We start from the raw sequence: 72,089 nt of genomic DNA on the forward strand, positions 1-72,089 counted from the left end.
AACAGGGAATGCGCGCGATCGTGCGCGCGCATCCCTTTTTTTTCGGTGGCGGCGTGTCACGGAGACACCGCTCGCCACCGAAGGGGGTGAACAGCCATTCGTTATGGCTGTTTACCACGTGACCGATCACAGATGGTCACACCCCGAACGTGCACGGCGCATGCGCGCGATCGCGAGCGCGCTGCGCGTGCACGTCGGTGGCACTACTCGGGAACACTACTCAATTTATAAGATAAATTGAACACTACTCGTCACCGACGCTGGTAAACAGCCATTGGCCGGCTGTTTACCCACGTGATCGGCTGTGAGCCTTTCACAGCCGATCACAAAAATGTAAACAAACTGCGGTAACGGGATTTTACCGGGTTCTCCTCCTCACACACCGATCGTGTGTGAGGAGGAGATTGCGGTAACATCTCGTTACCGCATACAGTGTACACCAATCATACTGATTGCCCCCCCCCATAAAGAGGACCTGTCACCACCCCTCATAGTACCTGTCAATCACAGTCCATCAGAGTACCTGTTGTTAGGTGTGACCTCAACAAGTCACCTATTTGTCAGGTTATGTTACCGTTTCCCAATTATTAGTTAGAGTTCTTATCCAAGCAAAGAGACACGGAGATATTATTCAGTATTTCTGCTCAGAAGTCCGTCGTTAACTCTGACTGTCTCTGACTGACTGTGGCTCTGAGGCTTCTTTATTACATCTTTTATAGACAGAAAAGAGCAAACATCAGCAAATGTAAAAAAAACAACATTTTCAAAGTAAAGACAATTCTCCGGGTGTTATCAGCTGATAAGACAATCTTCTGGGCGTAGACTGCTTTTTAGGGCTGATGCGGCCTCTTCTTGATGAGTACGTGACAATAGATGACGAATCCTTATTTTACAAAGAAGGATAGAAAAATACATGTATTTAGTATGACATACGGTCAGCCATTTTGTTCAGACACCCCTTAATCCTTACATTTCCCCCTTTGACATCACCCCTCCCTCTTGCCCTGGGTCCACCTGAACAAGTTCTAGTCGGCCTATATCCAGAGTACTCTCCCTGACCGCGAGTTGTCAGAGGGGTATACACCCATCCCCCTGGACAGTACCAACATCTAAAATTCAGGAAGAGTGGCTTTTCTGACAGATGGGTGATGTCAAGAAACTAAATCTACCTATCTTCACAAAAGTTCCATCTTTTCCGCATCATTTACCTTGGCTTTCTTGCAAAAGCACATGAGCAGTTTAAAGCATACATAAAAGAAAAATACGAATAAGAGCACCACTATAATCGTCATTGCTGCCTTCTTAACCCAAGAGAATAACCCTGAGAAACTAAAAGTTCCACCAAACGGATCCCAGTCGCGACCAATATTTCGGGCCTTCTCTTGTAAATTCTTTACTTCCGTACGGTGTTGTGCAATGATGTCATAATAGTCAGGTACCTCAATGCTGGTGTTATGTATCCAAGTACAGCACTCATAGTCCTCAGTAGTTTCACAGAGTCCTGTCAGTGCTGCACTCATACTTTCAATTGCTAATTCATGTAATTCTAATTGTTGTCTGATGGCTCTGGTCTACAGATTTAACTTAGTAATGTCATCAGAGTTTTTCTCCAAAACATCATTAATAATTCCTGTATAGTTATTTAGTCTTTTCATTAAGTCTATACCCCATCCTGTCCAGGACGGGAACCAAGCCCATGCCATGTCCTTCTTCAGGAATATTTCTCTTTTACTACGATACCTGAGGGGATATCTAGGGTGCATGCTAGCTTCTAATAGGTGATCACCTCGTTCATCACCTACTACTCCCATTACTGGTACTAAACTTGCGAGGTAGCACCATCCCTGAGCTCTTCTAGGTATCCAAGTATAACATTTATCCTCACAACAGATGTATATATTATTTCCTAGAGCTACTGATCTTGAACTGATATCATTTCTATAACGAGAGGTGTATCCATAGAGGGATAAGTTGGATACTAACCACCTAACATTATTATCCACAATGTTACTGAGGAAGTCAGATAATGTCTGGTGTGTGCTGGAATTACTGGGGTAGAAGCTTCCATTTAATACGACAATGGACAAATTAAACTTGCTGTCTTGGCATTCTCCATTTCCTCCCGTTGTGTTCCCTAAGTTGAAACACCAATCAGGGGAAAAGGCGAGACCATTTGACTTAAACATTACTGTCTCACTGGTATTTGTTCTAATTATGTTAATGCTACTGTTAGCAAGATCAGTATAGTTTATAGGAACTGCCATCAGTGGTATACTTGCTGTGCTGGGGTGTAATTTGCTACAAATCCAACATTTCTCATATCCTGACTTCTGGGCATAAGCATATTTAAACTTCAGTAATAACATTTTTTTAGAAAATCCTTCATCCTTGTGTATTTTATTCTGTGAGGTAACCAAACTATTAGCCAGGATTACTGAAACAATAAAAAGATACATGTTGTCATTTGCCAACTGGCTCCTTTTTACAATGAGAAGCGTGGATCCAGGTAGGTTTCCCTTCCAATTTCACTGAGGTTGCTGTAATCAATAGCACCTGGAAAGGACCTTCAAACCTTGGTTCCAGTGTCTTTCTGGTATGTTTCTTTACATACACATAGTCTCCTGGTTGTAGATCGTGAGTACCTGTGACAGAATTAGGGTCTGGAAGAGAAGAATACACACTCTCGTGGATTTTAGTCAGACGCTGTTGCAACTGTATTACATACGTAGTTAAACTATCACATTGTAATTGCATACTTTGAGGAAAATATAAACCTAATCTAGGTGCACTTCCAAACAGTATTTCATATGGGGATAACCCTGTTTTTCCTGTTGGAGTATACCTTATGGAGAACAAAGCTAAGGGTAGGCACTCAGGCCATGGTTTGTTCAACTCCTGCATAGCTTTTTGTATTTTCAGCTTGATTGTACCATTTACTCTTTCTACTGATCCTGAACTCTGTGGGTGGTAAGGAGTATGAAAACTTTGTTGAACCCCTAACATTGCCATCACATTTTGCATTATTTCTCCCGTGAAATGTGTCCCCCTATCTGATTCTATTGTTTCTGGGAGACCAAACCTAGGTATCAGCTCAGTAATCAGTTTCTTGGCGGTGGCTTTTGCCGTAGCTGATTTCACAAGATAACTTTCGGCCAGCCTGAAAATAGGCAGATGCACACGAGAACAAATTCAAAGGGGCCGCTCTTAGGCATTTGTATGTAGTCAATCTGCAGTCTCTGAAAGGGATATTGGGCCCGGACCTGATGTTTACGTGGGGTTTTCACTCTCTGTCCTGGGTTATTAATCAGACAGATTTGGCATGCAGCACAGTAGTTCCTTGCAGTACTACTGAATCCAGGGGCTAGCCATCCTTGGCTTACAATCCTATACATAGAATTGGAGCTGACATGAGTGGGTAAGTGAACAGCCGCTGCCATTGCGGGGTATAGAGAAGCGGGTAGACATATTTTGTCTCCTTCTCTCCATACATTGTCAAGGCCTGGTGCAGCTCCCTCCTTAACCCAACGGTCCTTCTCAATAGCCCCTGCTTGTTCCTGTAGTTCCATTAGCTGCTGCCATGTGGTTTCGGGCATACTCACCTGCACCGTGGCTAAGGTCTCAGGGCTTACTTCCCCTAGAGCTGCCTTCTTTGCAGTTAAATCTGCAAATGCGTTTCCTTTTGCCTCAGTTGTTTTTGAGCTCGTGTGTGCCGCTATCTTCATGATGGCTACTCTTATAACCTTTTGAAGATTGTTCAGGACTCTTTTGATTCCTTCACCATGTTTAACAGGTGTGCCTGCTGCTGTAAGGTAACCTCTAGCTTTCCATATGTGGCCATAATCATGTGCCACACCGTAGGCGTATGCGGAATCAGTGTAAATGTTCCCTTCTTGTCCCTCCAAGTGTTCTAGGGCTTTCTCTAGAGCGGTTAGTTCCGCTTCTTGTGCCGACATGTGTGCTGGTAGTGACTTTGCCTCAATTACCTGTGTGTCCGTTACCACAGCATAACCTGTGTGATATTTACCTTTGTCATCGGCAAATCTACTACCATCTATGTACAGTGTGTGTTCTGCATTTGTAATGGGTATGTCTGTGACATGTGGGAACCCCGTGGTTTCTTGTTCCATAAGTTGGAAACAATCGTGTTCATCAGATGTTATGTCATGAAATGAAAGTGTGTCAGAATCCTGAGTATCTTGTGCTGTATCTACACCATTATCATCATTACTCCCCCCTGTCAAATCTGTCTGTAATGGTAAAAGCTGTGCTAAGTTAAAAGAAGTGCATCGCTGAAAGGTAACATTGGGGGGTAGGAGCAAAGTGCATTGTAGACGCAGCTGCCTTGCCATTGATATGTGTTTTGGTTGGACCTGTGATAAGATGGCGTGTATGTCATGTGTGGTATGTACCACTACAGGATTGTCTAAGACAATTTCTGAGGATTTGTCAATGATAATTGACACTGCTGCAACTGCTCGTACACAGGACGGTGATCCTCTAGAGACAGGATCGAGAGCCGCCGAGAAGTATGCTACCGGCCTTTGTTTGATGTGTTGTTGTGTCAACACCCCTGTTGCGTGTCCCGTGATTTCAGCAATGTACAAATGAAATGTTTTGGTATAATCAGGGATCCCGATCGCAGGTGCCGAAATTAGTAACCTTTTTAAGGTGCTAAAAGATTCATGACCTGCTTCTGTGAGTACATAGGGTACTATTTTCAAGCAATCATATAATGGCTGCATCAGAGAACTGGCATGTGGTATCCATTGTCTACAATATGATACCATTCCCAGAAACATACGAAGTTGCTTAAAGTTGCGTGGGATATTCATTTGTCTTATGGCCTGGACTCGGTCTTCAGTGAGGTGTCGAGTACCCTGGGATATACAGTGGCCCAAAAAGACAACCTTTTTCTGACATACCTGTAACTTAGTTCTATTCACCTTGCACCCTTTTTCAGCCAGGAATTGTAACAATGATAGAGTGGCTTTTAAACAAGTATCGTTATCCGGACAACATAACAATAGGTCATCTACATATTGCAACAATACACAAGTGTCAGGCGGTAGCCATTCTCTATTTTTACTTTTTAAGGTTTAGTCAGTGGGGCATCAGTCAGGAGTCCGTCATAACCACTTATGGGTATGGTGTCACGGGACGTCATGTGTGGAGGGACTACTGAATCAGACAACAGACTGCGTGACGCTCCTGTGTCAACCAAACAAGGAATATGTTTACCTTCCACCTTCATCAACATGTGGAGCATTTTGTTCTCTGATTCAGCTAGGACTGGGGCAAGTCATGCGGTCGGATCGTCCCTATCATTGGTACGCCTCTGTCTGTAGTCCCTCGTGTCTCTGTCCGTGTTTCCTTCCTGTTCGTCTTTTATCCTTTTCCTACAGTCTCTTTTTATATGTCCCACCTTGTTGCAGTAATAACAGGTAAGAGGTTTACGGGAGGAATTCCCTCCTTCATTGACCCGGGCAACAGTGTTAACTCCCGGTGTCCTTCTGGGTTTAGTTTCTGCTAAATCAGCCTCTATGCCTTGTGCTTTCTGCAACAATGTTCCTCTGTCCCGTATGGCTCTCCATTCGGGAGTACATGCCTTCAGTTTGTCACCTATTTGGGGTACTAGTCCTTCCATAAACTGTCGATTGAAAGCCCTAATGGTGACGGGTAAGGCTAAATCTAGACCTTCGTCAGCCATCATGCTTTCCATGTTGAGGTAAAATTCTGTAACAGTCTGACCTGGGGCCTGTTTTATGGGCGCTGTCGAACCCCTTTCCTGCTGTTTCCCTTGGCAAAATTCTCGTAACTGAGCTATAAACAGGGGTCTAGAGTCTATATGACGGGGATGTACTCCTGGCGGGTCCGTGGTAGGATCCCCATTCGGTCTATGTGGAGCAATTTCATTCATGAATTGATTAAACATTGTCAGTGTCATTTTATGTCTACATATATCTTCCCCATCTTGCCAAGTTGCTTCATGTGTGTCTAGTAATTGTGTCACGAATCTACAGAATGCGGCAGGTTTTGCTACGGGATCAGGAGCATTCTGTATTAATGCCATAAGAGTGTCAGCCGACCAAGGTGTCCATGTCCTCAGAACGACTTGTCGGGTCACTGTAGGTGGCTGTCCTGCTTGACCCGCATTTGGATTATTTACTTGTATTACCCTAGTCCGACTATGGACTGGAGCTACGGGCTCTGGTCTTTGAGCGCCGCAATGTACACATTCCTGTGCCCAGTCTGTATTCTGGGTACCGCATACTCGGCATACCCATCCTCTTCCTCTTAAGGAAGGATAAAGTTTTGGTCTTTCGCTACCTGGTGTGGTAGTGTTATAAGGAGGTGGAGTATCTCCCGTATTTACCCTATCGCCGGGAGCAGAAGGAAGACTTTTGTGTCGGACCTTCATATCCCATCCACCCTTTTCCTGACAATACTCCCATCCCTCCTCTTCAGCCCTGTTGGAAACCTTAATTAAACATTGTATTTGTGATACCCATCTGTTCTGCAATATCTCTCCCTGTCTGTCTTCCTTTATTTCTTCCCAACCTTCTACACTTAATCCATTTTCTCCATCCATCCCCAATTTCTTGAGAATCCTATTTGTGCCCTGTGCCTTATCCTTCCCATACAACATTGTAATTATGTCTTTAACAGCATAACATTTCTGAGATTCCTCCTGGGGTTTACCATGTGTCTGGCCCATTTTGACAGTCCTGCCTAGGTGGCGTTTGGATCACTTACTAAGTGTCTCGTTGCCTTCTCCTCCTAGGGTGCCAAAATACTAAAAACCCTCTCCTATATGAGATTTCTGAAATCGAATTACCTTATATGCTAGCCAACTGACAAATATTATGACCAGACTGACAGCTACAACATATACAAGCATTCCCTTTTGGTGGCCAAACACATATGACTAGGTCTCCGGGCTTTGTGGAGACCTTATTTCCGTCCCATTACCATGGAATCTCTCAGCATTCGTTTCTTATTCCTGCTTTATTGAGGCAGTCAGGACTTATACTTTCAACCCGTTTTTAGGCTCATGAATCAAAAAGCGTATATCAAACTTAAGTGTCGGACCCCCAAAGTACTCTTACGAGTTAAGGGCGCATTCCGTTACCCATTGGGATGATATATGTTTCAATTCACACCATACAAACAGGGCTTATTTCATTCACAACAGACAGATGACAAGTAGACAGACAAGAAACAACGGTAACATAAGCCAAAATATTAAGTTCAAGACCCGCTTACTACAGAGGTTGGTTTTTACCTGAAGAACAATTCAGACAGATCAGGTGGGCACAGATCTAAGAAGCACAGAGTTTATAAGAAAATAAAGCTTTTCTTACCTGCGCAGGATTTGTCTGTGGTTCTTTGATGTGCCCGACCATTTCGTTCCGTCCTTATGTTCGTTCGCCTCTTGTAGTTTCTTCAGCGAGTCCCTATTCGCGGCGCCAGAAATGTTAGGTGTGACCTCAACAAGTCACCTATTTGTCAGGTTATGTTACCGTTTCCCAATTATTAGTTAGAGTTCTTATCCAAGCAAAGAGACACGGAGATATTATTCAGTATTTCTGCTCAGAAGTCCGTCGTTAACTCTGACTGTCTCTGACTGACTGTGGCTCTGAGGCTTCTTTATTACATCTTTTATAGACAGAAAAGAGCAAACATCAGCAAATGTAAAAAAAACAACATTTTCAAAGTAAAGACAATTCTCCGGGTGTTATCAGCTGATAAGACAATCTTCTGGGCGTAGACTGCTTTTTAGGGCTGATGCGGCCTCTTCTTGATGAGTACGTGACAATAGATGACGAATCCTTATTTTACAAAGAAGGATAGAAAAATACATGTATTTAGTATGACATACGGTCAGCCATTTTGTTCAGACACCCCTTAATCCTTACACTGTCACAGTCCATCAGAGTATTTGAGTACCTGTCACAGCACATCAGAGTACCCGAGTACCTGTCACAGCCCATCAGAGTACCCGAGTACCTGTCACAGCCCATCAGAGTACCTGTCAGCCCATCAGAGTACCCGAGTACCTGTCACAGCCCATCTGAGTACCCGAGTACCTGTCACAGTTCATCTGAGTACCCGAGTACCTGTCACAGCCCATCAGAGTACCCGAGTACCTGTCACAGCCCATCAGAGTACCCGAGTACCTGTCACAGCCCATCAGAGTACCCGAGTACCTGTCACAGCCCATCAGAGTACCCGAGTACCTGTCACGGCACATCAGAGTACCCGAGTACCTGTCACGGCACATCAGAGTACCCGAGTACCTGTCACGGCACATCAGGGTACCCGAGTACCTGTCACGGCCCATCAGGGTACCCGAGTACCTGTCACGGCCCATCAGGGTACCCGAGTACCTGTCACGGCCCATCAGGGTACCCGAGTACCTGTCATGGCCCATCAGGGTACCCGAGTACCTGTCACGGCCCATCAGGGTACCCGAGTACCTGTCACAGTCCATTAGAGTACCGAGTACCTGTCACAGTCCATTAGAGTACCGAGTACCTGTCACAGTCCATCAGGGTACCCGAGTACCTGTCACAGTCCACTAGAGTACCGAGTACCTGTCACAGTCCATTAGAGTACCCGAGTACCTGTCACAGTCCATTAGAGTACCGAGTACCTGTCACAGTCCATTAGAGTACCGAGTACCTGTCACAGTCCATCAGGGTACCCGAGTACCTGTCACAGCCCATCTGAGTACCCGAGTACCTGTCACAGTCCATCTGTGTACCAGAGTACCTGTCACAGTCCATCTGAGTACCCGAGTGCCTGTCACAGTCCATATGAGTACCTGTCACCGCCCTTCAGAGTACCCAAATACCAGTCACCAAACCATCAGAGTACCTGTCACCAGGCCATCAGAGTACCCGAGTACCTGTCACCAGGCCCATCAGGGTACCCGAGTACCTGTCACGGCCCATCAGGGTACCCGAGTACCTGTCACGGCCCATCAGGGTACCCGAGTACCTGTCACGGCCCATCAGGGTACCCGAGTACCTGTCACGGCCCATCAGGGTACCCGAGTACCTGTCACGGCCCATCAGGGTACCCGAGTACCTGTCACGGCCCATCAGGGTACCCGAGTACCTGTCACAGTCCATTAGAGTACCGAGTACCTGTCACAGTCCATTAGAGTACCGAGTACCTGTCACAGTCCATCAGGGTACCCGAGTACCTGTCACAGTCCACTAGAGTACCGAGTACCTGTCACAGTCCATTAGAGTACCCGAGTACCTGTCACAGTCCATTAGAGTACCGAGTACCTGTCACAGTCCATTAGAGTACCGAGTACCTGTCACAGTCCATCAGGGTACCCGAGTACCTGTCACAGCCCATCTGAGTACCCGAGTACCTGTCACAGTCCATCTGTGTACCAGAGTACCTGTCACAGTCCATCTGAGTACCCGAGTACCTGTCACAGTCCATATGAGTACCTGTCACCGCCCTTCAGAGTACCCAAATACCAGTCACCAAACCATCAGAGTACCTGTCACCAGGCCATCAGAGTACCCGAGTACCTGTCACCAGGCCATCAGAGTACCCGAGTACCTGTCACCAGGCCATCAGAGTACCCGAGTACCTGTCACCAGGCCATCAGAGTACCCGAGTACCTGTCACCAGGCCATCAGAGTACCCGAGTACCTGTCACCAGGCCATCAGAGTACCCGAGTACCTGTCACCAGGCCATCAGAGTACCCGAGTACCTGCCACCAGGCCATCAGAGTACCCGAGTACCTGTCACCAGACCATCAGAGTACCCGAGTACCTGTCACCAGACCATCAGAGTACCCGAGTACCTGTCACCAGACCATCAGAGTACCCGAGTACCTGTCACCAGACCATCAGAGTACCCGAGTACCTGTCACCAGGCCATCAGAGTACCCGAGTACCTGTCACCAGGCCATCAGAGTACCTATCTCCAGCCCATGTCTCATAGAATATACATTGGGGTGTTTGCTTTCCAAAATGGGGTCATTTTGTGGGTAATTTCACTGTCCTGGTGGTCCAGGACCTTCAAAAGTGTGATGGGTAGGAATGAAATGAGATGTGTCATTTATGCTCCTAGAACGCCTGAACGTACTACTTCAATGTTCGGCCTCTCTATGTGGCCAGGTTGTGTAAAAGTCCTACACATGTGGTATCGCCATACTCGGGAGGAGTAGCAGAATGTATTTTGGGGTGTAATTTTTGCTATATACATGCTATGTGTTAGAAATATCTTATAAATTGACAATTTTGTGTAAAAAAAAATGCGTTAAAATTTTTTTCCACATATTCCAAAAACTTCTGGAAAAAAATGAACCGTTCAAAAGACTCATTATGCCTCACAGATTATACGTTGGGGTGTTTGCTTTCCAAAATGGGGTAATTTTATGGGAAATTCCATTGTCCTGGTACTCCAGGGCCTTCAAAAGTGTAATAGGTGGTTGAGAAATGAGATGCGTAATTTTTGCTCGTAGAACGTCTGAAGGTACTACATCAATGTTAGTGCTCTGTATGTGGCTAGGCTGTGTAAAAGTCCTACACATGTGGTATCGCCGTACTCGGGAAGAGTAGCAGAATGTATTTTGGGGTGTAATTTGTTGTATGCATATGCTGTGTGTGAGAAATAACCTGATAATATGACAATTTAGTAAAAAAAAATAAAAAAAAATAAAAAATCTTCATTTTGCAAAGAATTGTGGGAAAAAATGACAACTTAAAAAAACTCACCATGCTACTTACTTAATACCTTCGGATGTCTACTTTGTAAAAAGGGGTCATTTGGGGGGTATTTGTACTTTCCTGACTTGTTAGGGCCGGTTCACACAGCAGGCGAGGCGAGGCGACTCCGACTTGCCTCGCCGCGACCTGCCGCGGCCTCAGCGGCGACTTGCAAATGACTTCTGTATAGAAGTCAATGCAAGTCGCCCCGAGGTCGCCCAAAAGTAGTACAGGAACCTTTTTTCTGAGTCGGAGCGACTCGAGTCGCTCCTCTCAGAACGGTTCCATTGTACAGAACGGGGGCGACTTGCGAGAGCGAGGCGAGGCGAGTCGTGTCGCCTCGCATCGCCCGCTGTGTGAACCGGCTCTTAGTGTCTCAAGAAATGAGGTACACCTGATGTACTGAAGGCCTGATCAGAAGTGATCAATTTTCAGTGATTGGCACCATAGTTTGTAGACTCTATAACTTTCACAAAGACCAAATAATATATACTAATGTGGGTTATTTTTACCAAAGATATGTAGCAGTATAAATTTTGGCCAAAATTTATGAAGAAAAATTACTAATTAGCAAAAATTTATGACAGAAACGAAGAAAAAGGCATTTTTTTCACAAAATTTACGTTTTATTTTATTTATAGCACAAAAAATAAAAAACCCACTAGTGATTAAATACCACTAAAAGAAAGCTCTATTTGTGTGGAAAAAAGGACGCAAGTTTCATATGGATACAGTGTAGGATGACTGAGTAATTGTCATTCAAACTGTGAGAGCGCTGAAAGCTGAAAATTGGTCTGGTCAGGAAGGGGGTGTAACTGCACTGTACTGAGGTGGTTAAAAGTATTGCTGATTAAAAAAAAAAAATAATAAAAAAAAAACTCCATACAAATAATTATTGAGTTTCTCCCTTATAAATAAGTGCAATTATTACAACACAATTATTACAACACATTTTTACATATATTATGCTCCAATCAATCTTTTAAAAATCTGCAATGCAATGTTACAAATAATTATCCTATAAATGCGATGAAATCAAACAGAAAAGATTGTGAATATGTGATGAAAAAAAGGGTTAAATTAAATATGAACAAAGAAAAGTAATATAAAAGAAATAAATAAGAGTGTAGAAAAAAAAAAATAATAATGATAATAATTAAAAAAAAATATATATATAAATAAGAGTCTATAAAAAAGTTACAATATATAAATATATATGAAAACATTTCATGAATTAATATATAATATAATAGATAAGGGTGTATAAAAAAATAACAATAGTTAATAAATATAAAAATAACTATAAATACAGGTGTATAAAATAGTGAATAAAAATAAATATTGATAATAGCCAAATACCCTCTGAGTGCTCTACTTCTACGTTCTTTCTATGCAAATTCAGTATCTTTTTGTTTATTGCCAATGTTATCATTTTCTTTTTGTGTGTTTATGGAAAAAAACGTAATCGCGTTTCAAAAAATAAAAAAAATAAAGGTGTCTAAACACAAAAAAAAGAAAAAGGATTAAATCTAGAAAATAAAAAAAAATAAGGGTGTGTGTAAATAAAACAATCTGTCATATATAAAACAAATATAAATAAGAGTGCATAAAAATAATAAATATGATAAATAGTAAATATAGAAATAAAAATTGTGAATAAAGGGGTATAAAACAATAAATAAAAACCTTAAACATAATTGTATTTATTTATTTTATATTATATTTATGTTTTTTTTGCCAATGATAATAAAATGGTAATAAAATAATAAAAACCTTAAATATACATTTTTATTTTCTATTATATTTATGTTTTTTTATTTATTTAATTTTTTAAATTTTTATTCTTATTATTTAGGGTGCTCTGCAATAAAAATGTAAATAAATGGGGTATAAAATAATAAATAATAATGTTAAAGATAATATTTTTTAATTTTCTGTTATATTTCTGTTTTGTTATGTTTATTTCGATTTTTATTGTAGAGCTGCCTGAATAATTAGAGTGAAAGATATATATATATATATATATATATATATATATATATATATATATATATATATATATATATATATATATATATATATATATATATATATATATATATATATTTTCTTTTTTTAAGAGGGTAAAAAAATGACAGGCCGTGTATCACTGTATTATCTGAATGCTCTAAGTCGGCTATTCACTGCTATCTTGCCAGCCCAGTACTGGTCAGTGTGATAGACATTGCCATCATCGATCAGTGGTGGACCAGGGTATAGTCGTGAGCCACCAGCAATGCTAATGCTGAATTATGGCACTAGCAGTGGTGGACCAGGGTATAGTCGTGAGCCACCAGCAATGCTAATGCTGAATTATGGCACTAGCAACGGACACCCGCGTGACTTGTCAGGGGGTGGACTAGAACTCATGGACATACGCAATCCAACAGCAGCCCGCGCCGCCTTCCTGCATTGTCACACGCCACCGCTGCTGGCTGATATACCAGAGACATTTCTTTATCTAGAAGCTAGTTTCTCAGTGCCGTTAGCAGCTCAGCATTGCCATCTACAGGCATTACTGAGAATTATACCCGCACGCTGCTGAGCTGAAGAGACGCTCTCTGCTCTATGAGACCTGCGCACAAGCTGTAGCTGGCTCTGCTGATGCCTGCCTCGGAAGGACCCCGTTGTACTGTCCATAAAGTCGCTTAGCAACCGCCCGTCTTTGCCAACCGGAGTGCGACCATAGTAACCCACAGACTGCAACATGGCAGAGGGAGGGGAGCCGATCGTCAGACCCAGAAGGATCTTTATTCAATCCGGGGCGTTAATATAGATAAAGTAGGCACAATTCTTTTTTCTTTATTGAGTGGCATTTAGTTCACACCAGAATGCCGGCTTGGAAGCCGCACGTTTCCTGCACCACCTTCAAAACGCACCACAGTTGCGATTTGCAGCGGGGTGTTAATGTTACGTCATGAAATGCAGGTCGCACGCGCAGGGCACTCGCCTGCACCAGACCGCGTGCTACAGAAGTACTATGCCATCCGCTTGCTGTGCGTTTCCCTTAAAGGAGTGCATGACCTGCTTTTGGTGCAGTTCGGTGCGACTCGGTCCATTCACAATGAATAGGCTAAAATCGCACACCGCACGTGAATGGCAGAGGAACGCTCAGTACGTTGTTGTGCGATTCCGTGGTGTGGACCGGCCCTTCACTCATTTGTATGCGGAGGCCGAGCTGCAATGCCACTTCATGTGAGCTCTGGTGCATTGCGAGAAAAATGCTCCAAGTCTGCGTTTAAAAAAAAAATGAATATAAATAAGGGAGTATAAAAAAAATGCAAACAATATATATTTGTGAATACATTTAATGAATAAATATAAAAATAAATAAGGGGATATATAAACAATAATAAAATAGTTAATAAATGTAAAAATAATTATAAATAAGGGGGTATAAAATAATAAATAAGGGCGAGCGATTAATAATGCCCATACACCTCCTGGGGGCTCTACTTCTACCTGCTTTTTATGCAAATTCAGTAGCACAAGGCAGCTTTGTGGTGTGAACAGGGCACAGAGATAATAATGGTTTTCTATGGTCCTGTGTGGTGACCGGTGCTGATAAAGTGCAGAAAAATGCATCCAGTGTGAATGAGCTCTTAGGTGAGGTTGTCACTTATTTTTTTCAAGCCAAACCCGAACACTCTAGCAGCGCACAGTACGTTTTTTGTTTTTGTTTTAGGGTGCTTTCACACTGCAGCCGCCCGAGCACAGGATTCAAAACCCGGACTGTCCGGGTGAATCTCGGACAGGTGGTGACCCTACTCTTAGGCCTCAGCTATCCACACCTCTGTGTGAAGGACCGTCTTTGCCCGCATCCATTTATGTCTATTGGGACGCAGTAGCAGCATGGATATAGCCACCGGGGCCAGCTTGGCAGTCGTGCAGGGGCATGTCTCTGAACGTCTGTGCAGGCACTGCGTCCCAGTAGACATAAACCATACTGCTTGTACCCAGAGGCATAAAACACTTGGGTACCCCATGCAGGCATGGGGGGGGGCCCTTAGCATAGGTACGTCTGTGTGAATGAGGCCTTTAACCTCTTGCCAACCTGCTGCAGTACCTATACTGTGGGGGATTGGCTCTTTCAGGCATGGTAAAGTACCTGTACATCGGGGCTTTCTTCCGGGTCCGCTCTCTCACGCATGCGTGCGCACCCAGAAACCCGAGCTGTCATTCACTGCAGCAAAAGCCAAGCAGTGGGTCTTAGCCAATGATTTATGGCCGGGACCCACTGATCGGCTGAGCGAATGACAGAAGAGAGCAACAACACAGAGCTCTCTACAGACGGCAGCAACGTGCCGCTTTTTTTTCTCCCTGCAAAGTAGGGAATAAAAATCAGAACATTACTTAATAAAAATCAGCACATTGTACATACAGTAACCATTGTCAGGCACACAGTTAACCTTTTGATCTAATGTTAACCCCTTTCCCAGTCAGTGTCATTAGTACAGTGACACTGTATATTATTAGCACTGATCACTGTATTAGTGTCACTGGTGGTGTCAGCATCAGTTTGGCTGCTTTCACACCGAGGCGTTTTTTAGGTGTGTTAGCGCTAGAAATAGCCTCTAATGCCTGAAAACCTCCTCCCTATTCATTCCAGTGTGACTTTTCACACTGGGGCGGTGCGCTTGCGGGACATTCTGAAAAGTCCTGCAAGCAGCATCTTTGGGGCAGTTTGGGAGCTCTGCATACACTGCTTCCAAAACTCCCTGCCCATTGAAATGAATGGGCAGCGCTGCCAAAGCTCTGCGACATGGGCGCTTTTAACCCTTTCTTTGGCCGGCAGTGGGCTAAAATTAGCGACGCTTTACCGCTAACGCGGAGCGACTACAGTGTGAAAGTAATCTAAGTGTCAGATTGACCGTGCACTAAGGGAGTCCCACTATAAGTTGCTGCTCGCCACCATTACTAGTATAAATAAATAAATATAAACTCTAGTATATATCCCATAGATTGTAGACGCTATAGTTTTCATACAAACCAATCAATATACACTTTTTTTTATTTTTTTACCAAAAATATGTAGCAGGATGCGTTTTGGCCAAAATATAAGAAGAAATTAAATTTTTTTATTTTTTTATTGGATATGTTTTATAGCAGAAAGTAAAATATATATATATTTTTTGCTTTTTTTAATATTTTCAGTCTTTTTTCGTTTATATAATAAAAAATAAATAATGCAGTGGTGATCTAGTACCACCAAAAGAAAGCTCTATTTGTGTGAAAAAAAAAAATATAAATTTTGTTTGGGGACAGTGTTGCATGACTGCGAAATCGGCAGTTAAACTAACACCGTGCCATATAGCAAAAAATGGCCTGGTCATGAAGGGGGATAAATCTTCCCGGAGGTCTAGTGGTTTAGTGTATCTAGATCCAAAATCTTTTTTTTCTTTTTTTCTGGATAGAGTAGGAAGAGTTTTAACCCCTGCTAGGTTATTATTATTTGTGCACCACTGGGGAGATTTCCCTTCACTTCCTGTCCTAGAGATGCAACAGAAGGTTAAAAGTAAATCTCTAAATGTGATTGGGGTTCTTCTCTTAGATAGTTCACCCAGTAAAGGAGTCAGTACGATTGATAGTATACAGTGTCATCATTTGTAGGAGCTGGTTGTAGACATACCAGTGATGTAACTAGAAGGTGGAGGTGGAGGCGGGTGTAGTGGTATAGGTGGTGGCTGATGGACAGCAGCAGGAACAGCAGGTGGAGGAAGAGTGAGTTTTGTCAAATCAGCGGTTTCTGGAACGTTGGCGGCATCACCCTCTACTGCCCCAATTCCAGGCACCAGAGGAGGTTTTCACTCTAGAGGCCACAAAGAAGAAGAAGCGTGTGTAATTACGTGCAAACGTTCGGTTGGCGCGAGTGCGTCCACGTGTTCGTATTGGCGTGCGTCCGTTCGTACCAGGACTCGCACGCCTCTGATGGGGACACCGTGCATGATCCTTGGGACGAAGGTGAACTGCTGCTACACGGGGACGGATCTTCACATGGTGAGTTCTCTGACACCAGGAAAGGTACATCAGAATGCGGATGCCCTTTCTCGGGTCTATTGTCACTTGGCTCGTGGTGTCCAGACCCCTGGCTTGGAACAGGGTATTTCAAGGGGTTAATTGAAGAGGGCAGTTACTTCCCCTTCAGACCTGCTTATTGCCAGCTGGGCTGAAAATGTTAGAGGGGAGCTGTTTGAGTAGGAGAGAAAGAGAGACACAGCAGCATGCTGTGTGAAAGGATCCTTTGCTGTATTGCGTACCTGCTGGGGTGAGCAAAACCATATCAGAGACTGTAGCTCTGGCTAGAGCCATGTACTTTATCTATATATCAGCCTGTTGGTTAAAGAGATTGAACTTTTCCTACATCTGCACCTGTGTTACAAGACAAGTCTGTTGTTTCTTCTGTTTATTTTGCTGAATAAAGCCATTTTTACTTTACTGAACTATTTGAGCCGGCTCTTTACCCCTCCGATCGCCTACAAATGATTTATATCTATATATATATATGGCCTAAGTCTAGATGAATCACCCACACTTAAAGGGGCAGCTACACATTTTTTGTTTTCTTTTTCATACACATTATTTGAAGTGTATTGGGATAGGCTCTAGTGCATCTAATAAATTGTTTTTGATATATAACCAAATGTAATGTACTTCGGCTTCTTTCATTGTCTTTGTGTATTAGTTATACAGGCTTATCAGCGCCTCAACAGAGACAGAAAACCATTATCTCTTCTTTATTTCTACAGATATTTCCCAATTAAGACAGACACAACCATTGCCGCCACCCACATCACCACCACCCAAAGTGCCAGTCCTGTGCGCACAAAATAACTGTTTGAATGATGGAATCTGTGTTCTGGAAAACCAGCAGCCGGCATGCAGGTAAAAATGTCTTGCCTCAGTGCAGGAGTGTCAAACTCAATTTCATTGTGGGCCACATTGCATCAGCATTATAATTGCCCTTAACCACTTGAGACCCGCGCTATAGCCGAATGACGGCTACAGCGCGGATCTCCTTTGCCGGGACGACGTCTGCAGGTAAGCTGCACTTGTAAACCCAGAAGGCTTCGGGGAACAGAGGGCAGATAGGGTGACCATTTACAGCCAGGTGACTTCAAGTAATTGTAGCACCCTCTAGTGTAGAGTGCTAGGCTGTACATAGATTTCTTTTTGTAATATAGGTAAATTTAGGCTTGGCTACTCTTACCTCCCCCACTATCAAGCGGTCGGAAATTACCTGGATCTCAGTGTGTACTTGCTGGATCTCAGCACGGTGTGTTTCCTCCACTCTCTTAATGAGAGCCTCTATATCGGCTTTCGTTGGTAGAGCCTGGATTAAGCTCTTCAGATCCTCCGCTTCCGATCGTATACTACAAGGGGTGACTTCCTCGCATTCCTCTTTGCCGTTCCCGGCCTCGGTTGGGCTTTTCGTCTCCCCCCTATTCGTCCGCGCACTCGCCTCCGCTTCCGATCGTTTAGTGCGAGGGGTAGCTCCTTCGTTTTCCTCTCTGCCATTCCCAGCCTCGATTGAGCTTTTCATCTCCCCCCTGTTTGTCCGAGCGCTCACCACCTCGGGGGGCTTAGCTACGTCCGTAGTCTCCGCGATATGCCCGGCAGCTGACATCCGCCTCGGGGAGAAATACTGCTGTATAGCGGGTTGTGGGGCACTGCACCCTGCAGCTCTACGCGAGGTTTTCGTTTCTCTCTGTCTAGGCGCGCTCATTCCGGGATCCTCAGGTGCAAATCACCTATGACTGGCGGTTCAGCTAGGAGCACAGACTCTGCACGCCCTCACTCAGCCATGCTCAGACCACACCCCCCTAAGCAACAGATTTGAAGGAAAAATGGAGAGAGTGGAAAGGGAGAGCAAAGAGCAGGGTGAGACGTTGGTGAAGATGCAGCTTCAGATCGAGGAACTTGAAGATCGTAGTCGTCGCTGCAACTTGAGGCTCCGAGGAGTCCCAGAAGTCGCTGAGCAGGAGGACTTGCAGGAGGAGGTAATGAGCATTTTTCACATGATTTTAGAGGGTAATGTCCCGCCTAACATGGATTTGGACAGAGTACACAGGGCGCTAGGGCCTAAATCAGCAGACCCGCAAAGGCCCAGGGACATAATTTGCCGCCTCCATAGATACGCGCATAAGGAGACTTTGCTGAGGAAGGCATGGTTGGCTGGCAATATTGAGATAGAGGGATCAGTAGTGAAGCTCCTACCTGACTTATCCCGGGCCACACTACAGCGCAGAGCACAGTTGCGTGCTGTCTTGGACTGTGTACGGCGGGAGGGACATGCATACAGATGGAAATACCCTCTTGCTGTGGTAATAAGAAAAGGAACATCTACATGCACACTGAGACTATACAGCGATCTTCCAAAATTATTTGCCTTTATAGGTGTGGAGCCGTTTATGGTGCCGAACTGGAGACTCCCACTCTCTCAGCTACAGAGAAAAAAACCAGAAAGCACAGGAGGGAAAGAGAGGGAGTGGGAAAGATGAGAAAGACATATTACAGCACAATGAGACTTGTGTTAGAAATTAAGCTAAATTAACTCATATCCCTGAACCTATCCTTTTTTTTTGTTTCTTTTGTGCGCCTGTTGGGGCTTTTTCCCTTCTCTGTTTCCTTTTTTTCGTAGCCTCATCCCATAGGTTTTCAACTTGTCTAATTAATTCCCTCCATGATGATTTAAGAAGTATGGGAGGAGAGAGATATGCTCTTAATTTCTTTTTTTGGATTAGGATGAATGGAGATAATGAGGGATGAGGTGGGGGCAGCGGGTGGGTGGGGGGGGGGGTCGGGGGGGGATACAGGTGGAGAGTCTAAGATAAATACACAAATAAGATTAGGTAATTATAATAAAGGGGGGGGGGTTCAGGTCCCTGGGGGGGATTCACATGACCGAGGTTCCTAGAAGAGGTGGTCACTTAGGAGAGTAATATAATTTACTATTATAATTTACTAGGGATAAAGAGGGGGAAAATGGGATGATAGGGGTTGCAGTGGTTTCTTCTTTTTTTTTTTAGAAGTGTTGGGAGGAGGGGGGGATTTAATATAATACATAATATTTTTTTTTCTTTGGTTTTTTCTTGTTTTTTTGGGGGGGGAGGGAGTAATGGATGTGGAGGGTCAGTAAATATATATGGGAATGATGGTGCACAGGGGATGGATTAGACTTGTGAGGGTTGAGAGGGTGGGATAAGGAGGGATATTGAGCTGGGGGGGAGAGTATATAGAATTAGGACACAAGAAACTGTTGGTTTCTTTTTTTTTTTTTGGTCAATCACTAATCACCAATATTAGTAACTTTTAATATCACCACTAACAAAATAAAGCACATAGCTAGGGACCTGGGGGAAACGGAGGGTTTACGGATTGGGACCAGACCCCCCTACCTGAACTTAAGGATGAATAAAATAACTTTATAAGATGTGGCCTCCGGCCCCCTCTCTTTCTCCCTTTCTCCTTCTCCCCACCTTGCCTCCCCTCCCCCCTTTGAGGAGGAAAGGGAGAGAGGGAAAGGAAAAAGGGGAGGAAAAAGGGAAGGGAAAAGGGAAAGAAAAAAAAAAGAAAAGAAAATTTTTTTTTTTTTTTTTTTTGGGATGAGGAGTGTAAGGTATTATATTGTATTGTTGCTTTATTGTATTATGGTACGTTTTTTTTTTTTTTTTTTTGGAACAAGGTCAATACACAATATGGCTCTTGGAGGAAGGAAGAGAGAAACGGAGAGGAGACATGGGAAAGGGGGGGGATTGATATAAATTATATATACAGGAGAGGCTTAAGCTTTGGATAAATATAGAGATGGGTACATGTATGAATTTACAAACACAGGTGCAGCTGTGAATGTGTGTCTCCATACATGTATATGCAAGGGTATAGGTGTATATATGCAAAAGTATATACGTAGATGTGAATGTGAATCTATGTGGAGAAGTAACAGGTGACAGTAGAAAACATGATATTATAAAAGACTGGTGGAGGGCACGGGGGAAGCTCGCCCAGGAGCAGCCAGGCACAACCACAAAACCCCATTAGGTAAACACTCATAATCCGGAGGGTCTGGAAATTGAGTGGGTAAAAGCAGTAGAGCTTTGAGATTCGTGGGGAGACCGTTGGTAAACGGCCAACCCAGGGATTGGTAGTGGGGGAGGGAGGGAGGGAGTAGCAGATTGGACGGGAGGGAGGGGGGCGGGAGGGGGTAGGGTTAGAGGGGGTTCTCCCCCCCCCCCTTTTTTTTTTTTTTTGTTTGTTTGCACCTTTACTTGTCTCTGCCTCTTTCCCCAAGGAGATATGGAAACTTTAAAAATAATGTCCCTGAATGTAAAGGGACTGAACGTCCCGGAAAAAAGACGAATGTTACTTCATGATTTAAAGAGATTGAAGATAGATGTAGCGTTTATTCAAGAAACACATTTCAGAGAAAATAATTTCTCTCTGCTGAGGTCTACGGGGTATCCAACGGTTTACCATGCGCTTAACCCGATTTCCAAAACTAAGGGAGTCACCATTATGATATCAAAAACAGTAGCATGGAATCATAGGGATTCTATGATAGATGCAAAGGGAAGGTATCTGTTTGTAAAGGGGACTATAGGAGGGGTAGGAGTTACATTAGCAACATATTATGCCCCCAATATACAACAAGACCTCTTTTTTAAAGAGATACTTGACAAACTTATGGAATTCGAAGAAGGACAGTTGATTATGGGGGGAGACCTTAATACCCCATTAATCCCCAGTGAAGACACCTCATCAGGGACATCGTCAGTGACACCTAAAATAAGAAAGAGGATAGCCCAGGCAATAACAGAAACAAAACTGGTAGATATATGGCGATTATTACACCCCAAGGAAAGAGATTACTCTTTTTTCTCCAATCCGCATAGAGTGTATTCACGGATAGATATGTTTTTTATTCCGCATAAACAATTATCCTCAGTTAAGGAAGCCACTATTGGTCTAATTACCTGGTCAGATCATGCCCCAATTTTTTTAAAATATAATTTAACGGGGAAAAAACATTTAACCTCTAGGATGTGGAAACTCAATGAGAGCCTCCTTCAGGATCCTTTAGTCCTGGAGGATGTCAGAAAGGAGATAAAATTCTTCTTTCAGGAGAACGAAGGCCCAGAAAGTTCCTTGGGAACAATCTGGGAAACGCACAAGGCAGTAATCAGAGGAGTATTGATTAAGCACGGAGCAAGGATTAAGAAGGAAAGAGAAACTAAGTTAACAGAATTATTAGTAAAAATGCAACATCTAGAAGCCCAACATAAACATGCCCAGAACTTAGAAGTTGAACAAGAATTAATAAGCACACGTAGGCAAGTTACAGATCTGCTACAGTACAGAGCTAAAATGGCAATTCAGATAGGACGTAAGTGTAGCTATGAATCCGGCAATAAATGCGGAAAACAACTAGCGAGAGCATTACGGGAAATACAATCCAAGACATACATACCTATAATTAGAAAAAAAGGTGGGGAGGAAGAACGAGTGCCAGAACAGATTGCTGGTGTGTTTGGCGATTTCTACTCCTCATTGTATAATCTGAATTTGAGGGCATCAGATCAAGCTAAGATAAATGAATACATAAGATCAAGCGAAATGCCGACTCTGACAAGTACTGCACAAGAGGAGATGGAATCCCCAATCACACTAGAAGAAGTACAAAACACGATAAAACAGATAAAAAGTGGGAAAGCACCTGGTCCAGATGGACTAACAGCCCAATATTATAAGACGCTTATGCCGGAATTATGTCCATATATGGTTAAACTGTTTAATGAAATAGGAGACATATCGACTTTCCACTCAGATACACTTAAAGCTACAATCACAGTGATACAGAAAGAAGGTAAAGACCCGAAACAATGTGGAAGCTATAGGCCAATATCTTTACTGAACGCAGATTTGAAAATATTTAGCAAATTATTAGCCTTGAGGATACAACAGTATTTGCCCTCTTTGATTCATCAAGACCAAGTGGGATTTGTCCCAACAAGAGAATCAAGGGACAATACTATTAAGGCCTTAAACCTAATACATACAGTCAACTCTACCGATACCCCCTGTATATTTCTGGGAACAGATGCAGAAAAGGCTTTTGATCGGGTGGGGTGGGGGTTCATGTTCTCGGTACTCCGACATATAAAGCTAGGAGGGAAAATGATGGGCTGGATAACAAGCTTGTATGAAAAACCTACAGCTCAAGTAAGAGTAAATGGAGTGGTATCTACATCTTTCCCAATAACAAATGGGACCAGACAGGGATGTCCACTGTCCCCTCTGTTATTTTGCGTTGACCCTTGAACCACTTCTATGCAGAGTAAGGCTCAACAGGGATATCCAAGGAATAACCATAGGAGAAACCCATAATAAAGTCGCAGCATATGCAGATGATATGCTTTTTACAGTGACGAATCCGATAATCTCGCTCCCAAATCTGTAAGGAAATCGAGACATATAGTACATTATCCCACTTTAAAATAAACTGCTCTAAGTCAGAAGCCTTAATGATAGCAGTCCCAGAGAAAATGACGAGACTAATAAAATTAAATTATAAATTTAATTGGACGGACTATGGCTTGAAATACTTGGGAATAACGATCGCAACAAACTTCAATAAGATATATGAATTAAATTTTGTACCAGTATTGAAGATGGTACGAGGATGCCTGGAGAGATGGCACAGGGGAATACATTCCTGGTTTGGAAGAAATAATATAATCAAGATGAATATTTTGCCAAAACTCCTGTACCTCCTCCAGGCAATCCCAATGTTAATACCAAGAAATTTTTTTAGAACTATACAAACATTATTTATGAAATTTATTTGGGCAGACAAACAACCAAGGATACGGCGGACATTATTAACATTACCAAAGCAATACGGGGGATTAGCAACACCAGACATATACAAATATTACCAGGCAATACATCTAGGTAGATTACTAGACTGGTGTCGACATGGAGATCAGAAAATATGGGTAAAATTAGAGCAAGCACAATGTAGGGAGCTACTACATAGAGCACCTTGGTGCTACAGAAATTTGACCTCAGATACGAAGCTACACCCTACAATAGGACCCACATTACAGATATGCTACCATCTCTTAGCTAAGAATAAGATATCGACACAGAACTCCCCTCTAGTCCCTATATTGGGTAACCCCCGATTTATACCAGGCATACAGAAAGGACCTTTTGATAAGTTGATTAAAAAAGGAATATATCAAGCTTCGCATTTCGTGAAAAAAGGTAAATGGCCAACAATGCAGGAGATGATAGATAGAAAAGACCCTTTTCAATTAGATTTCTGGCAGGCGGCACAATTAGGACATTTTCTAAAAACAGAGATAGTGCCAGAGTTACTAGAGCGAGACTATATGCCATTTGAGAAACTCTGTATGGAAAAGGAACCAATTACGCATGCAATCTCGAAAATGTACGCGTTACTGATTAAACCCGTAGAAAATTTTCAGGTACCCTTCTTTAGGAAGTGGGAAATAGACCTAGGAAGGACTTTTTCTGAGGAGCAGAAGAAAAATATGATACAATCAATTTTTAAAACAGCAACATGCACAAAACTACAGGAAACTAATTATAAAATTATCGCACAGTGGTATAGAACACCAGAAAAACTTCAAAAATATTTCCCTCATATATCAAATAAGTGTTGGAGGTGCCAGAAAGAAGTGGGAAATTTTTTACATATATTTTGGTCATGTCCAAAAATTAAGAAATACTGGAAAGAGGTACGAGAGATCGCTCAAAAATTCAGTGAAGTAGAAATACGGGAGGACCCAGCAGTATTCCTCCTGAACTTGTCAGAGACCTCAGGAAATATAGGTGGGAATTCCATCCTGTGTCACTTGGTAAATACAGCCAAGTCATGTATAACACTTAGGTGGAAACAAATACAACCCCCCAGTGTGAGCATGTGGTTGAAGAAAGTTGAGGAGGTGAACAGGATGGAAGACCTAATATGGACAGCCAGGAAAAGAAGGAAAACTTACTTGGAAATATGGACACCATGGAACCTCTATATCTCCTTGGAGGAGGGAAGGAGACAGATTGATGCGATTTAAGGGGGAGGAGGGGGAGATATAGGGGAAGGAGATGAGAACTCCCCCCCCCCCCTTTTTTTTTTTTTTTTTTTCTCGGGGGGGGGGGGGGGGGGGAGAAGAATAGGGGGGAAAATATCAGGGGGGGAAGATGAGAAATAAGAGGATAACAATATAACTCTGGCCTGATTGGGAACAGTACCAACCTAGGACCAGACATGGGGTATGTGGGACTGAGAGTGAAGTCTCTATGATATTGCCCGATATATTATATAGATTACCATTAACCTAGCCTGCTCTCTCTTTGGATTTATACATTACATTATAAAGGGAATAAGAGGCTAAGGGAATAGAATGAATTGTTATGCTATTTTTGTTTATTATGTATGAATATGGAAACACGATGTATGACTCTTAGATTGTTTATGTAAAATTCTATTCTTGTTTACTTGAGGAAAAAATAAAATGGAAAGGGAAAAAAATAAATAAATAAAGAAATTGAAAAAAAAAATTTAGGCTTGGCTGGGAGCCAAGTCTGTGTTTAATCTGGGCCGGGGTGAGTGATCTAGGGAGGCTGGAGGACTCATAAGGCAACACCTCTGGTGCCTCCTCTTGCTTGCTGGAGCCTTGGTGAGGCTTCCGGAGGAATGGAAGGAAGGCTGGGAGGAGCTGCCTGGAATGTTAAGGAGGGCCCTGGCTGGTCCTCAGCAAGTGGGCTGATAGGGGGTGGGCCCCTCTTGAATACTCAGTCAGGCCAGCAGGGGCAGTGCAGAGTTTGGGTGGAAGCTGCAGATAGTGTTGAGGAGGCTGTCAGTGGCCCTTGAGGGTAGCCACCCCCTAGTCTGTCCTGTCCAGAGGCACGGGAGCAAGAATGAGGACAACAGGAGCCAGCTAGCACATCTGATGCCGCATACACACGATCAAACAATCGGGTGGAAAAGTCCGGCAAACTCAAGTCCGCCGGACAATCCCCCCGTGTGTAGCCTCCGGCATACTTTTTTGACCCGAAAGTACGGCGGACTTAGAAAGTAGTTTTGCACTCCAATCTTCCCGCCGGACTCGCATTTCGGCGGACAATCCGGCCGTGTGTATGCCACTCCGCCGTAGTTTTGAAATTAACTGACTTTTCCCGCCCGGAGAAAAGTCCGCTCATTTGAGCGGGTCTCCAGGTAGGCGGGGCCCGCGAAGGAGACGTCGCTGGCCCCGCCACCTGGTATGGACTTAAAGGGGAACCCCAACGCCAAAAAAAATCGGCGTGGGGGTCCCCCCAGGTCCACATCAGACCCTTGTCCTAGCACGCTACCCGGCCAGCCAGGAAAGGGGGGGCGAGCGAGCGCCCCCCCCCCCCTCCTGAGCCGTACCAGGCCGCGTGCCCTCAACATGGGGGGGTGCCCCCGAAGTCGGAAGAAGAGGCCGGTGGCGAGGAAGAAAGCCGGGCTCCTCCGCTAGTAAAAGAGCTAGAAGAAGATAGCGGAGGAGTCCGGCGAGAAGACCCCCCGAAGACGGAAGACCCCGGAGCTGTGCAATAAACTATTTTATCTTATGTGTTGTTTTTTTTTGTACTTTATTACACAGGTGAATGGGTAGGGGTACATTGTACCCCTTACTCATTCACATAGGGTGGGGGGGGCCGGTATCTGGGGGCCCCCTTAATAAAGGGGGCTCCCGGATTCTGATAAGCCCCCCGCCCGCAGACCCCGACAACCAACGGCCAGGGTTGATGGGAAGAGGCCCTTGTCCTCATCAACATGGGGACAAGGTGCTTTGGGGTGGGGGGGCGCACGCCCCCCCTTCCCCAAGGCACCCCTCCATGTTGAGGGCACGCGGCCTGGTACGGCTCAGGAGGGGGGGCCGCTCGCTCGCCCCACTTTCCTGGCCGGCCAGGTAGCATGCTCGAACAAGAGTCTGATGTGGACCTGGGGGGACCCCCACGCCGATATTTTTCGGAGTTGGGGTTCCCCTTTAAGTCCATACCCGGTGGCGGGGCCAGCGATGTCTCCTTCGCGGGCCCCGCCTACCTGGAGAAGCGCTCGAAATGAGCGGACTTTCCTCCGTGTGTGTGGGCGAGTCCGTTCATTTCAAAAGTAGGGCGGATAGTACGGCGGACTTAGTACGCCGTATTAGTCCGCTGAAAAAGTGCCATGTGTGGGCAAGTAGCTCATTCGGAAAGTCCGACGGACAGTCTGGCGGGAAGTCCGCCAGACTAAGTCCGTAGGATAGTTCGCTACGTGTGTACGCGGCATGAGATATCTCCAGGGAGAACACAGCTGTGTGGCTGGTGAGTGTGGCAGTCTGAGAGGACTGTAGGAAGTAGCCAGGAGGGCTAGTGAAAGGGGCAGCTGTAGCCAGGTGGGCTGGCAGTGCCTGAAGAGGTGGTGCTGGGATCAGTAGTTACAGGTATGTAGCAGGACACTGGACTTTTTCTCTACGCACCAAAGGGGCCCGCAGTCCCTGCCTGTAAAGGGCTTTTGCTTGATCTGGCTGAGTGCCTTGCCACATTCATCAAACAGTGTTCCGGCTGGGTCTGAGTTGTTCCTGCAAGCAAGTGATGTACTGGAGGATGAGTGTATACAGAGAGTGAATATATTTGAGTGTCCCTGAAGAGACTTTGTTCCAGTCAAGTGAGCATTCCATAATAACCCTATCCCTATTCAAGTTTATTAACCCCTAATAAAAAAAATAAAACGTTTCCAATTTCAAGCGAGCCTGTAGAAATTTAGTGTGCCTGGCTGTGCAGGACCCCTAGTCACCAGCGGCTCCTACGGGGGCTGCCCTACATAATGCAATGGTTGTTTGATGTATAAAGGGTGATGTGAACCTGTCACATGAAATAAACTACTAACTAAGGTGACACTGCTGAATCAAGATGCTATATCAGACACATGGGAATTACATTGTCTTATGTCTTCAACTGACACCTATACCTTCATTGGGAGAAAAAATAATGAAGCACGGCCTTTGTGTAATTTGAATCTGAAATCCAAAGTAAGGGATTCAGAATCTGCAAATATCAAATGCAATACAAATGAACCCAGAACGTAGGATGCTACAAGCCCAAAACACAAAGATGTAAATATCACCTAAAATATAGTGTACATTCCTCACTTTCCTACCTGGCACTTTTACCCTCTTCCTGACCAGGAAAATTTTCAGCTTTCAGCACTGTCACACTTTGAATGACAATTGCGCAGTCACGCAACGCTGTATCCAAATTACATTTTGTATTTTTTTTACACACAAATAGAGCTTTCCTTTGGTGATATTTAATTACCACTGAGATTTTTATTTTTTGTTAAATATACAAAAATAAACATTTTTCATAGTTTGTTATAAAATTTAGCAAACATGTAATCTTTCTCCCTTTACTGATGTGCGCTGATGAGGTGGCACTGATCAGGCGGCACTGATAGGTGGCACTGACCGGTGGCACTGATGAGGCTACACTGATAGGCGCCACTGATGGGCACTGATAGTCAACTCTAATGGGCACTGATGGGTGGCACTGATGGGCTCTAATAGGTGGCACTGATGGGCTCTAATAGGTGGCACCGATAGGTGGCACTGATTGGCAGCACTGATGGGCACTGATTGGCAGCACTGGTGACCACTGATTGGGAGCACTGGTGGGCACTATTGGGACTGCACTGATAGTCAGGGCACTGATAATCAGTGCCCTGATTATCAGTGCCGATGTGCTTTTAGCCATTTATCAGCTCTCTTTTTCTCTCCTCATGCTGTCAGCATGAGAAAAGGAAAGCTGATAACCGTCTTGTGCTTACTTCTGCGATCAATTTTCATTGGACACAGCTGATTACGTGGTAAAGGGCTGCTGTGATTGGCCCCTTCCCCAGATCTGTGATCAGCTGAGTCCACAGGAGGTGCACAGACAGCAGGATTACGGGAGGACATCCATGTACGCCCTCCCGGCAAATTAAGCCTGCGCTGTAGCCGTCTTTCGGCTATAGGGCGGGAAGGTGTTAAACATATATATTTTTTTTTAAAAAAGTACATAAATAGATCACCTTCCATGTCCAGTTTCAATATTTTATTATACTGTATATAGCATGCAAGAAAAATGACACATAATTAAAAACCATGGTATTGACTATAAAAAATAGAATACATCTCACATAAAGCAATCATGGCATTGAAGGTAATTCCTCCTCTAGGGTGGTAATAAATATATGATTTAATGTTATAAAAAAAAAAAAGGATACAAAGGGGCACAGAAAGGCTTATTTACAGTAAGAGCTGTGGAATAGACTCCCTAAAAACTAGTTCTGGCCAGCTCAGTAGATACCTGGTTGCCTCCTGGGGGAATTTCCTGGAGAAAATTGCACCATGCCCGTAGTGCTTTTTTTTTTTTTTGATCTTCCTTTGGGTCAACTGTGGGTTAAAGATTCTGTATTTTGTGTTTTTTTTATTCTGTTGGTTGAACTAGATTGACATTTTGTTTTTTTTTCACCCTGACTAACTTGGCAGCTAACTAAGGTCTTCATTCTCTACCTTTGTGGCTGCAGTATAGTAGCAGCCTCCTCTCTCCCTTTAACTCTGCAAAGTGGCAGTGGGTACCAGGCCTGGAGTGCACTGACTTTCAGCACCTGGTTCTGCAGGAAGATGGAGTGAAGTTGGGAGGAAAGAGATGTGGAGCAAGTTGGCAGAGCTTCCCATCAATGAGGACTCGGAGCCCCAGGTGAATGAAGACTGCTGAGCTGAGGGTCTCCCTCTGGCCTCTTGGGTTATATGGGAGCTCTTAGATTAGTATTATGGCATTAGGGGTATGTGGCGCATGTATCACAAGGCATGGTGCTGTGTGTATTGGGGTGCATAGGGCAGCATATATTATTTATGATACTGAAAGAACTATAAACGGCTCACTGTGATGTAATATTTCATTACAGCTTTATTTGCTTAATGTTACAGTACACTATACACTCTGGAGTGGCATTGACACTTTTGGATTATTTGGAAACAATTCTCCTTTAAATCCTAGTTCCACCTTAACCACTTTCAGACCGGACCATTTTGCTGGTAAATGACCAGAGGTCTTTTTACACTTTGGCACTGCGCTGCTTTAACTGGTAATTGCGCGGTCATGCAATGTTGTACCCAAACAAAATTTGCGTCCTTTTCTTCCCACAAATAGAGCTTTCTTTTGATGGTATTTGATTGCCTCTGCGATTTTTATTTTTTGCGATATAAACGTAAAAAGACCGCAAATTTTGAAAAAAAATGATATTTTCTACTTTTTGTTATTAGAAAAATCCAATAAACTCAATTTTAGTCATACATTTAGGCCAAAATGTATTCAGCCACATGTCTTTGGTAAAAAAAAAGTCAATAATTGTATATTTATTGGTTTGCGCAAAAGTTGTCACATCTACAAACTAAGGTACGTTTTCTGGAATTTACGCAGCTTTTAGTTTACGACTGCCTATCTCATTTCTTGAGGTGCTAAAATGGCAGGGCAGTACAAAACCCCCCCAAATGACCCCATTTTGGAAAGTAGACCCCCTAAGGAAATTGATAAGAGGCATGTTGAGCCCATTGAATATTTTATTTTTTTGCCTCAAGCGATTGAATAATGACAAAAAAAAAATTTTTTTTTTTTTTTTACACAAAGTTGTCACTAAATGATATATTGCTCACACATGCTATGGGCGTATGTGAAATGACACCCCAAAATAAATTCTGCTGCTTCTCCTGAGTATGGGGATACCACATATGTGGGACTTTTTGGGAGCCTAGCCGCGTACGGGGCCCCGAAAACCAAGCACCGCCTTCAGGCTTTCTAAGGGCGTAAATTTTTGAGTTCACTTCTCACTACCTATTACAGTTTTGAAGGCCATAAAATGCCAAGATGGCACAAAACCCCCACAAATGACCCCATTTTAGAAAGTAGACACCCCAAGCTATTTGCTGAGAGGCATGTTGAGTTCATGGAATATTTTATATTTTGCCACAAGTTGCGGGAAAATTACAAACTTTTTTTTTTTTTTTTTTTTTTTTTAACAAAGTTGTCACTAAATGATATATTGCTCATGCATGCCATGGGCATATGTGAAATGACACCCCAAAATAAATTCTGCTGCTTCTCCTGAGTACGGGGATACCACATATGTGGGACTTTTTGGGAGCCTAGCCGCGTACGGGGCCCCGAAAACCAAGCACCGCCTTCAGGCTTTCTAAGGGCGTAATTTTTTGATTTCACTCCTCACTACCTATTACAGTTTTGAAGGCCATAAAATGCCAAGATGGCACAAAACCCCCACAAATGACCCCATTTTAGAAAGTAGACACCCCAAGCTATTTGCTGAGAGGCATGTTGAGTCCATGGAATATTTTATATTTTGCCACAAGTTGCGGGAAAATTACAAACTTTTTTTTTTTTTTTTTTTTTTTTCACAAAGTTGTCACTAAATGATATATTGCTCACGCATGCCATGGGCATATGTGAAATGACACCCCAAAATAAATTCTGCTGCTTCTCCTGAGTATGGGGATACCACATATGTGGGACTTTTTGGGAGCCTAGCCGCGTACGGGGCCCCGAAAACCAAGCACCGCCTTCAGGCTTTCTAAGGGCGTTACAGTTTTGAAGGCCATAAAATGCCAAGATGGCACAAACCCCCCCCAAATGACCCCATTTTGGAAAGTAGACACCCCTAAATTTAGGGGTACACTAGTGAGACTAGGTAATAAATGGCGGGTGCCCTGAAACTATAAAAAAATAACTAACCAACCAGCGTCACCTGTAACAGTTATATGGTGATCACTGGTGAAAGGGTTAACTAGGGGGCAATCAGGGGGCTTTATGCGGTAGTATATGGGGGTCCCTGGCGCTATAAAAAGCTGCGGCGAACCTAAATACCTACCTGCCTAACTAGCGTCACCTGTGACACTAATACGGCGATCAGAAAAATGATCGCTTATTAGGCTGGGTTCACACTGGAGCGATGCGGAAACGCCGCGAATCCGCGGCGGGTTCCCGCATCGCATGCCTCCCGGCGGCAGTTCACACTGCCCTATGCGAACTGCTGGGAGTGTCAGTGAAATGTTACTGACACCCCCAGATCAGTTCGCATATCGCAGTGCGATCTGCAAACTCGGATCGCATGGTGTGAACACCCATGCGATCCGATTCTGCTGCGGGCCAAAAAAAGGGTCCCGTGCGAATTTGCGGCGGGTGCGGCGGGTGTGGCGGGTGCGGCGAACGGCTGAACTCGAATCGCACAGAGATCGGATGTGATTTGCACTGCAGTGCGGTGCGAATCACATTCGTTCTCATAAACCGCTGCAATGTGAACCCAGCCTTAGTGACACTGGCGACGGGGGGTGATCACGGGGTTAAACCTTTATTGGGGGGGTTAGGGGGGTACATTAGAACTAAAGGGGGCTAACTCTAACTGCCCTAACAGTTATTACAGTCACAAATGACACCAATGCAAAAAAAAAAAAAAAATGACATTGGTGTCACTGTGACTGGGGGGCAGGGGTAATTGGGGGGGTGATCGGGGGGTAAAGGGGGGGTGTGAGTGTGCCTGGCATGTTCTACTGTGTGTGTGAGTGTTGGTGCAACTTACTGATCCGCTCTCCTCCGTGTCGGAACGAAAAATACCGACACGGAGGAGAGAATACATCACTTCCTCTCCTGTGTTTACATTACAGGAGAGGAAGTGATGTCACCGGGGATTTCTATTCGTCGGGAGCGATCGCGAGGGGGTGGCCATGAATGAATGGCCGTCCCCTCGTCCGGGATCGCTCCCGTACGAATACCGACCGCCGCAGGCACCGGGCGGGGGCCCGATCGGGCCCCCGACCCGCGGGAGGCAAGGGACGTACATGTATGTCCTTATGCCTGCCCGTGCCATTGTACCGACGTACATCGGCGTGCGGCGGTCGGCAACTGGTTAAACTATTTCACGTGCCCCTTGCTAAATATTTAAACCTTGTTTGCATTACTTTCTATACTGAATATGCATATCTGGGTATATCACAGATTAATAAATACACTTTTTACAGGTGTAAAACATCTGGAGACCGGTGGTATGTGGGAAACAGATGTGAAAAGGAGATCCGGAACAAAGGCACCGTGTGGACCATGTCTTCCTTATGTGCACTACTCTCTCTTTTTATGCTTACTCTTGTGAATGTAGTATGACATCCAATCAATGTGGGCTGTTATATTAAAATAAATAACATTTAAAGTGAAATTCCAAACACAAATGTTTGCTTGTTTGTTTTTGTTTTCTATAGAATAGAGTTACCACCTCTATCAGATTTTTACTGCTGACTGTGCCACCTTTGGAGAAATGCCCCCTCATTTCCTGTTTTGTCACTGGGACAGGAAATGGAGATACATCTGTCCAACAAAGCCACTAATAAATCATAAAAAACACTTGTTTTTTTGGAAAGTGCTATAGGATTGGAACCTCTGTGTCACTAGAACAGGAATCTCCAAACTATGGCCCTCCAGCTGTTGCAGAACTACACATCTCATGAGGCATTGTAAAACTCTGACAATCACAAACATGGCTAGGCATGATGGCAATTGAAGTTCCTGAACAACTGGAGGGCCATAGTTTGGAGACCCCTGCACTAGAAGATGGTGAGAGGGGAGATATCTTTAACAACCATACAGACAACAATAAATCACGACAGAGGTTCTTCTTCTAACCCACTTTGCCCTCAACTGAAAAAAAAAAAAAGGATTTTGGCTGAAGTCTATGCTTTAATAAATACTACATTACCATGGTTCATTATTTCAGTAAATCGGTAAATTTGATTGCATTTGTAATATACTTTGTTCATTTCACTTTTTTTTAGCCCAGCAAAATCCACAAACCTGATGCATAAGGACTGACTATTAAAATATCTTCCTGGTAGCCTGGACTAAAGGCCATCTCCATATATTTTTCTTTTGATAACAATAGTCCAGTTTTGAGAGAGTTATTAGTGTGACCTTTTTAGGCATGATCATTGGTCTATAAATTTTTATATATTTTTGTAATAAAATATTTTGTTTTTAAATTTTTACATTGTACACAGTTGAAGGTAAATCTAAAGGAAATTGAAAAAGAAAACTGTATAATGTATGGACAACTTGAATCGGTAGTAGTAAACCGTAGTAAACCGCATCCAAAACACATCCGTTTTCAGGCAAGTATTCCCAAGAAAAGGATTTTCCTTGTAAGCCCTCCAGCATCATTCCGTCACCGTTGAAGGCGTTTCCATCTTCACCCAGTCCTCTTTCCAGGTTCACAGGCTTCAGCTATCTGATTGGCCATGCCAGTAATGATGTCACTCCCGCACATACGGATGGGAGTCGCTATTTATGGTACAACACTGAAGGGACAGCATGGGTATGCCGTTCCTTCAGCGTGCATTTGCAGGTGACGTCTCTGGCTGCATCTAAAGTAAATATCTCCTAAAGGTGTAGGAGATATTTACTGTACCTGTAGGTAAGCCTTATTATAGGGCAGAGACTTTGGTTTGTACACAGTGGAATGTGATATTCTTTTACTTGTGGCAAAGGTTTGCTTTATTACACAGAAGGAATTTCATATATTTTGTATGGTTCACTATATGTTCATAATTATTCACTTAATCTGGTGGTAGACTGTTTAATATTAGTAGGTTAATATTAGCACAATTATTAATTTAAAACATTTTATTTTTGCGTAGCAGTTCACATATATATAATTGCAGCTATATTATTTAGTTATCTTTTTAATATTTATTTCTCACATATTGTAATATTTATTCACATCAGCGCTTTAGTATATTTTTACACATTAATTTCATCAACACACCTACAAGGGAACAAAAAAACTAACAGTAAACAGTCACAAAGTCAAGCAAATTTTTACAGTACAGCAACATAAATGCAAGTACTTTTGGACCTGAACCCCACCAGGCATCTCAAACAGAATATCGCACTTGTAAAAAAGAGAACCAGAACTTTTGGAAGAGTATGTCTGATAATAAATTTGGCAGTACCTCCAGAGGCGGCTCTCTAATTATGCAAAGTAGGCGGTGGCCTAAGGCCTCGCCCTCCTAGGGTCCTCGCTCCTGCCTACTTTGCCTAAAGAGCCTCCTCTAGCTATCATCATACATCAGTCCCAGGTGCCTCCTCGTTCAGAGCAGAGGCGGCTCTCTAATTAGGCAAAGTAGGCGGTGGCCTAAGGCCTCGCCCACCTAGGGGCCTCGCTCCCGCCTACTTTGCCTAAAGAGCCGCCTTTAGCTATCATCAAACATCAGTCCCAGGTGCCTCCTTGTTCAGAGCAGAGGCGGCTCTCTAATTAGGCAAAGTAGGCGGTGGCCTAAGGCCTCGCCCTCCTAGGGGCCTCGCTCCCGCCTACTTTGCCTAAAGAGCCGCCTCTCGCTATCATCATACATCAGTCCCAGGTGCCTCCTCGTTCAGAGTACAGTCAGCCCGCCTCCTCTCTTCTCTGTAACACCCCGCCCCACTCCTGTCAAGAAAACTTCACTGGAAGTGGAACTGCAGTGCAGGTGTCCTTCCAGTCAGAACACCAGCAGACACATAGAAACCTTCAACTGGCCTGCCCCAACATCAAATCCTGTCCGTCCTTTCTTGTGCAAGGGCAGGGCACAGCTAGCATCTCAGCACAGGATCACCGAGTCTACCCTCCTTCCAGGGCGGGGCTTCCCTGATGGAGACGGAGCCAATTCAGCCTGTGTGTGCACTGTGCAGCCGATGGACTGAACTATGAGGGGACAGAGCCTTGCTATATGTGAGGTAAATGTGACTAGGGGGTGCATGTCACTATGTCACTGGGGGGGTGGTACATGTGACTGGAGGGGGGGTGGTACAGTGGTGTCAGTGTGCTCTGTCTCAGAACTGGTGTCAATGTGCTTTGCCTCAGCGATGGTGTCAGTGTGCTCTCAGCATTCGTGTCAGTGTGCTCAGCGCTGGTGTCAGTGTGCTCTCAGAGTTGGTGTCAGTGTGCTCTCAGCGTTCGTGTCAGTGTGCTCAGCGCTGGTGTCAGTGTGCTCTCAGAGTTGGTGTCAGTGTGCTCTCAGCGTTGGTGTCAGTGTGCTCTCAGCGTTGGTGTCAGTGTGCTCAGCGTTGGTGTCAGTGTGCTCTCAGCGTTGGTGTCAGTGTGCTCTTAGCGTTGGTGTCAGTGTGCTCTCAGCGTTGGTGTCAGTGTGCTCTATCTCAGTACTGGTGTCAGTGTGCTCTGTCAGCCCTGGTGTCAGTGTACTCTATCTCAGCCCTGGTGTCAGTGTGCTCTGTCTCAGTGTTGGTGTCAGTGTGCTCTCAGTGCTGGTGTCAGTGTGCTCAGCGCTGGTGTCAGTGTGCTCTATCTCAGCGCTGGTGTCAGTGTGCTCTATCTCAGCGCTGGTGTCAGTGTGCTCTATCTCAGACCTGGTGTCGGTGTGCTCTCAGCGCTGGTGTCAGTGTACTCAGCGCTGGTGTCAGTGTACTCAGCGCTGGTGTCAGTGTGCTCTATCTCAGACCTGGTGTCAGGGTGCTCTGTGTCAGCCCTGGTGTCAGTGTGCTCTATCTCAGAACTGGTGTCAGTGTGCTCTGTGTCAGAACTGGTGTCAGTGTGCTCTGTGTCAGAACTGGTGTCAGTGTACTCTGTGTCAGCCCTGGTGTCAGCGTGCTCTGCCTCAGCGATGGTGTCAGTGTGCTCTGCCTCAGCCCTGGTGTCCGTGTGCTCTGCCTCAGAGCTGGTGTCAGTGTGCTCTCAGAGTTGGTGTCAGTGTGCTCTCAGAGTTGGTGTCAGTGTGCTTAGCACTGGTGTCAGTGTGCTCAGCGCTGGTGTCAGTGTGCTCAGCGCTGGTGTCAGTGTGCTCTCAGCATTGGTGTCAGTGTGCTCTATCTCAGTACTGGTGTCAGTGTGCTCTGTCAGCCCTGGTGTCAGTGTGCTCTGCCTCATCGTTGGTGTCAGTGTGCTCTGCCTCAGCGTTGGTGTCAGTGTGCTCTCAGCGTTGGTGTCAGTGTGCTCTCAGCGCTGGTGTTGGTGTCAGTGTGCTCAGCGCTGGTGTCAGTGTGCTCTATCTCAGTGCTGGTGTCAGTGTGCTCAGCGCTGGTGTCAGTGTGCTCTATCTCAGTGCTGGTGTCAGTGTGCTCAGCGCTGGTGTCAGTGTGCTCTGTCTCAGTACTGGTGTCAGTGTGCTCTCAGCGCTGGTGTCAGTGTGCTCTCAGCGCTGGTGTCAGTGTGCTCTATCTCAGCGCTGATGTCAGTGTGCTCTCAGCGCTGATGTCAGTGTGCTCTCAGCGCTGGTGTCAGTGTGCTCAGCGCTGGTGTCAGTGTGCTCTATCTCAGCGCTGGTGTCAGTGTGCTCTCAGCACTGGTGTGATTGAGCACATTGACACCAGTACTCTTAATATATGCAATTCATTTTTTTTTCTTGAATTATTTTTTCCCCCCATTATAGATGTGAATGGGGCCTCATGTCTCGTTATGCCTAAGGCCTCACAAAGCCTAGAGCCACCTCTGGTAGGTTGGCAACACTGATCCCAAAGCCCGGCAACTGCGGCTGGATGCCACCATCTTGAATGTGAAGTCAGCAGCCCCAGTAGACGTAGAGCTGTCATTCAGTTGATTCTCTACACTACAGTATTCTCTGCATTCCTCTTTCGGATGCCATATAGTACTAGGGATACAGTATTTTCTTTTAAAGAATAACCTTTACTGGACAGTGCTGACCAATCAGAATCCACCTAGCCCATACTGTGAGTGCTGGAGGAGAAGAGTGAAAGACAGGATTTCAAATCCCTGGACCGGTAAAGCATTATCCCGATGCCCGACAGCGGGTAATCGTGGAACCCTGGTACAACGGGACTGGGGAGGGGGCCCAGTGTACAGTAAGTTCACCTTACAGATTTTCTGTAAAGGTGAACAAACCCTCTAAAGGAGAGTATTGCAGCAAAAGTGGTTTATATTTAACCACTTGAGGACCGCCGTATTGCCATTGTACGTCAGCACAATGGCACAGGCAGGCACAATCACGTACATCTACGTGATTGCCTTCCAGCGGGTGGGGGGTCCGATCGGACCCCCTCCCGCTGTTTACGGCGGTCCGATTCGGTCCAGGAGCGCTCCGTGATGAGGGGATGGCCGTTGGTTTTCGGCCACCCCCTCTGGATCGCTCCTGGCCAATGAGAAGCTTCCTCCCCTGTGTATTGTTTACACAGGAAGGAGGAAGTGATGTCATTCTCCTCGGGGCGGTCTTTTTGACCGGACTACGAGGAGAACAGTAAAAGTAAGTGTGCACCAACACTACACTGACATGTAGGTACACACAGGCACACAAACCCCCCCCGATCCCCCCCCCGATCCCCCCCCCGATCGCCCCCCGATCCCCCCCCCGCCCCCCCTCCCCCCCCAGTCACAGTGTCACTGATTGCATTGATCATTTCTTTACTGATCAATGCATTCAGTGTCAGTTGTGACAGTAAAAACTGTCAGGACAGTTAGTATTAGGTCCAGGGTAGCCCCCTATCACCCCCCAATAAAGATTTAACCCCCTGATTGCCCCTAGAGTTAACCCTTTCACCCCCTTTTGCCAGTGTCACTAAGCGATCATTTTTCTGATCGCTGCATGTGTCGCTAGTGTCGCTAGGTAGCTAGTTATTTTTTTAGGTTCACCGCCAGGTTTTTATATCGCTAGGTACCCCGATATACTACCCAATAATGTTTTTAACCCCCTGATTGCCGCTAGTTAACCCTTTCACCCCCTTTTGCCAGTGTCACTAAGCGATCGTTTTTCTGATCGCTGCATTAGTGTCGCTACAGTCGCTAGGTAGCTAGTTATTTTTTTAGGTTCACCGCCAGGTTTTTATAGCGCTAGGTACCCCGATATACTACCCAATAATGTTTTTAACCCCCTGATTGCCGCTAGTTAACCCTTTCACCCCCTTTTGCCAGTGTCACTAAGCGATCATTTTTCTGATCGCTGCATGTGTCGCTAGGTAGCTAGTTATTTTTTTAGGTTCACCGCCAGGTTTTTTATATCGCTAGGTACCCCGATATACTACCCAATAATGTTTTTAACCCCCTGATTGCCGCTAGTTAACCCTTTCACCCCCTTTTGCCAGTGTCACTAAGCGATCGTTTTTCTGATCGCTGCATTAGTGTCGCTACAGTCGCTAGGTAGCTAGTTATTTTTTTAGGTTCACCGCCAGGTTTTTATAGCGCTAGGTACCCCGATATACTACCCAATAATGGTTTTAACCCCCTGATTTCCACTAGTTAACCCTTTCACCCCCTTTTGCCAGTGTCACTAAGCGATAATTTTTCTGAACGCTGCATCAGTGTCGCTAGTGTCGCTAGGTAGCTAGTTATTTTTTTAGGTTCACCGCCAGGTTTTTATAGCGCTAGGTACCCCGATATACTACCCAATAATGGTTTTAACCCCCTGATTGCTGCTAGTTAACCCTTTCACCCCCTTTCACCAGCGATCACAGTATAAGTGTCACTGGTGACGCTGGTTAGCCAGTTAGTTATTTAGGTTCCCCGTCAGGTTTTTATATAGCGCCAGGGACCCCCATATACTACCTAATAAAAATTTGAACCCCCTGATTGCCCCTAGTTAACCCTTTCACCACTGATCACCGTATAAGTGTTACGGGTGACTCTGGTTAGTTTGTTTTTTATAGCATTTTATATTCAAATCCGGAAGGCAGTGCTTGGTTTTCGGGGTCCCGTACGTGGCTAGGCTCCCAAAAAGTCCCCCACATGTGGTATCCCCGTACTCGGGAGAAGCAGCAGAATTTATTTTGGGGTGTAATTTGACTTCTGCCCATAGCATGTGTGAGCAATATATCATTTAGTGACAACTTGGTGCAAAAAAAAAAAAGTTTGTAATATTCCCGCAACTTGTGGCAAAATATAAAATATTCCATGGACTCAACATGCCTCTCAGTAAATAGCTTGGGGTGTCTACTTTCCAAAATGGGGTCATTTTGGGGGGTTTTGTGCTATTTTGGCATTTTATGGCCTTCGAAACTGTGATAGGTAGTGAGGAGTTAAATCAAAAATTTGCACCCTTAGAAATCCTGAAGGTGGTGATTGGTTTTCGGGGTGCCGTGCGCGACTAGACTCCCAAAAAGTCCCACACACGTGGTATCGCCATACTCGGGAGAAGTAGCGGAATATATTTTGGGGTGCAATTCCACATATAACCATGGCATGTGTGAGCAATATATCATTTAGTGACAACTTTTTGTAAAAAAAATTTTTTTTTTTTTTTTTGTCATTATTCAATCCCTTAGGACAAAAAAAATAAATATTCAATGGGCTCAACATACCCATCAGCAATTTCCTTGGGGTGTCTACTTTCCAAAATGGGGTAATTTGGGGGGGATTTGTACTGCCCTGCCATTTTAGCACCTCAAGAAATGAGATCGGCAGTCATAAATTAAAAGCTGTGTAAATTCCAGAAAATGTACTCTAGTTTGTAGACGCTATAACTTTTGCGCAAACCAAAAAATATACGCTTATTGACATTTTTTTTACTAAAGACATGTGGCTGAATAAATTTTGCCCTCAATGTATGACTAAAATTTAGTTTATTCGATTTTTCTTTTAACAAAAAGAAGAAAATATCTTTTTTTTTCAAAATTTTCGCTCTTTTTCCATTTATATCGCAAAAAAAAAAAATCACAGAGGCAATCAAATACCATCAAAAGAAAGCTCTATTTGTGGGAAGAAAAGGACGCAAATTTCGTTTGGGTGCAATATTGCATGACCGCGCAATTACCAGTTAAAGCAGCGCAGTGCGAAATTGCAAAAAGACCTCTGGTCCTTAAGGTGTTTATTGGTCCGGAGCTGAAGTGGTTAAAGTGATATTAAAGGCTTGCTTTTTTTTTTTTTTAAATAACAAACGTGCTATACTTACCTGCTCTGTGTAGTTATTTGGCACGGAGCAGCTCGGATCCTTCTCTTCTTGGGTCCCATGTCGGTGCTCTTGGCCCCTCCCTTCTGCCAAGAGCCCCCAGAGCGAGCAGCTTGCAGTAGGGGGACCCGGGGCACAGCTCAGCGTGGCCATTCACACAGAGAGTTGCTGCTAATGGTGGGTGTGGTCAGGTTGTGCTTACAGTGGGAGGAGCTTACAGTGGTATGGTTAGACCCTTTATGACCAAGGTCAAAACAAAAATAATAGATATAAAAAGTTTCACTGCCACAAACAGAGAGCAGGCAGGCTCTTTATTGCAGAAGAGACATGCAATGCACATGTGCAGCTCAGCTTACACCTCTGGCCTGGTCTCTGTGTGCTGGAATGACTGATTCCTGTGCATGCGCAGGAGTGATGTCATACTACGCTGACCCATGAAGAAGACTGGAGACCGCCACACAGCTGAAGATGCTGGCACCATTGAGGGACGTTGTCACTGAAGCAAAGGTAAGTTTAGTTCTGTAAAGTCCTTATAAAGTCTGGAAATCTTTTACCTTAATGCATTCCCTGCATTAAGCTAAAAAGTGTCCCAGTGTTTGTATCGCCCAATCACCCCGTTCTATACTTACCTATGTCCTCTCTCAATCCAGCGCTGTGCCCGTCTGCAGTGGCGCTCTCCTCTCCCTCTCTCTGCTCACAGAGGCAGCAGAAGGAACCATTGACTCCTGCCAATCGAATCCTGTGAGCAGAGGGCAGGCAGCGGGGCTGAGCCACGCTGTGTGGGCCAAAAGACATGCACATATAGTATCCCCCTTAATGCAGACCCCCACAGTAAAGACACCCCCCTTAGTGCAGACCCCCCATCAGTATAGAATCCCCCTCAGTGCAGACCCCCATCAGTATAGTATCCCCCTTAGTGCAGACCCCACAATCAGTATAGAATCCCCCTTAGTGCAGACCCCCCATCAGTATAGAATCCCCCCTTAGTGCAGACCCCCCATCAGTATGGAATCCCCCTTAGTGTAGACCCCCCATCAGTATAGAATCTCCCTTAGTGCAGACCCCTACAGTATAGACACCCCCTTAGTGCAGACCCCCATCAGTATAGACACCCCCCTTAATACAGACCCCCCATCAGTATAGACACCCCCCTTAGTGCAAACCCCTGCAGTATAGACACCCCCAATTAGTGCAGACCCCCCCATCAGTATAGAATCCCCCTTAGTACAGACCTCCCAATCAGACCTCCACTGCAGGTGTGGGCATCATCCCTGTATAACCCCCGGAAGCTGAGTAGGCACATCTGCGTACACTCGGCGGGAAGGGGTTAAATAAAAAACGGTGTCACTTTTATTCCTATAACAAGGAATGTAAACATCCCTTATAATAGAAAAAAAGCATGACAGGACCTCCTAAATATGAGATCTGGGGGTCAAAAAGACCTCACATCTCATATTTACACTAAAATGCAATAAAAAAACTAAAAAAATGTTGTCATTAAATTTTTTTTTTTAAATGTCCCTTTTAGAGCTATGGGCGGAAGTGACGTTTTTAAGTCTCTTCTGCCCTGCAATGTTATTTGAGATGGGTGGCGGCCATCTTCCCCTCACTCATCTCCATACTTAGCAAGGGGCAACATCCGATCGCCTCCGCCGCTGCCGACGGCTCCGCTAAGCAGCGGAGGGCACTGGAGCATGGCTGGGGGGGCCCCTCTCCCACCACCGATAGAAGTGATCTTGTGGCGAATCCGCCGCAGAGACCACTCTTATCGGAAACCGGACCCGCTGAAGAAGAGGATACCGGGGTTATGGCAGCTAGCTGCTTCCATAACAACCATATTCCTCTTCAAAGTTAGGACGTATATGGGCGCGCTGCGGTCTGGAAGGGGTTAGAATGGACAGAACTGTACGGTGCTGCCAGACGTCGTGGTTTTGCGTACCTGAAAACATTCCGCGCTTTCCTATGTGTGGGGGGACATTAAGAGGTGATGGTGCGCCATGTGCATCTTCTAAAGGGCAGCACATATTTCCTGCGGGTTGGGGAACGTGTGCGATTAGCGTGTGTTTCCCATCCCGCATATGTGTGATTCTAGTCTTAGTAGTTCATTTTTTATTTTTTTGTTGTAAACTCAGCTTCTTCGCTGGTCTTCTGGTCTCCAGCACCGCCATCTTGACTCTGGGAAGCCGGCTGTGACTTCCTGCTGTTCCACAGCTGGCACCCCACCGCTCATGTGCGAGATCTTGGCACCCCAGATGTTTTGGAACTACATTTCCCATGATGCTCAACTACACTGCAGAGTGGCTGAGCATCATGGGAAATGTAGTTCCAAAATATCTGGAGTGCCAAGGTTCGCCATCACTTTCCTAGGGCATGAGACTTGTCCCAGGAGGCTGCGGGAGGGGGGGAGCCGAACCTCGGTTTTTCTCACCTAGGGGGGAGAAGCAGAAGTGGGATCGGGTACCTGTCAGAAAAAGGAACCCACTCCAAAAAAAAAAAGTTGCTATAGCGGTAGAGGAGGGGGGAGGAGGATGGGCAGAACTTCACTTTTTAATCACAAATCTACAAATATTTGTAAATCTATAGCAAAAGGTCGCCCAGTATTGGGATGGCAGGGATCACCTATGCACTCAAAACATCTCACTGATGCTTTGGCAATCTGATTGGCACCAGTTTGGTTCCTTATTCTGTCAGTAATTCCTCTGATAAATGTCACTCACAGGCACTTCACTAGAGCTGATCATCAGCATCAACCTTCTGCTTTACACATTCAGGATGGCAAACTGCAGGCTCAGAGCTCTGAGCAGAGCGACCTCGTGTGGTGAATATGCACCATCACATGTGAGCTGAAGATGCTTTATCTATCTTTCACCAGAAGGGGTCAGTGCTGCTCATATTCTTTATTGTTTAACTAGTTGCTGACCGCCGGCCGTCAAATGACGGCCAGGCGGCGCACCTATTGTGGCGGGAGGCCGTCATATGACGGCCTCCCGTTTAAACAGGGAATGCGCGCGATCGTGCGCGCGCATCCCTTTTTTTTCGGTGGCGGCGTGTCACGGAGACACCGCTCGCCACCGAAGGGGGTGAACAGCCATTCGTTATGGCTGTTTACCACGTGATCGGCCGTGATGAAGTCACGGCCGATCACAGATGGTCACACCCCGAACGTGCACGGCGCATGCGCGCGATCGCGAGCGCGCTGCGCGTGCACGTCGGTGGCGGCGTGTTCCCCGGGAACACTACTCGTCACCGACGCTGGTAAACAGCCATTGGCCGGCTGTTTACCCACGTGATCGGCTGTGAGCCTTTCACAGCCGATCACAAAAATGTAAACAAACTGCGGTAACGGGATTTTACCGGGTTCTCCTCCTCACACACCGATCGTGTGTGAGGAGGAGATTGCGGTAACATCTCGTTACCGCATACAGTGTACACCAATCATACTGATTGCCCCCCCCCCCGATAAAGAGGACCTGTCACCACCCCTCATAGTACCTGTCAATCACAGTCCATCAGAGTACCTGTCACAGTCCATCAGAGTATTTGAGTACCTGTCACAGCACATCAGAGTACCTGAGTACCTGTCACAGCCCATCAGAGTACCCGAGTACCTGTCACAGCCCATCAGAGTACCTGTCAGCCCATCAGAGTACCCGAGTACCTGTCACAGCCCATCTGAGTACCCGAGTACCTGTCACAGTTCATCTGAGTACCCGAGTACCTGTCACAGCCCATCAGAGTACCCGAGTACCTGTCACAGCCCATCAGAGTACCCGAGTACCTGTCACGGCCCATCAGAGTACCCGAGTACCTGTCACGGCACATCAGAGTACCCGAGTACCTGTCACGGCACATCAGAGTACCCGAGTACCTGTCACGGCACATCAGAGTACCCGAGTACCTGTCACGGCACATCAGGGTACCCGAGTACCTGTCACGGCCCATCAGGGTACCCGAGTACCTGTCACGGCCCATCAGGGTACCCGAGTACCTGTCACGGCCCATCAGGGTACCCGAGTACCTGTCACAGTCCATTAGAGTACCGAGTACCTGTCACAGTCCATTAGAGTACCGAGTACCTGTCACAGTCCATCAGGGTACCCGAGTACCTGTCACAGTCCATTAGAGTACCGAGTACCTGTCACAGTCCATTAGAGTACCCGAGTACCTGTCACAGTCCATTAGAGTACCGAGTACCTGTCACAGTCCATTAGAGTACCGAGTACCTGTCACAGTCCATCAGGGTACCCGAGTACCTGTCACAGCCCATCTGAGTACCCGAGTACCTGTCACAGTCCATCTGTGTACCAGAGTACCTGTCACAGTCCATCTGAGTACCCGAGTACCTGTCACAGTCCATATGAGTACCTGTCACCGCCCTTCAGAGTACCCAAATACCAGTCACCAAACCATCAGAGTACCTGTCACCAGGCCATCAGAGTACCCGAGTACCTGTCACCAGGCCATCAGAGTACCCGAGTACCTGTCACCAGGCCATCAGAGTACCCGAGTACCTGTCACCAGGCCATCAGAGTACCCGAGTACCTGTCACCAGGCCATCAGAGTACCCGAGTACCTGTCACCAGGCCATCAGAGTACCCGAGTACCTGCCACCAGGCCATCAGAGTACCCGAGTACCTGTCACCAGACCATCAGAGTACCCGAGTACCTGTCACCAGACCATCAGAGTACCCGAGTACCTGTCACCAGACCATCAGAGTACCCGAGTACCTGTCACCAGACCATCAGAGTACCCGAGTACCTGTCACCAGGCCATCAGAGTACCCGAGTACCTGTCACCAGGCCATCAGAGTACCTATCTCCAGCCCATGTCTCATAGAATATACATTGGGGTGTTTGCTTTCCAAAATGGGGTCATTTTGTGGGTAATTTCACTGTCCTGGTGGTCCAGGACCTTCAAAAGTGTGATGGGTAGGAATGAAATGAGATGTGTCATTTATGCTCCTAGAACGCCTGAACGTACTACTTCAATGTTCGGCCTCTCTATGTGGCCAGGCTGTGTAAAAGTCCTACACATGTGGTATCGCCATACTCGGGAGGAGTAGCAGAATGTATTTTGGGGTGTAATTTTTGCTATATACATGCTATGTGTTAGAAATATCTTATAAATTGACAATTTTGTGTAAAAAAAAATGCGTTAAAATTTTTTTCCACATATTCCAAAAACTTCTGGAAAAAAATGAACCGTTCAAAAGACTCATTATGCCTCACAGATTATACGTTGGGGTGTTTGCTTTCCAAAATGGGGTAATTTTATGGGAAATTCCATTGTCCTGGTACTCCAGGGCCTTCAAAAGTGTAATAGGTGGTTGAGAAATGAGATGCGTAATTTTTGCTCGTAGAACGTCTGAAGGTACTACATCAATGTTAGTGCTCTGTATGTGGCTAGGCTGTGTAAAAGTCCTACACATGTGGTATCGCCGTACTCGGGAAGAGTAGCAGAATGTATTTTGGGGTGTAATTTGTTGTATGCATATGCTGTGTGTGAGAAATAACCTGATAATATGACAATTTAGTAAAAAAAAAAAAAAAAATAAAATAAAAAATCTTCATTTTGCAAAGAATTGTGGGAAAAAATGACAACTTAAAAAAACTCACCATGCTACTTACTTAATACCTTGGGATGTCTACTTTGTAAAAAGGGGTCATTTGGGGGGTATTTGTACTTTCCTGACTTGTTAGGGCCGGTTCACACAGCAGGCGAGGCGAGGCGACTCCGACTTGTCTCGCCGCGACCTGCCGCGGCCTCAGCGGCGACTTGCAAATGACTTCTGTATAGAAGTCAATGCAAGTCGCCCCGAGGTCGCCCAAAAGTAGTACAGGAACCTTTTTTCTGAGTCGGAGCGACTCGAGTCGCTCCTCTCAGAACGGTTCCATTGTACAGAACGGGGGCGACTTGCGAGAGCGAGGCGAGGCGAGTCGTGTCGCCTCGCATCGCCCGCTGTGTGAACCGGCTCTTAGTGTCTCAAGAAATGAGGTACACCTGATGTACTGAAGGCCTGATCAGAAGTGATCAATTTTCAGTGATTGGCACCATAGTTTGTAGACTCTATAACTTTCACAAAGACCAAATAATATATACTAATGTGGGTTATTTTTACCAAAGATATGTAGCAGTATAAATTTTGGCCAAAACTTATGAAGAAAAATTACTAATTAGCAAAAATGTATGACAGAAACGAAGAAAAAGGCATTTTTTTCACAAAATTTACGTTTTATTTTATTTATAGCACAAAAAATAAAAAACCCACTAGTGATTAAATACCACTAAAAGAAAGCTCTATTTGTGTGGAAAAAAGGACGCAAGTTTCATATGGATACAGTGTAGGATGACTGAGTAATTGTCATTCAAACTGTGAGAGCGCTGAAAGCTGAAAATTGGTCTGGTCAGGAAGGGGGTGTAACTGCACTGTACTGAGGTGGTTAAAAGTATTACTGATTAAAAAAAAAAATAATAATAAAAAAAAAAACTCCATACAAATAATTATTGAGTTTCTCCCTTATAAATAAGTGCAATTATTACAACACAATTATTACAACACATTTTTACATATATTATGCTCCAATCAATCTTTTAAAAATCTGCAATGCAATGTTACAAATAATTATCCTATAAATGCGATGAAATCAAACAGAAAAGATTGTGAATATGTGATGAAAAAAAGGGTTAAATTAAATATGAACAAAGAAAAGTAATATAAAAGAAATAAATAAGAGTGTAGAAAAAAAAAATAATAATGATAATAATTAAAAAAAAATATATATAAATAAGAGTCTATAAAAAAGTTACAATATATAAATATATATGAAAACATTTCATGAATTAATATATAATATAATAGATAAGGGTGTATAAAAAAATAACAATAGTTAATAAATATAAAAATAACTATAAATACAGGTGTATAAAATAGTGAATAAAAATAAATATTGATAATAGCCAAATACCCTCTGAGTGCTCTACTTCTACGTTCTTTCTATGCAAATTCAGTATCTTTTTGTTTATTGCCAATGTTATCATTTTCTTTTTGTGTGTTTATGGAAAAAAACGTAATCACGTTTCAAAAAATAAAAAAAAATAAAGGTGTCTAAACACAAAAAAAAGAAAAAGGATTAAATCTAGAAAATAAAAAAAATAAGGGTGTGTGTAAATAAAACAATCTGTCATATATAAAACAAATATAAATAAGAGTGCATAAAAATAATAAATATGATAAATAGTAAATATAGAAATAAAAATTGTGAATAAAGGGGTATAAAACAATAAATAAAAACCTTAAACATAATTGTATTTATTTATTTTATATTATATTTATGTTTTTTTTGCCAATGATAATAAAATGGTAATAAAATAATAAAAACCTTAAATATACTTTTTTATTTTCTATTATATTTATGTTTTTTTATTTATTTAATTTTTTAAATTTTTATTCTTATTATTTAGGGTGCTCTGCAATAAAAATGTAAATAAATGGGGTATAAAATAATAAATAATAATGTTAAAGATAATATTTTTTTATTTTCTGTTATATTTCTGTTTTGTTTTGTTATGTTTATTTCGATTTTTATTGTAGAGCTGCCTGAATAATTAGAGTGAAAGATATATATATATTTTGTTTTTTTAATAGGGTAAAAAAATGACAGGCTGTGTATCACTGTATTATCTGAATGCTCTAAGTCGGCTATTCACTGCTATCTTGCCAGTACTGGTCAGTGTGATAGACATTGCCATCATCGATCAGTGGTGGACCAGGGTATAGTCGTGAGCCACCAGCAATGCTAATGCTGAATTATGGCACTAGCAGTGGTGGACCAGGGTATAGTCGTGAGCCACCAGCAATGCTAACGCTGAATTATGGCACTAGCAACGGACACCCGCGTGACTTGTCAGGGGGTGGACTAGAACTCATGGACATACGCAATCCAACAGCAGCCCGCGCCGCCTTCCTGCATTGTCACACGCCACCGCTCCTGGCTGATATACCAGAGACATTTCTTTATCTAGAAGCTAGTTTCTCAGTGCCGTTAGCAGCTCAGCATTGCCATCTACAGGCATTACTGAGAATTATACCCGCACGCTGCTGAGCTGAAGAGACGCTCTCTGCTCTATGAGACCTGCGCACAAGCTGTAGCTGGCTCTGCTGATGCCTGCCTCGGAAGGACCCCGTTGTACTGTCCATAACGTCGCTTAGCAACCGCCCGTCCTTGCCAACCGGAGTGCGACCATAGTAACCCACAGACTGCAACATGGCAGAGGGAGGGGAGCCGATCGTCAGACCCAGAAGGATCTTTATTCAATCCGGGGCGTTAATATAGATAAAGTAGGCACAATTCTTTTTTCTTTATTGAGTGGCATTTAGTTCACACCAGAATGCCGGCTTGGAAGCCGCACGTTTCCTGCACCACCTTCAAAACGCACCACAGTTGCGATTTGCAGCGGGGTGTTAATGTTACGTCATGAAATGCAGGTCGCACGCGCAGGGCACTCGCCTGCACCAGACCGCGTGCTACAGAAGTACTATGCCATCCGCTTGCTGTGCGTTTCCCTTAAAGGAGTGCATGACCTGCTTTTGGTGCAGTTCGGTGCGACTCGGTCCATTCACAATGAATAGGCTAAAATCGCACACCGCACGTGAATGGCAGAGGAACGCTCAGTACGTTGTTGTGCGATTCCGTGGTGTGGACCGGCCCTTCACTCATTTGTATGCGGAGGCCGAGCTGCAATGCCACTTCATGTGAGCTCTGGTGCATTGCGAGAAAAATGCTCCAAGTCTGCGTTTAAAAAAAAATGAATATAAATAAGGGAGTATAAAAAAAATGCAAACAATATATATTTGTGAATACATTTAATGAATAAATATAAAAATAAATAAGGGGATATATAAACAATAATAAAATAGTTAATAAATGTAAAAATAATTATAAATAAGGGGGTATAAAATAATAAATAAGGGCGAGCGATTAATAATGCCCATACACCTCCTGGGGGCTCTACTTCTACCTGCTTTTTATGCGAATTCAGTAGCACAAGGCAGCTTTGTGGTGTGAACAGGGCACAGAGATAATAATGGTTTTCTATGGTCCTGTGTGGTGACCGGTGCTGATAAAGTGCAGAAAAATGCATCCAGTGTGAATGAGCTCTTAGGTGAGGTTGTCACTTATTTTTTTCAAGCCAAACCCGAACACTCTAGCAGCGCACAGTACGTTTTTTGTTTTTGTTTTAGGGTGCTTTCACACTGCAGCCGCCCGAGCACAGGATTCAAAACCCGGACTGTCCGGGTGAATCTCGGACAGGTGGTGACCCTACTCTTAGGCCTCAGCTATCCACACCTCTGTGTGAAGGACCGTCTTTGCCCGCATCCATTTATGTCTATTGGGACGCAGTAGCAGCATGGATATAGCCACCGGGGCCAGCTTGGCAGTCGTGCAGGGGCATGTCTCTGAACGTCTGTGCAGGCACTGCGTCCCAGTAGACATAAACCATACTGCTTGTACCCAGAGGCATAAAACACTTGGGTACCCCATGCAGGCATGGGGGGGGGCCCTTAGCATAGGTACGTCTGTGTGAATGAGGCCTTTAACCTCTTGCCAACCTGCTGCAGTACCTATACTGTGGGGGATTGGCTCTTTCAGGCATGGTAAAGTACCTGTACATCGGGGCTTTCTTCCGGGTCCGCTCTCTCACGCATGCGTGCGCACCCAGAAACCCGAGCTGTCATTCACTGCAGCAAAAGCCAAGCAGTGGGTCTTAGCCAATGATTTATGGCCGGGACCCACTGATCGGCTGAGCGAATGACAGAAGAGAGCAACAACACAGAGCTCTCTACAGACGGCAGCAACGTGCCGCTTTTTTTTCTCCCTGCAAAGTAGGGAATAAAAATCAGAACATTACTTAATAAAAATCAGCACATTGTACATACAGTAACCATTGTCAGGCACACAGTTAACCTTTTGATCTAATGTTAACCCCTTTCCCAGTCAGTGTCATTAGTACAGTGACAGTGTATATTATTAGCACTGATCACTGTATTAGTGTCACTGGTGGTGTCAGCATCAGTTTGGCTGCTTTCACACCGAGGCGTTTTTTAGGTGTGTTAGCGCTAGAAATAGCCTCTAATGCCTGAAAACCTCCTCCCTATTCATTCCAGTGTGACTTTTCACACTGGGGCGGTGCGCTTGCGGGACATTCTGAAAAGTCCTGCAAGCAGCATCTTTGGGGCAGTTTGGGAGCTCTGCATACACTGCTTCCAAAACTCCCTGCCCATTGAAATGAATGGGCAGCGCTGCCAAAGCTCTGCGACATGGGCGCTTTTAACCCTTTCTTTGGCCGGCAGTGGGCTAAAATTAGCGACGCTTTACCGCTAACGCGGAGCGACTACAGTGTGAAAGTAATCTAAGTGTCAGATTGACCGTGCACTAAGGGAGTCCCACTATAAGTTGCTGCTCGCCACCATTACTAGTATAAATAAATAAATATAAACTCTAGTATATATCCCATAGATTGTAGACGCTATAGTTTTCATACAAACCAATCAATATACACTTTTTTTTATTTTTTTACCAAAAATATGTAGCAGGATGCGTTTTGGCCAAAATATAAGAAGAAATTAAATTTTTTTATTTTTTTATTGGATATGTTTTATAGCAGAAAGTAAAAATATATATATATTTTTTGCTTTTTTTAATATTTTCAGTCTTTTTTCGTTTATATAATAAAAAATAAATAATGCAGTGGTGATCTAGTACCACCAAAAGAAAGCTCTATTTGTGTGAAAAAAAAAAATATAAATTTTGTTTGGGGACAGTGTTGCATGACTGCGAAATCGGCAGTTAAAATAACACCGTGCCATATAGCAAAAAATGGCCTGGTCATGAAGGGGGATAAATCTTCCCGGAGGTCTAGTGGTTTAGTGTATCTAGATCCAAAATCTTTTTTTTCTTTTTTTCTGGATAGAGTAGGAAGAGTTTTAACCCCTGCTAGGTTATTATTATTTGTGCACCACTGGGGAGATTTCCCTTCACTTCCTGTCCTAGAGATGCAACAGAAGGTTAAAAGTAAATCTCTAAATGTGATTGGGGTTCTTCTCTTAGATAGTTCACCCAGTAAAGGAGTCAGTACGATTGATAGTATACAGTGTCATCATTTGTAGGAGCTGGTTGTAGACATACCAGTGATGTAACTAGAAGGTGGAGGTGGAGGCGGGTGTAGTGGTATAGGTGGTGGCTGATGGACAGCAGCAGGAACAGCAGGTGGAGGAAGAGTGAGTTTTGTCAAATCAGCGGTTTCTGGAACGTTGGCGGCATCACCCTCTACTGCCCCAATTCCAGGCACCAGAGGAGGTTTTCACTCTAGAGGCCACAAAGAAGAAGAAGCGTGTGTAATTACGTGCAAACGTTCGGTTGGCGCGAGTGCGTCCACGTGTTCGTATTGGCGTGCGTCCGTTCGTACCAGGACTCGCACGCCTCTGATGGGGACACCGTGCATGATCCTTGGGACGAAGGTGAACTGCTGCTACACGGGGACGGATCTTCACATGGTGAGTTCTCTGACACCAGGAAAGGTACATCAGAATGCGGATGCCCTTTCTCGGGTCTATTGTCACTTGGCTCGTGGTGTCCAGACCCCTGGCTTGGAACAGGGTATTTCAAGGGGTTAATTGAAGAGGGCAGTTACTTCCCCTTCAGACCTGCTTATTGCCAGCTGGGCTGAAAATGTTAGAGGGGAGCTGTTTGAGTAGGAGAGAAAGAGAGACACAGCAGCATGCTGTGTGAAAGGATCCTTTGCTGTATTGCGTACCTGCTGGGGTGAGCAAAACCATATCAGAGACTGTAGCTCTGGCTAGAGCCATGTACTTTATCTATATATCAGCCTGTTGGTTAAAGAGATTGAACTTTTCCTACATCTGCACCTGTGTTACAAGACAAGTCTGTTGTTTCTTCTGTTTATTTTGCTGAATAAAGCCATTTTTACTTTACTGAACTATTTGAGCCGGCTCTTTACCCCTCCGATCGCCTACAAATGATTTATATCTATATATATATATGGCCTAAGTCTAGATGAATCACCCACACTTAAAGGGGCAGCTACACATTTTTTGTTTTCTTTTTCATACACATTATTTGAAGTGTATTGGGATAGGCTCTAGTGCATCTAATAAATTGTTTTTGATATATAACCAAATGTAATGTACTTCGGCTTCTTTCATTGTCTTTGTGTATTAGTTATACAGGCTTATCAGCGCCTCAACAGAGACAGAAAACCATTATCTCTTCTTTATTTCTACAGATATTTCCCAATTAAGACAGACACAACCATTGCCGCCACCCACATCACCACCACCCAAAGTGCCAGTCCTGTGCGCACAAAATAACTGTTTGAATGATGGAATCTGTGTTCTGGAAAACCAGCAGCCGGCATGCAGGTAAAAATGTCTTGCCTCAGTGCAGGAGTGTCAAACTCAATTTCATTGTGGGCCACATTGCATCAGCATTATAATTGCCCTTAACCACTTGAGACCCGCGCTATAGCCGAATGACGGCTACAGCGCGGATCTCCTTTGCCGGGACGACGTCTGCAGGTAAGCTGCACTTGTAAACCCAGAAGGCTTCGGGGAACAGAGGGCAGATAGGGTGACCATTTACAGCCAGGTGACTTCAAGTAATTGTAGCACCCTCTAGTGTAGAGTGCTAGGCTGTACATAGATTTCTTTTTGTAATATAGGTAAATTTAGGCTTGGCTACTCTTACCTCCCCCACTATCAAGCGGTCGGAAATTACCTGGATCTCAGTGTGTACTTGCTGGATCTCAGCACGGTGTGTTTCCTCCACTCTCTTAATGAGAGCCTCTATATCGGCTTTCGTTGGTAGAGCCTGGATTAAGCTCTTCAGATCCTCCGCTTCCGATCGTATACTACAAGGGGTGACTTCCTCGCATTCCTCTTTGCCGTTCCCGGCCTCGGTTGGGCTTTTCGTCTCCCCCCTATTCGTCCGCGCACTCGCCTCCGCTTCCGATCGTTTAGTGCGAGGGGTAGCTCCTTCGTTTTCCTCTCTGCCATTCCCAGCCTCGATTGAGCTTTTCATCTCCCCCCTGTTTGTCCGAGCGCTCACCACCTCGGGGGGCTTAGCTACGTCCGTAGTCTCCGCGATATGCCCGGCAGCTGACATCCGCCTCGGGGAGAAATACTGCTGTATAGCGGGTTGTGGGGCACTGCACCCTGCAGCTCTACGCGAGGTTTTCGTTTCTCTCTGTCTAGGCGCGCTCATTCCGGGATCCTCAGGTGCAAATCACCTATGACTGGCGGTTCAGCTAGGAGCACAGACTCTGCACGCCCTCACTCAGCCATGCTCAGACCACACCCCCCTAAGCAACAGATTTGAAGGAAAAATGGAGAGAGTGGAAAGGGAGAGCAAAGAGCAGGGTGAGACGTTGGTGAAGATGCAGCTTCAGATCGAGGAACTTGAAGATCGTAGTCGTCGCTGCAACTTGAGGCTCCGAGGAGTCCCAGAAGTCGCTGAGCAGGAGGACTTGCAGGAGGAGGTAATGAGCATTTTTCACATGATTTTAGAGGGTAATGTCCCGCCTAACATGGATTTGGACAGAGTACACAGGGCGCTAGGGCCTAAATCAGCAGACCCGCAAAGGCCCAGGGACATAATTTGCCGCCTCCATAGATACGCGCATAAGGAGACTTTGCTGAGGAAGGCATGGTTGGCTGGCAATATTGAGATAGAGGGATCAGTAGTGAAGCTCCTACCTGACTTATCCCGGGCCACACTACAGCGCAGAGCACAGTTGCGTGCTGTCTTGGACTGTGTACGGCGGGAGGGACATGCATACAGATGGAAATACCCTCTTGCTGTGGTAATAAGAAAAGGAACATCTACATGCACACTGAGACTATACAGCGATCTTCCAAAATTATTTGCCTTTATAGGTGTGGAGCCGTTTATGGTGCCGAACTGGAGACTCCCACTCTCTCAGCTACAGAGAAAAAAACCAGAAAGCACAGGAGGGAAAGAGAGGGAGTGGGAAAGATGAGAAAGACATATTACAGCACAATGAGACTTGTGTTAGAAATTAAGCTAAATTAACTCATATCCCTGAACCTATCCTTTTTTTGTTTCTTTTGTGCGCCTGTTGGGGCTTTTTCCCTTCTCTGTTTCCTTTTTTTCGTAGCCTCATCCCATAGGTTTTCAACTTGTCTAATTAATTCCCTCCATGATGATTTAAGAAGTATGGGAGGAGAGAGATATGCTCTTAATTTCTTTTTTTGGATTAGGATGAATGGAGATAATGAGGGATGAGGTGGGGGCAGCGGGTGGGTGGGGGGGGGGGGGTCGGGGGGGGATACAGGTGGAGAGTCTAAGATAAATACACAAATAAGATTAGGTAATTATAATAAAGGGGGGGGGGGTTCAGGTCCCTGGGGGGGATTCACATGACCGAGGTTCCTAGAAGAGGTGGTCACTTAGGAGAGTAATATAATTTACTATTATAATTTACTAGGGATAAAGAGGGGGAAAATGAGATGATAGGGGTTGCAGTGGTTTCTTCTTTTTTTTTTTAGAAGTGTTGGGAGGAGGGGGGGATTTAATATAATACATAATATTTTTTTTTCTTTGGTTTTTTCTTGTTTTTTTGGGGGGGGAGGGAGTAATGGATGTGGAGGGTCAGTAAATATATATGGGAATGATGGTGCACAGGGGATGGTTTAGACTTGTGAGGGTTGAGAGGGTGGGATAAGGAGGGATATTGGGGGAGAGTATATAGAATTAGGACACAAGAAACTGTTGGTTTCTTTTTTTTTTTTTGGTCAATCACTAATCACCAATATTAGTAACTTTTAATATCACCACTAACAAAATAAAGCACATAGCTAGGGACCTGGGGGAAACGGAGGGTTTACGGATTGGGACCAGACCCCCCTACCTGAACTTAAGGATGAATAAAATAACTTTATAAGATGTGGCCTCCGGCCCCCTCTCTTTCTCCCTTTCTCCTTCTCCCCACCTTGCCTCCCCTCCCCCCTTTGAGGAGGAAAGGGAGAGAGGGAAAGGAAAAAGGGGAGGAAAAAGGGAAGGGAAAAGGGAAAGAAAAAAAAAAGAAAAGAAAATTTTTTTTTTTTTTTTTTTTGGGATGAGGAGTGTAAGGTATTATATTGTATTGTTGCTTTATTGTATTATGGTACGTTTTTTTTTTTTTTTTTGGAACAAGGTCAATACACAATATGGCTCTTGGAGGAAGGAAGAGAGAAACGGAGAGGAGACATGGGAAAGGGGGGGGATTGATATAAATTATATATACAGGAGAGGCTTAAGCTTTGGATAAATATAGAGATGGGTACATGTATGAATTTACAAACACAGGTGCAGCTGTGAATGTGTGTCTCCATACATGTATATGCAAGGGTATAGGTGTATATATGCAAAAGTATATACGTAGATGTGAATGTGAATCTATGTGGAGAAGTAACAGGTGACAGTAGAAAACATGATATTATAAAAGACTGGCGGAGGGCACGGGGGAAGCTCGCCCAGGAGCAGCCAGGCACAACCACAAAACCCCATTAGGTAAACACTCATAATCCGGAGGGTCTGGAAATTGAGTGGGTAAAAGCAGTAGAGCTTTGAGATTCGTGGGGAGACCGTTGGTAAACGGCCAACCCAGGGATTGGTAGTGGGGGAGGGAGGGAGGGAGTAGCAGATTGGACGGGAGGGAGGGGGGCGGGAGGGGGTAGGGTTAGAGGGGGTTCTCCCCCCCCCCCCCTTTTTTTTTTTTTTTGTTTGTTTGCACCTTTACTTGTCTCTGCCTCTTTCCCCAAGGAGATATGGAAACTTTAAAAATAATGTCCCTGAATGTAAAGGGACTGAACGTCCCGGAAAAAAGACGAATGTTACTTCATGATTTAAAGAGATTGAAGATAGATGTAGCGTTTATTCAAGAAACACATTTCAGAGAAAATAATTTCTCTCTGCTGAGGTCTACGGGGTATCCAACGGTTTACCATGCGCTTAACCCGATTTCCAAAACTAAGGGAGTCACCATTATGATATCAAAAACAGTAGCATGGAATCATAGGGATTCTATGATAGATGCAAAGGGAAGGTATCTGTTTGTAAAGGGGACTATAGGAGGGGTAGGAGTTACATTAGCAACATATTATGCCCCCAATATACAACAAGACCTCTTTTTTAAAGAGATACTTGACAAACTTATGGAATTCGAAGAAGGACAGTTGATTATGGGGGGAGACCTTAATACCCCATTAATCCCCAGTGAAGACACCTCATCAGGGACATCGTCAGTGACACCTAAAATAAGAAAGAGGATAGCCCAGGCAATAACAGAAACAAAACTGGTAGATATATGGCGATTATTACACCCCAAGGAAAGAGATTACTCTTTTTTCTCCAATCCGCATAGAGTGTATTCACGGATAGATATGTTTTTTATTCCGCATAAACAATTATCCTCAGTTAAGGAAGCCACTATTGGTCTAATTACCTGGTCAGATCATGCCCCAATTTTTTTAAAATATAATTTAACGGGGAAAAAACATTTAACCTCTAGGATGTGGAAACTCAATGAGAGCCTCCTTCAGGATCCTTTAGTCCTGGAGGATGTCAGAAAGGAGATAAAATTCTTCTTTCAGGAGAACGAAGGCCCAGAAAGTTCCTTGGGAACAATCTGGGAAACGCACAAGGCAGTAATCAGAGGAGTATTGATTAAGCACGGAGCAAGGATTAAGAAGGAAAGAGAAACTAAGTTAACAGAATTATTAGTAAAAATGCAACATCTAGAAGCCCAACATAAACATGCCCAGAACTTAGAAGTTGAACAAGAATTAATAAGCACACGTAGGCAAGTTACAGATCTGCTACAGTACAGAGCTAAAATGGCAATTCAGATAGGACGTAAGTGTAGCTATGAATCCGGCAATAAATGCGGAAAACAACTAGCGAGAGCATTACGGGAAATACAATCCAAGACATACATACCTATAATTAGAAAAAAAGGTGGGGAGGAAGAACGAGTGCCAGAACAGATTGCTGGTGTGTTTGGCGATTTCTACTCCTCATTGTATAATCTGAATTTGAGGGCATCAGATCAAGCTAAGATAAATGAATACATAAGATCAAGCGAAATGCCGACTCTGACAAGTACTGCACAAGAGGAGATGGAATCCCCAATCACACTAGAAGAAGTACAAAACACGATAAAACAGATAAAAAGTGGGAAAGCACCTGGTCCAGATGGACTAACAGCCCAATATTATAAGACGCTTATGCCGGAATTATGTCCATATATGGTTAAACTGTTTAATGAAATAGGAGACATATCGACTTTCCACTCAGATACACTTAAAGCTACAATCACAGTGATACAGAAAGAAGGTAAAGACCCGAAACAATGTGGAAGCTATAGGCCAATATCTTTACTGAACGCAGATTTGAAAATATTTAGCAAATTATTAGCCTTGAGGATACAACAGTATTTGCCCTCTTTGATTCATCAAGACCAAGTGGGATTTGTCCCAACAAGAGAATCAAGGGACAATACTATTAAGGCCTTAAACCTAATACATACAGTCAACTCTACCGATACCCCCTGTATATTTCTGGGAACAGATGCAGAAAAGGCTTTTGATCGGGTGGGGTGGGGGTTCATGTTCTCGGTACTCCGACATATAAAGCTAGGAGGGAAAATGATGGGCTGGATAACAAGCTTGTATGAAAAACCTACAGCTCAAGTAAGAGTAAATGGAGTGGTATCTACATCTTTCCCAATAACAAATGGGACCAGACAGGGATGTCCACTGTCCCCTCTGTTATTTTGCGTTGACCCTTGAACCACTTCTATGCAGAGTAAGGCTCAACAGGGATATCCAAGGAATAACCATAGGAGAAACCCATAATAAAGTCGCAGCATATGCAGATGATATGCTTTTTACAGTGACGAATCCGATAATCTCGCTCCCAAATCTGTAAGGAAATCGAGACATATAGTACATTATCCCACTTTAAAATAAACTGCTCTAAGTCAGAAGCCTTAATGATAGCAGTCCCAGAGAAAATGACGAGACTAATAAAATTAAATTATAAATTTAATTGGACGGACTATGGCTTGAAATACTTGGGAATAACGATCGCAACAAACTTCAATAAGATATATGAATTAAATTTTGTACCAGTATTGAAGATGGTACGAGGATGCCTGGAGAGATGGCACAGGGGAATACATTCCTGGTTTGGAAGAAATAATATAATCAAGATGAATATTTTGCCAAAACTCCTGTACCTCCTCCAGGCAATCCCAATGTTAATACCAAGAAATTTTTTTAGAACTATACAAACATTATTTATGAAATTTATTTGGGCAGACAAACAACCAAAGATACGGAGGACATTATTAACATTACCAAAGCAATACGGGGGATTAGCAACACCAGACATATACAAATATTACCAGGCAATACATCTAGGTAGATTACTAGACTGGTGTCGACATGGAGATCAGAAAATATGGGTAAAATTAGAGCAAGCACAATGTAGGGAGCTACTACATAGAGCACCTTGGTGCTACAGAAATTTGACCTCAGATACGAAGCTACACCCTACAATAGGACCCACATTACAGATATGCTACCATCTCTTAGCTAAGAATAAGATATCGACACAGAACTCCCCTCTAGTCCCTATATTGGGTAACCCCCGATTTATACCAGGCATACAGAAAGGACCTTTTGATAAGTTGATTAAAAAAGGAATATATCAAGCTTCGCATTTCGTGAAAAAAGGTAAATGGCCAACAATGCAGGAGATGATAGATAGAAAAGACCCTTTTCAATTAGATTTCTGGCAGGCGGCACAATTAGGACATTTTCTAAAAACAGAGATAGTGCCAGAGTTACTAGAGCGAGACTATATGCCATTTGAGAAACTCTGTATGGAAAAGGAACCAATTACGCATGCAATCTCGAAAATGTACGCGTTACTGATTAAACCCGTAGAAAATTTTCAGGTACCCTTCTTTAGGAAGTGGGAAATAGACCTAGGAAGGACTTTTTCTGAGGAGCAGAAGAAAAATATGATACAATCAATTTTTAAAACAGCAACATGCACAAAACTACAGGAAACTAATTATAAAATTATCGCACTGTGGTATAGAACACCAGAAAAACTTCAAAAATATTTCCCTCATATATCAAATAAGTGTTGGAGGTGCCAGAAAGAAGTGGGAAATTTTTTACATATATTTTGGTCATGTCCAAAAATTAAGAAATACTGGAAAGAGGTACGAGAGATCGCTCAAAAATTCAGTGAAGTAGAAATACGGGAGGACCCAGCAGTATTCCTCCTGAACTTGTCAGAGACCTCAGGAAATATAGGTGGGAATTCCATCCTGTGTCACTTGGTAAATACAGCCAAGTCATGTATAACACTTAGGTGGAAACAAATACAACCCCCCAGTGTGAGCATGTGGTTGAAGAAAGTTGAGGAGGTGAACAGGATGGAAGACCTAATATGGACAGCCAGGAAAAGAAGGAAAACTTACTTGGAAATATGGACACCATGGAACCTCTATATCTCCTTGGAGGAGGGAAGGAGACAGATTGATGCGATTTAAGGGGGAGGAGGGGGAGATATAGGGGAAGGAGATGAGAACTCCCCCCCCCCTTTTTTTTTTTTTTTTTTTTTCTCGGGGGGGGGGGGGGGGAGAAGAATAGGAGGGAAAATATCAGGGGGGGAAGATGAGAAATAAGAGGATAACAATATAACTCTGGCCTGATTGGGAACAGTACCAACCTAGGACCAGACATGGGGTATGTGGGACTGAGAGTGAAGTCTCTATGATATTGCCCGATATATTATATAGATTACCATTAACCTAGCCTGCTCTCTCTTTGGATTTATACATTACATTATAAAGGGAATAAGAGGCTAAGGGAATAGAATGAATTGTTATGCTCTTTTTGTTTATTATGTATGAATATGGAAACACGATGTATGACTCTTAGATTGTTTATGTAAAATTCTATTCTTGTTTACTTGAGGAAAAAATAAAATGGAAAGGGAAAAAAATAAATAAATAAAGAAATTGAAAAAAAAAATTTAGGCTTGGCTGGGAGCCAAGTCTGTGTTTAATCTGGGCCGGGGTGAGTGATCTAGGGAGGCTGGAGGACTCATAAGGCAACACCTCTGGTGCCTCCTCTTGCTTGCTGGAGCCTTGGTGAGGCTTCCGGAGGAATGGAAGGAAGGCTGGGAGGAGCTGCCTGGAATGTTAAGGAGGGCCCTGGCTGGTCCTCAGCAAGTGGGCTGATAGGGGGTGGGCCCCTCTTGAATACTCAGTCAGGCCAGCAGGGGCAGTGCAGAGTTTGGGTGGAAGCTGCAGATAGTGTTGAGGAGGCTGTCAGTGGCCCTTGAGGGTAGCCACCCCCTAGTCTGTCCTGTCCAGAGGCACGGGAGCAAGAATGAGGACAACAGGAGCCAGCTAGCACATCTGATGCCGCATACACACGATCAAACAATCGGGTGGAAAAGTCCGGCAAACTCAAGTCCGCCGGACAATCCCCCCGTGTGTAGCCTCCGGCATACTTTTTTGACCCGAAAGTACGGCGGACTTAGAAAGTAGTTTTGCACTCCAATCTTCCCGCCGGACTCGCATTTCGGCGGACAATCCGGCCGTGTGTATGCCAGTCCGCCGTAGTTTTGAAATTAACTGACTTTTCCCGCCCGGAGAAAAGTCCGCTCATTTGAGCGGGTCTCCAGGTAGGCGGGGCCCGCGAAGGAGACGTCGCTGGCCCCGCCACCTGGTATGGACTTAAAGGGGAACCCCAACGCCAAAAAAAATCGGCGTGGGGGTCCCCCCAGGTCCACATCAGACCCTTGTCCTAGCACGCTACCCGGCCAGCCAGGAAAGGGGGGGCGAGCGAGCGCCCCCCCCCCCCCTCCTGAGCCGTACCAGGCCGCGTGCCCTCAACATGGGGGGGTGCCCCCGAAGTCGGAAGAAGAGGCCGGTGGCGAGGAAGAAAGCCGGGCTCCTCCGCTAGTAAAAGAGCTAGAAGAAGATAGCGGAGGAGTCCGGCGAGAAGACCCCCCGAAGACGGAAGACCCCGGAGCTGTGCAATAAACTATTTTATCTTATGTGTTGTTTTTTTTTGTACTTTATTACACAGGTGAATGGGTAGGGGTACATTGTACCCCTTACTCATTCACATAGGGTGGGGGGGGCCGGTATCTGGGGGCCCCCTTAATAAAGGGGGCTCCCGGATTCTGATAAGCCCCCCGCCCGCAGACCCCGACAACCAACGGCCAGGGTTGATGGGAAGAGGCCCTTGTCCTCATCAACATGGGGACAAGGTGCTTTGGGGTGGGGGGGCGCACGCCCCCCCTTCCCCAAGGCACCCCTCCATGTTGAGGGCACGCGGCCTGGTACGGCTCAGGAGGGGGGGCCGCTCGCTCGCCCCACTTTCCTGGCCGGCCAGGTAGCATGCTCGAACAAGAGTCTGATGTGGACCTGGGGGGACCCCCACGCCGATATTTTTCGGAGTTGGGGTTCCCCTTTAAGTCCATACCCGGTGGCGGGGCCAGCGATGTCTCCTTCGCGGGCCCCGCCTACCTGGAGAAGCGCTCGAAATGAGCGGACTTTCCTCCGTGTGTGTGGGCGAGTCCGTTCATTTCAAAAGTAGGGCGGATAGTACGGCGGACTTAGTACGCCGTATTAGTCCGCTGAAAAAGTGCCATGTGTGGGCAAGTAGCTCATTCGGAAAGTCCGACGGACAGTCTGGCGGGAAGTCCGCCAGACTAAGTCCGTAGGATAGTTCGCTACGTGTGTACGCGGCATGAGATATCTCCAGGGAGAACACAGCTGTGTGGCTGGTGAGTGTGGCAGTCTGAGAGGACTGTAGGAAGTAGCCAGGAGGGCTAGTGAAAGGGGCAGCTGTAGCCAGGTGGGCTGGCAGTGCCTGAAGAGGTGGTGCTGGGATCAGTAGTTACAGGTATGTAGCAGGACACTGGACTTTTTCTCTACGCACCAAAGGGGCCCGCAGTCCCTGCCTGTAAAGGGCTTTTGCTTGATCTGGCTGAGTGCCTTGCCACATTCATCAAACAGTGTTCCGGCTGGGTCTGAGTTGTTCCTGCAAGCAAGTGATGTACTGGAGGATGAGGAGTGTATACAGAGAGTGAATATATTTGAGTGTCCCTGAAGAGACTTTGTTCCAGTCAAGTGAGCATTCCATAATAACCCTATCCCTATTCAAGTTTATTAACCCCTAATAAAAAAAATAAAACGTTTCCAATTTCAAGCGAGCCTGTAGAAATTTAGTGTGCCTGGCTGTGCAGGACCCCTAGTCACCAGCGGCTCCTACGGGGGCTGCCCTACATAATGCAATGGTTGTTTGATGTATAAAGGGTGATGTGAACCTGTCACATGAAATAAACTACTAACTAAGGTGACACTGCTGAATCAAGATGCTATATCAGACACATGGGAATTACATTGTCTTATGTCTTCAACTGACACCTATACCTTCATTGGGAGAAAAAATAATGAAGCACGGCCTTTGTGTAATTTGAATCTGAAATCCAAAGTAAGGGATTCAGAATCTGCAAATATCAAATGCAATACAAATGAACCCAGAACGTAGGATGCTACAAGCCCAAAACACAAAGATGTAAATATCACCTAAAATATAGTGTACATTCCTCACTTTCCTACCTGGCACTTTTACCCTCTTCCTGACCAGGAAAATTTTCAGCTTTCAGCACTGTCACACTTTGAATGACAATTGCGCAGTCACGCAACGCTGTATCCAAATTACATTTTGTATTTTTTTTACACACAAATAGAGCTTTCCTTTGGTGATATTTAATTACCACTGAGATTTTTATTTTTTGTTAAATATACAAAAATAAACATTTTTCATAGTTTGTTATAAAATTTAGCAAACATGTAATCTTTCTCCCTTTACTGATGTGCGCTGATGAGGTGGCACTGATCAGGCGGCACTGATAGGTGGCACTGACCGGTGGCACTGATGAGGCTACACTGATAGGCGCCACTGATGGGCACTGATAGTCAACTCTAATGGGCACTGATGGGTGGCACTGATGGGCTCTAATAGGTGGCACTGATGGGCTCTAATAGGTGGCACCGATAGGTGGCACTGATTGGCAGCACTGATGGGCACTGATTGGCAGCACTGGTGACCACTGATTAGGAGCACTGGTGGGCACTATTGGGACTGCACTGATAGTCAGGGCACTGATAATCAGTGCCCTGATTATCAGTGCCGATGTGCTTTTAGCCATTTATCAGCTCTCTTTTTCTCTCCTCATGCTGTCAGCATGAGAAAAGGAAAGCTGATAACCGTCTTGTGCTTACTTCTGCGATCAATTTTCATTGGACACAGCTGATTACGTGGTAAAGGGCTGCTGTGATTGGCCCCTTCCCCAGATCTGTGATCAGCTGAGTCCACAGGAGGTGCACAGACAGCAGGATTACGGGAGGACATCCATGTACGCCCTCCCGGCAAATTAAGCCTGCGCTGTAGCCGTCTTTCGGCTATAGGGCGGGAAGGTGTTAAACATATATATTTTTTTTTAAAAAAGTACATAAATAGATCACCTTCCATGTCCAGTTTCAATATTTTATTATACTGTATATAGCATGCAAGAAAAATGACACATAATTAAAAACCATGGTATTGACTATAAAAAATAGAATACATCTCACATAAAGCAATCATGGCATTGAAGGTAATTCCTCCTCTAGGGTGGTAATAAATATATGATTTAATGTTATAAAAAAAAAAAAGGATACAAAGGGGCACAGAAAGGCTTATTTACAGTAAGAGCTGTGGAATAGACTCCCTAAAAACTAGTTCTGGCCAGCTCAGTAGATACCTGGTTGCCTCCTGGGGGAATTTCCTGGAGAAAATTGCACCATGCCCGTAGGGCTTTTTTTTTTTTTTGATCTTCCTTTGGGTCAACTGTGGGTTAAAGATTCTGTATTTTGTGTTTTTTTTATTCTGTTGGTTGAACTAGATTGACATTTTGTTTTTTTTTCACCCTGACTAACTTGGCAGCTAACTAAGGTCTTCATTCTCTACCTTTGTGGCTGCAGTATAGTAGCAGCCTCCTCTCTCCCTTTAACTCTGCAAAGTGGCAGTGGGTACCAGGCCTGGAGTGCACTGACTTTCAGCACCTGGTTCTGCAGGAAGATGGAGTGAAGTTGGGAGGAAAGAGATGTGGAGCAAGTTGGCAGAGCTTCCCATCAATGAGGACTCGGAGCCCCAGGTGAATGAAGACTGCTGAGCTGAGGGTCTCCCTCTGGCCTCTTGGGTTATATGGGAGCTCTTAGATTAGTATTATGGCATTAGGGGTATGTGGCGCATGTATCACAAGGCATGGTGCTGTGTGTATTGGGGTGCATAGGGCAGCATATATTATTTATGATACTGAAAGAACTATAAACGGCTCACTGTGATGTAATATTTCATTACAGCTTTATTTGCTTAATGTTACAGTACACTATACACTCTGGAGTGGCATTGACACTTTTGGATTATTTGGAAACAATTCTCCTTTAAATCCTAGTTCCACCTTAAACTATTTCACGTGCCCCTTGCTAAATATTTAAACCTTGTTTGCATTACTTTCTATACTGAATATGCATATCTGGGTATATCACAGATTAATAAATACACTTTTTACAGGTGTAAAACATCTGGAGACCGGTGGTATGTGGGAAACAGATGTGAAAAGGAGATCCGGAACAAAGGCACCGTGTGGACCATGTCTTCCTTATGTGCACTACTCTCTCTTTTTATGCTTACTCTTGTGAATGTAGTATGACATCCAATCAATGTGGGCTGTTATATTAAAATAAATAACATTTAAAGTGAAATTCCAAACACAAATGTTTGCTTGTTTGTTTTTGTTTTCTATAGAATAGAGTTACCACCTCTATCAGATTTTTACTGCTGACTGTGCCACCTTTGGAGAAATGCCCCCTCATTTCCTGTTTTGTCACTGGGACAGGAAATGGAGATACATCTGTCCAACAAAGCCACTAATAAATCATAAAAAACACTTGTTTTTTTGGAAAGTGCTATAGGATTGGAACCTCTGTGTCACTAGAACAGGAATCTCCAAACTATGGCCCTCCAGCTGTTGCAGAACTACACATCTCATGAGGCATTGTAAAACTCTGACAATCACAAACATGGCTAGGCATGATGGCAATTGAAGTTCCTGAACAACTGGAGGGCCATAGTTTGGAGACCCCTGCACTAGAAGATGGTGAGAGGGGAGATATCTTTAACAACCATACAGACAACAATAAATCACGACAGAGGTTCTTCTTCTAACCCACTTTGCCCTCAACTGAAAAAAAAAAAAGGATTTTGGCTGAAGTCTATGCTTTAATAAATACTACATTACCATGGTTCATTATTTCAGTAAATCGGTAAATTTGATTGCATTTGTAATATACTTTGTTCATTTCACTTTTTTTTAGCCCAGCAAAATCTACAAACCTGATGCATAAGGACTGACTATTAAAATATCTTCCTGGTAGCCTGGACTAAAGGCCATCTCCATATATTTTTCTTTTGATAACAATAGTCCAGTTTTGAGAGAGTTATTAGTGTGACCTTTTTAGGCATGATCATTGGTCTATAAATTTTTATATATTTTTGTAATAAAATATTTTGTTTTTAAATTTTTACATTGTACACAGTTGAAGGTAAATCTAAAGGAAATTGAAAAAGAAAACTGTATAATGTATGGACAACTTGAATCGGTAGTAGTAAACCGTAGTAAACCGCATCCAAAACACATCCGTTTTCAGGCAAGTATTCCCAAGAAAAGGATTTTCCTTGTAAGCCCTCCAGCATCATTCCGTCACCGTTGAAGGCGTTTCCATCTTCACCCAGTCCTCTTTCCAGGTTCACAGGCTTCAGCTATCTGATTGGCCATGCCAGTAATGATGTCACTCCCGCACATACGGATGGGAGTCGCTATTTATGGTACAACACTGAAGGGACAGCATGGGTATGCCGTTCCTTCAGCGTGCATTTGCAGGTGACGTCTCTGGCTGCATCTAAAGTAAATATCTCCTAAAGGTGTAGGAGATATTTACTGTACCTGTAGGTAAGCCTTATTATAGGGCAGAGACTTTGGTTTGTACACAGTGGAATGTGATATTCTTTTACTTGTGGCAAAGGTTTGCTTTATTACACAGAAGGAATTTCATATATTTTGTATGGTTCACTATATGTTCATAATTATTCACTTAATCTGGTGGTAGACTGTTTAATATTAGTAGGTTAATATTAGCACAATTATTAATTTAAAACATTTTATTTTTGCGTAGCAGTTCACATATATATAATTGCAGCTATATTATTTAGTTATCTTTTTAATATTTATTTCTCACATATTGTAATATTTATTCACATCAGCGCTTTAGTATATTTTTACACATTAATTTCATCAACACACCTACAAGGGAACAAAAAAACTAACAGTAAACAGTCACAAAGTCAAGCAAATTTTTACAGTACAGCAACATAAATGCAAGTACTTTTGGACCTGAACCCCACCAGGCATCTCAAACAGAATATCGCACTTGTAAAAAAGAGAACCAGAACTTTTGGAAGAGTATGTCTGATAATAAATTTGGCAGTACCTCCAGAGGCGGCTCTCTAATTATGCAAAGTAGGCGGTGGCCTAAGGCCTCGCCCTCCTAGGGTCCTCGCTCCTGCCTACTTTGCCTAAAGAGCCTCCTCTAGCTATCATCATACATCAGTCCCAGGTGCCTCCTCGTTCAGAGCAGAGGCGGCTCTCTAATTAGGCAAAGTAGGCGGTGGCCTAAGACCTCGCCCACCTAGGGGCCTCGCTCCCGCCTACTTTGCCTAAAGAGCCGCCTTTAGCTATCATCAAACATCAGTCCCAGGTGCCTCCTTGTTCAGAGCAGAGGCGGCTCTCTAATTAGGCAAAGTAGGCGGTGGCCTAAGGCCTCGCCCTCCTAGGGGCCTCGCTCCCGCCTACTTTGCCTAAAGAGCCGCCTCTCGCTATCATCATACATCAGTCCCAGGTGCCTCCTCGTTCAGAGTACAGTCAGCCCGCCTCCTCTCTTCTCTGTAACACCCCGCCCCACTCCTGTCAAGAAAACTTCACTGGAAGTGGAACTGCAGTGCAGGTGTCCTTCCAGTCAGAACACCAGCAGACACATAGAAACCTTCAACTGGCCTGCCCCAACATCAAATCCTGTCCGTCCTTTCTTGTGCAAGGGCAGGGCACAGCTAGCATCTCAGCACAGGATCACCGAGTCTACCCTCCTTCCAGGGCGGGGCTTCCCTGATGGAGACGGAGCCAATTCAGCCTGTGTGTGCACTGTGCAGCCGATGGACTGAACTATGAGGGGACAGAGCCTTGCTATATGTGAGGTAAATGTGACTAGGGGGTGCATGTCACTATGTCACTGGGGGGGTGGTACATGTGACTGGAGGGGGGGTGGTACAGTGGTGTCAGTGTGCTCTGTCTCAGAACTGGTGTCAATGTGCTTTGCCTCAGCGATGGTGTCAGTGTGCTCTCAGCATTCGTGTCAGTGTGCTCAGCGCTGGTGTCAGTGTGCTCTCAGAGTTGGTGTCAGTGTGCTCTCAGCGTTCGTGTCAGTGTGCTCAGCGCTGGTGTCAGTGTGCTCTCAGAGTTGGTGTCAGTGTGCTCTCAGCGTTGGTGTCAGTGTGCTCTCAGCGTTGGTGTCAGTGTGCTCAGCGTTGGTGTCAGTGTGCTCTCAGCGTTGGTGTCAGTGTGCTCTTAGCGTTGGTGTCAGTGTGCTCTCAGCGTTGGTGTCAGTGTGCTCTATCTCAGTACTGGTGTCAGTGTGCTCTGTCAGCCCTGGTGTCAGTGTACTCTATCTCAGCCCTGGTGTCAGTGTGCTCTGTCTCAGTGTTGGTGTCAGTGTGCTCTCAGTGCTGGTGTCAGTGTGCTCAGCGCTGGTGTCAGTGTGCTCTATCTCAGCGCTGGTGTCAGTGTGCTCTATCTCAGCGCTGGTGTCAGTGTGCTCTATCTCAGACCTGGTGTCGGTGTGCTCTCAGCGCTGGTGTCAGTGTACTCAGCGCTGGTGTCAGTGTACTCAGCGCTGGTGTCAGTGTGCTCTATCTCAGACCTGGTGTCAGGGTGCTCTGTGTCAGCCCTGGTGTCAGTGTGCTCTATCTCAGAACTGGTGTCAGTGTGCTCTGTGTCAGAACTGGTGTCAGTGTGCTCTGTGTCAGAACTGGTGTCAGTGTACTCTGTGTCAGCCCTGGTGTCAGCGTGCTCTGCCTCAGCGATGGTGTCAGTGTGCTCTGCCTCAGCCCTGGTGTCCGTGTGCTCTGCCTCAGAGCTGGTGTCAGTGTGCTCTCAGAGTTGGTGTCAGTGTGCTCTCAGAGTTGGTGTCAGTGTGCTTAGCACTGGTGTCAGTGTGCTCAGCGCTGGTGTCAGTGTGCTCAGCGCTGGTGTCAGTGTGCTCTCAGCATTGGTGTCAGTGTGCTCTATCTCAGTACTGGTGTCAGTGTGCTCTGTCAGCCCTGGTGTCAGTGTGCTCTGCCTCATCGTTGGTGTCAGTGTGCTCTGCCTCAGCGTTGGTGTCAGTGTGCTCTCAGCGTTGGTGTCAGTGTGCTCTCAGCGCTGGTGTTGGTGTCAGTGTGCTCAGCGCTGGTGTCAGTGTGCTCTATCTCAGTGCTGGTGTCAGTGTGCTCAGCGCTGGTGTCAGTGTGCTCTATCTCAGTGCTGGTGTCAGTGTGCTCAGCGCTGGTGTCAGTGTGCTCTGTCTCAGTACTGGTGTCAGTGTGCTCTCAGCGCTGGTGTCAGTGTGCTCTCAGCGCTGGTGTCAGTGTGCTCTATCTCAGCGCTGATGTCAGTGTGCTCTCAGCGCTGATGTCAGTGTGCTCTCAGCGCTGGTGTCAGTGTGCTCAGCGCTGGTGTCAGTGTGCTCTATCTCAGCGCTGGTGTCAGTGTGCTCTCAGCACTGGTGTGATTGAGCACATTGACACCAGTACTCTTAATATATGCAATTCATTTTTTTTTCTTGAATTATTTTTTCCCCCCATTATAGATGTGAATGGGGCCTCATGTCTAGGTTATGCCTAAGGCCTCACAAAGCCTAGAGCCACCTCTGGTAGGTTGGCAACACTGATCCCAAAGCCCGGCAACTGCGGCTGGATGCCACCATCTTGAATGTGAAGTCAGCAGCCCCAGTAGACGTAGAGCTGTCATTCAGTTGATTCTCTACACTACAGTATTCTCTGCATTCCTCTTTCGGATGCCATATAGTACTAGGGATACAGTATTTTCTTTTAAAGAATAACCTTTACTGGACAGTGCTGACCAATCAGAATCCACCTAGCCCATACTGTGAGTGCTGGAGGAGAAGAGTGAAAGACAGGATTTCAAATCCCTGGACCGGTAAAGCATTATCCCGATGCCCGACAGCGGGTAATCGTGGAACCCTGGTACAACGGGACTGGGGAGGGGGCCCAGTGTACAGTAAGTTCACCTTACAGATTTTCTGTAAAGGTGAACAAACCCTCTAAAGGAGAGTATTGCAGCAAAAGTGGTTTATATTTAACCACTTGAGGACCGCCGTATTGCCATTGTACGTCAGCACAATGGCACAGGCAGGCACAATCACGTACATCTACGTGATTGCCTTCCAGCGGGTGGGGGGTCCGATCGGACCCCCTCCCGCTGTTTACGGCGGTCCGATTCGGTCCAGGAGCGCTCCGTGATGAGGGGATGGCCGTTGGTTTTCGGCCACCCCCTCTGGATCGCTCCTGGCCAATGAGAAGCTTCCTCCCCTGTGTATTGTTTACACAGGAAGGAGGAAGTGATGTCATTCTCCTCGGGGCGGTCTTTTTGACCGGACTACGAGGAGAACAGTAAAAGTAAGTGTGCACCAACACTACACTGACATGTAGGTACACACAGGCACACAAACCCCCCCCGATCCCCCCCCCGATCCCCCCCCCGATCGCCCCCCGATCCCCCCCCCGCCCCCCCTCCCCCCCCAGTCACAGTGTCACTGATTGCATTGATCATTTCTTTACTGATCAATGCATTCAGTGTCAGTTGTGACAGTAAAAACTGTCAGGACAGTTAGTATTAGGTCCAGGGTAGCCCCCTATCACCCCCCAATAAAGATTTAACCCCCTGATTGCCCCTAGAGTTAACCCTTTCACCCCCTTTTGCCAGTGTCACTAAGCGATCATTTTTCTGATCGCTGCATGTGTCGCTAGTGTCGCTAGGTAGCTAGTTATTTTTTTAGGTTCACCGCCAGGTTTTTATATCGCTAGGTACCCCGATATACTACCCAATAATGTTTTTAACCCCCTGATTGCCGCTAGTTAACCCTTTCACCCCCTTTTGCCAGTGTCACTAAGCGATCGTTTTTCTGATCGCTGCATTAGTGTCGCTACAGTCGCTAGGTAGCTAGTTATTTTTTTAGGTTCACCGCCAGGTTTTTATAGCGCTAGGTACCCCGATATACTACCCAATAATGTTTTTAACCCCCTGATTGCCGCTAGTTAACCCTTTCACCCCCTTTTGCCAGTGTCACTAAGCGATCATTTTTCTGATCGCAGCATGTGTCGCTAGGTAGCTAGTTATTTTTTTAGGTTCACCGCCAGGTTTTTTATATCGCTAGGTACCCCGATATACTACCCAATAATGTTTTTAACCCCCTGATTGCCGCTAGTTAACCCTTTCACCCCCTTTTGCCAGTGTCACTAAGCGATCGTTTTTCTGATCGCTGCATTAGTGTCGCTACAGTCGCTAGGTAGCTAGTTATTTTTTTAGGTTCACCGCCAGGTTTTTATAGCGCTAGGTACCCCGATATACTACCCAATAATGGTTTTAACCCCCTGATTTCCGCTAGTTAACCCTTTCACCCCCTTTTGCCAGTGTCACTAAGCGATAATTTTTCTGAACGCTGCATCAGTGTCGCTAGTGTCGCTAGGTAGCTAGTTATTTTTTTAGGTTCACCGCCAGGTTTTTATAGCGCTAGGTACCCCGATATACTACCCAATAATGGTTTTAACCCCCTGATTGCTGCTAGTTAACCCTTTCACCCCCTTTCACCAGCGATCACAGTATAAGTGTCACTGGTGACGCTGGTTAGCCAGTTAGTTATTTAGGTTCCCCGTCAGGTTTTTATATAGCGCCAGGGACCCCCATATACTACCTAATAAAAATTTGAACCCCCTGATTGCCCCTAGTTAACCCTTTCACCACTGATCACCGTATAAGTGTTACGGGTGACTCTGGTTAGTTTGTTTTTTATAGCATTTTATATTCAAATCCGGAAGGCAGTGC

General features: G+C 44.8%; 1 long non-coding RNA gene across 1 annotated transcript; it reads right to left on the reverse strand.

Annotated features, from left to right (window-relative positions):
• Window positions 1–625: 625 nt before the first annotated feature.
• Window positions 626–7,887, reverse strand: LOC143996514 (uncharacterized). Its single transcript, XR_013277562.1, has 2 exons — window positions 7,362–7,887; window positions 626–883 (listed from the first exon to the last, which is right to left on the reverse strand). It is a non-coding gene; the product is annotated as an uncharacterized LOC143996514 (long non-coding RNA).
• Window positions 7,888–72,089: the final 64,202 nt, after the last annotated feature.

This window comes from Lithobates pipiens, unplaced genomic scaffold (genome assembly GCF_037356315.1).
Source record: "Lithobates pipiens isolate NorthernLeopardFrog02 unplaced genomic scaffold, aLitPip1_a1.2 Scaffold_19, whole genome shotgun sequence".
Taxonomy (NCBI): Eukaryota; Metazoa; Chordata; class Amphibia; order Anura; family Ranidae; genus Lithobates; species Lithobates pipiens.